The 72,089-nt window shown below is 35.5% G+C and overlaps 1 protein-coding gene across 2 annotated transcripts; it reads right to left on the bottom strand.

Moving 5' to 3' along the window:
* Positions 1-22,479: 22,479 nt before the first annotated feature.
* Positions 22,480-66,103, bottom strand: LOC149807817 (tRNA selenocysteine 1-associated protein 1-like). Of its 2 annotated transcripts, XM_089970912.1 has the most exons (11): positions 65,947-66,103; positions 62,223-62,320; positions 51,698-51,784; positions 46,470-46,569; positions 45,508-45,557; positions 39,460-39,563; positions 37,767-37,914; positions 29,434-29,557; positions 27,018-27,057; positions 26,055-26,113; positions 22,480-22,948 (listed from the first exon to the last, which is right to left on the bottom strand). In XM_089970912.1, exons 1-11 carry the CDS (start codon positions 65,986-65,988, stop codon positions 22,868-22,870), a joined length of 933 nt encoding a protein of 310 aa, XP_089827038.1. In that variant the 5' UTR covers positions 65,989-66,103; the 3' UTR covers positions 22,480-22,867. The 2 variants fall into 2 exon arrangements, with proteins under 2 accessions (XP_089827038.1, XP_089827046.1); XM_089970920.1 differs by lacking the exon at positions 51,698-51,784.
* Between the last annotated feature and the right edge of the window lie 5,986 nt (positions 66,104-72,089).

Raw genomic sequence — 72,089 nt, 5'->3', positions numbered from 1 at the left:
ACATCGTATCAGACAAAGTCTGATACCGAAACCTGAAGAGAGAGAAAATGTTAGAATGTTTAAAGTCACTGAAGACCTGATAGAAGAGCTCTTCAGAGAAGAGAAAAACAGGGAGAAAGAAGAATGGACGGAGAAGTACAGCCTTCAGAAACAACAGAGAGAACAGAGAGAGAGAGAGAGAGAGAGAGAGAGAGAGAGAGAGAGAGAGAGAGCAGCAGCAGCAGCAACAGGAACCTAACAGAGGTTTTGTCGACTGCCGTGTCGACACCAAAGAGTTCTCCTTCTCTTTCCGAAGAAGCAGACCTTATCCTGTGAGAAAGTCTGTCACCAGACGAGGCCACAATCTTAGATCCTAAAAGATTGCCATCGCTGCTCGTTCACACAAAAAAACGGGATCCAATCAAGAAACCTTACTAGCATTATATAAATCATTAATTAGATCTAAACTAGATTACGGATGCCAAATTTACAACTCGGCACTTCAAAATAACCTCAAGAAATTAGATAGCATACAAAGAAAAGGCTCTAATTATTTGCACTGGAGCACTACCATCCACATCACTAGTGGAGCTTCAAATCCTAACTGGAGAACTGCCGCTCCGCCTTAGAAGACAAGAACTCCCCCTCAGATATGCAGCCAGGCTAACAACACACCCCGACACACACCCCACCAGGCTAGCTATAAACAAATGCAACATACCTTTTAGAACTAAATTAACACAAAACATACCAGCAAGGGAAATTAGTCCATCAATTGGTTGAACAACTTCCTATAGACAACCTTCAAGCAGAAATTACAAATCACTATCGCAAAGAGCCATGGATAAATACCAACCCCTCAGTTAACACCCTCATTACGAAATATGGCAATAAAAACGAACAAGAACTTAAACTAAAAACAATCAGTACAGAAGAGATCAACACAAAATATTGCAACTAAATTAAGATTTACTCTGATGGATCCAAAATAACAGAACCACCCAGAACAGCAGCAGCTTACGTAATTCCTGACTTAACATTAAAGTAGGACGAAGATTACCTAACCTTTGCTCTATATGCACAGCTGAATTCTGGGCCATTTTTGAAGCTCTCAAATGGATCGAAGAGAACAAAATACCCCAAGCGGTAATAATAAGTGACTCGCTAAGCGTCATAAATTCAATACTTAATAACAACACCAAAATCAAGAGAAAACTATATTAGGCAAACCAATCTATTGTTAAAAAAACTAAACAATAATAACTTATAAGTAGAATTTATGTGGATACCATCCCACATTAACATACCAGGTAACAATATGGCAGATATGACAGCTAAACAAAAACTGAACGAAACCACTCACACCAACCTAGATTATAGCATATGTGAACTCTATAGCATATATAAAACCTCACTGACAATAAATGGCAGGAATTATGGAATACAAACATCCAAGGCAGGAAACTAAAAACCATCATAAAAGAAGTCTGTAGAAATAGGAAACCACCCAAAACAAAATGCAATGACCAAAAAATCATAAATAGAATACTCACAGGCAAAACCAAGCTGTGAGGTGAAGCCTATGGTGAGGGAACCTCCACAGGCAATGGCTGCACCACGGCAGTAGCTGCACCAAAGCCACAACGTGAACAACAACAAGAACCAGTACAGGACCCACAGGAGGCAAGGAGGCCAGTTGTTCAAACTCGAGTGCGGCATAGAAGACAAAGAAGACAGAGGGAACAAGAAGTGTTCACTATTCCACAAACGGAGGAGTGGGATAGTGAAGCCACTCAACCCCCGTCTGCTCTTCCAACCACTCGAGTGAATTGGAACAATGATTGGAGTAGACGTTGTGTCTGTGGTGCCAGACCCGGAAGGTGCCGCCATTCGACAGGTGCATCTGGAGTTCCAGAAAAACAGCCCTTTTCAGGGCTAACCAAAAATCTAGAAAAGAAACACTATTCAATTTGCCAATGTGTGGATTTGGAGTAGTGTGATTATAAATACTTATTTCTTTCCTGATGTGATTGTGTGTGTTTGCGCGCGCGCTTGTGTGTGTCTGTTTGTAAGTTAGTGTAGATAGTAGAGATTATGGTTTTTTAAACCTTCCCGTGTGTGGATAGTATATTATGGTTATGTTTCTGCTTCTCCGTGCCTTCTTCTCGTGTGTGGATAGTAGATTATGGTTATGTTTTTAGCGTCTCAGCGTGTGTGGATGTTAGATTTTGGGGTTTGATTTATCATCTCCGCGTGTGTGGATAGTAAATGATGGGTTTGTTTCTGCTTCTTGGCGTGTGTGGATGGTAGATTTTGGGTTTGATTTGGCTTCTTCGCGTGTGTGGATGATAAATTATGGTTATATTGTTAGCTTCTCCCGTGTGTTGATGGTATAGTTTGGGTTTGATTTGGCTTCTTCTCGTGTGTTAATAGTAGATTGTGGTGTGTTTTTTTTTAAAAGCTTCTCCCGTGTGTGGATGGTATAGTTTGGGCTTTATTTGGCATCTTCTCGTGTGTGGACAGTAGATTATGGTTATGTTTTTAGCTTCTCAGCGTGTGTGGATAGTAAATTTTGGGTTTGATTTGGCATCTCCGCGTGTGTGGATAGAAAATGATGGGGTTGTTACTGCTTCTTGGCGTGTGTGGATGGTAGATTTTGGGTTTGATTTGGCTTCTTCTCGTGTTTGGTTAGTAAATTGTGGTTATGTTTTTAGCTTCTGAGCGTGTGTGGATGGTAGATTTTGGGGTTTGATTTGGCAACTCCGAGTGTGTGGATAGTAGATTTTGGTTATGTTTTTTGTCTCTTCACCTTTGTGTGGATAGTAAATAATATGAGAAGAGAAAAAATAGGGGATGTTTTCCTTCACGTCCGTGCTTTAGATATAAACTCAAAGCGTTCGTCGTTCGCGCCATTCTACCGAATAAACAGAGACGATGGCTGTGTCAGCTTTGTTCAATGATTTAAGAAATACTTACTTTTGGATGATGGATGGGGAATATGCTGTTGAAAGAATTGAAAGAGAATGGAGGTTAACAAACAGTCTTGCCTATGTCAACCAACTAAAATTAGCCAGGGAGATGATAGAGGGGATAATAGAGGAAGAATTGAAGAGGTTGAGAGGATTAATTAATCCCCCCATGTCAGAGTGGGGGCAATAATAGAGTCTCTGGATAAGGTAATATAAGTCAGATGCTATTTGGAAGAGATAGAGCAATGGTCAGAGTGGCCATTTGTCAAAATGGGTGGTGAACAACTGAAGAAAGTGGAAGAACAGATGAGAAAGGTGATATATGTAAAAGTGAACAAGATCAAGGACAGGTGGCTAAAGGAGAGAAAAGAAAGAGAAAATATAAAGAAAAAGGAAGAGCTTTAGAGGCTGAACCATATCTGGATCAAAATCCAGAACAAGTTTAGAGCCATGGGCCACCCTGACTGGATGCCAGAGTCCCAAAAGAAGAAAAAGACAGGAATAGTGGGAAAGGTCAGGAAATGGCTGAAGAAGTGTAGGAATTAGAAGACGAATAAGCCAAATGCCCTTTTCAGGGCCCCTCATAGGCCTCGAAAAGAAATTGCTTTCTTGCCTCAAATTTTTTTCCCATGTTGTATCAGTGTTTGTTTCTTGTCTGTGTTATCTCCACCTCCCATGTTCAATTTCCCTTGACGCCAGAGTGCCGGGACCGTGTTTGTAATGGTAAGTCCCGTTGTCCCCAAAGTGACGGTCCTGTATTTCCCAAGTTCCTTTCCCATTGACGCTATACAGTCCCACGATATATTCCCATGTTAAATTCCCCCTTGAGGCTAGAGTTGCCCAGGGTGTACTTCAAAGTCTTCAGGCTATACATGCTAAGAGGGGTCTGTAATGCTAATTCCCATTGAGGCTATAATTGCTACAGGGGGTCTGTAATGTTAATTCCCATTGAGGCTATAAATTTTGAGGTTATAATTGCTAAAGGGGGTCTGTAATGTTAATTCCCATTGAGGTTACGGTGGCCCACTACACTACTGAGGACAGATACTTACACAAGGCCATGTCCAATTCTTAACTTTAGGATATTATGTGACCTTTCATAATTGTTTAATAAAGATAAGGACTTGTCGGTGAATTCGGTACTTAGGGTTTGCATTGTTAAAATTGATGCGAAGCATGTAAATGTCCCATATATATTTCGCAAGTATACAGTGAAATACCAATCAAAGCTAGAAAGAAGAGCTATACCATAGCAGTAAACCATTCGCAACTTCGCGTTCAATAATACGAATATGGAATCGGTTCACATTTAGTACTTCCAGTTCAGTACCCGAATGTAGTTCTAGTCTATGTTTAGAACCTTTTTTCCTCTCTCATTTTGGTGGTGATAGAAGAGTTTTATTTATGCATTTTTGATAGGGATTTAAAGGTAATTGTTTATTCTTGATAATATGAGCTCAGGGTGTTGTTGTCTGTGTGTATTTCGGCGACAGTGCACAGTGAGTAATAAGGCCTTGGTGATGATCCGGAAGTGAAATCTGTGTTCCGTTTACATTCTCCTCTCTTGACAGTCCAGCATCTCAAAAAAGAGCAGGTCAACCTTTGACAAGAACTTAACTGTGAAGTCATCTTTGAAGGTATTTTAGATTAACATATGATTTGCATTGATTGTCACAGTGGAAAGGTCAGTACTGAGAAACAAATGTAGAGAACATATAGTAAAATTAATTGTGTTTTATGTCCATATGTCGATAGCTTCCATTCAGAATACCTCGGCATTTACGAAAGAATGATTGGCTGGGATGTTACGGGTATGACTAAAGTGCGAAAAAGTGCGAAAGGTTACGAAAAGTTAATTTTAAACTAACTTCACACTGTCGAAAATAACTTTTCGCAATATTTGTGTAACTTTTCGTAACTTTTCGCACTTTAGTTATACCAAGATTATATGAATAAACGAACTATTTTTTTCCGTAACATCTCGAGTAATCTTATAGTCAATCCAATCATAGAAATAGCCAAGAAAATTACAATTCATTGGGTTCCATTTTTTTTGGAAGAAATTTCGGACAAACAAAATGTACGATTTTCCTCTAAATTACTGCGCTGCCATGCATCTGAGGTATAATTGTGTCTCGCAGAAATATCAGATATAGCTCCGAATGAACTGTAAATATGTGTTCATTGCAAGTAGAAATCTCAACAACAAACAAAAAAAACAAAAAACAAAAAAAACCAAAAAAAAAACAAAAAGAAAACAAAACGGACTGGACTGCGCAGTTGTTTTGAATTGCATCAAGATCTTTAGTACACAGTGTTTTTTTTAGAGTTATCACTTTGTGAAAGATCTTGCGATTGCACTGTGAGCATCACTTAGTTGGTTGTTATAGGTTTAAGGCAGTTTTCAGCACATTATAGGCGGTCAGGATACTTGGTGGAGGAAGAATGCCGGTAAACTACGGGAATAACCTTGTTCCCACGGGAAGCTACTGGGAATCTTTCTATGTATGTAACCCACGTTATCCGAGCCTGCAACTGACGGACAGAGGAGAGATGTTTGTGGTCTGTAAAGGTGAACACCTTAGAGCTCTCTGTCACCTGGGGCCTAAAACATCGCTTTGTGTCAAAATGACCTCCAGACGTGAAAAATACAGGTGTACAATTGAATTTAGCGTGCATAAACGTAGTCCGAGTTTCATCTGATCCTTGTCACCCCATTTTTGATATTTGGACATTTATGTTGGGGCGTAGGGTCAGAGTCCATTCCCTGTTGAAAAGTTGGAATTCGCCGACACCGTTTGGTGTCGGCATGGAGTAGCCGCTTACAGCAAACTTTAATAACCTTTCATTGAGATATACCTGCATGAAATCTATGAGAATATGATTTATTTTCTCACAAATCTTGAGCATAACATTTGTCATCTCTTTAATCCGCTGACAGACGAGAAGAAAGTGCTTCGTTGCTGAAATTTGACCTGGATCTGTCCATTTGCATCCCGGGTCACGTGACTACACCAGCACTATAATATGATCTCATTGTCATACCTATTGTATTATTTTCCTCCAGTATATTTTCCGAATACATTTTGTCTTTGAAATGAAATAAAACTATATATAAGGTAACACTTTCACGAAGATCTTTAAGATTCATTTTTTAGAACTTCAATCCTTAAGGACAGTTCACAATATCTGCAAGTGAATGCTAGCTTGGTCAAGTTTGTTTCCTTGATTTTGCAGCTTCTAAGTTTGCAGAATCATCTATTTGAAATATTAGTTGCTAATGTACATATTTAAGTAACTGTACAAATTTATCTGATTTATCACCAGAATCTTTGACAAATGCATTTTCGTCCTTTAAAAAGCCATTTTATGTTGTAGGTCTTATTGTTCGTAAATGCTGGACAGGTAATAACAACATAATAAAAGAAAGTGTTCATGTTTCGTTTCAGTAAATCTATAACAAATTTGCCTTTTCACAGTTTGTAACATCATATTTAATGACGTGATAACGCTCTTTGAAATGCATAGTTTAAATTAAATGTTAGATACGGTATAACATTATATGTTGTTAATGCCTAAAGTTTTAACAGTGTTACCCAATTTAGTCTTGACTGCTATAACAATTTTGGGATCGGGTGTGTTAATGTCTAAAGGTTTTAACAGTTTTAACAAATTTAGCCTTGACTGCTATAAGAATGTGGGGATCGGGTGTGTTAATATCAAAAGGTCATAACAGTGTTAACAAATTTACCCTTGACTGCTATAACAATGTTGGGATCGGGTGTGTTAATACCAAAAGGTCATAACAGTGTTAAGAAATTTAGCCTTGAATGCTGTAACAATGATGGGATCGGGTGTGTTAATACCAAATGGACATGTCATTGTCAACAAATGTAGCCTTGACGGCTATAACAATGTAGGGATCGGGTGTGTTAATACCAAATGGACATGTCATTGTCAACAAATTTAGCCTTGACGACTATAACAATGAATGGATCGGGTGTGTTAATACCAAATGGACATGTCATTGTCAACAAATTTAGCCTTGACGACTATAACAATGAATGGATCGGGTGTGTTAATACCAAATGGACATGTCATTGTCAACAAATGTAGCCTTGACGGCTATGACAATGTAGGGATCGGGTGTGTTAATACCAAATGGACATGTCATTGTCAACAAATGTAGCCTTGACGACTATAACAATGAATGGATCGGGTGTGTTAATACCAAATGGACATGCCATTGTCAACAAATGTAGCCTTGACGACTATAACAATGTAGGGATCGGGTGTGTTAATACCAAATGGACATGTCATTGTCAACAAATGTAGCCTTGACGACTATAACAATGAATGGATCGGGTGTGTTAATACCAAATGGACATGTCATTGTCAACAAATGTAGCCTTGACGACTATAACAATGTAGGGATCGGGTGTGTTAATACCAAATGGACATGTCATTGTCAACAAATTTAGCCTTGACGACTATAACAATGTAGGGATCGGGTGTGTTAATACCAAATGGACATGTCATTGTCAACAAATGTAGCCTTGACGACTATAACAATGAATGGATCGGGTGTGTTAATACCAAATGGACATGTCATTGTCAACAAATTTAGCCTTGACGACTATGACAATGAATGGATCGGGTGTGTTAATACCAAATGGACATGTCATTGTCAACAAATTTAGCCTTGACGACTATAACAATGAATGGATCGGGTGTGTTAATACCAAATGGACATGTCATTGTCAACAAATTTAGCCTTGACGACTATGACAATGTAGGGATCGGGTGTGTTAATACCAAATGGACATGTCATTGTCAACAAATTTAGCCTTGACGACTATGACAATGTAGGGATCGGGTGTGTTAATACCAAATGGACATGTCATTGTCAACAAATTTAGCCTTGACGACTATGACAATGTAGGGATCGGGTGTGTTAATACCACAAGGTCATAACATTGTCAACAAATTTAGCCTTGACGGCTATAACAATGAATGGATCGGGTGTGTTAATACCAAATGGACATGTCATTGTCAACAAATTTAGCCTTGACGACTATAACAATGAATGGATCGGGTGTGTTAATACCAAATGGACATGTCATTGTCAACAAATGTAGCCTTGACGACTATGACAATGTAGGGATCGGGTGTGTTAATACCAAATGGACATGTCATTGTCAACAAATTTAGCCTTGACGACTATGACAATGTAGGGATCGGGTGTGTTAATACCAAATGGACATGTCATTGTCAACAAATGTAGCCTTGACGACTATAACAATGAATGGATCGGGTGTGTTAATACCAAATGGACATGTCATTGTCAACAAATTTAGCCTTGACGACTATGACAATGTAGGGATCGGGTGTGTTAATACCAAATGGACATGTCATTGTCAACAAATGTAGCCTTGACGACTATAACAATGTAGGGATCGGGTGTGTTAATACCAAATGGACATGTCATTGTCAACAAATTTAGCCTTGACGGCTATAACAATGTAGGGATCGGGTGTGTTAATACCAAATGGACATGTCATTGTCAACAAATGTAGCCTTGACGACTATGACAATGTAGGGATCGGGTGTGTTAATACCAAATGGACATGTCATTGTCAACAAATGTAGCCTTGACGACTATGACAATGTAGGGATCGGGTGAATCATGTTACGACTTTTCTTTACAATACACGCTTTAAGTGCTAGCGCTGTTGAAATGCTAGATAAGAGGTTGTGTGAGTATCAAAAACTGTTGCTTTTTCTATTCGTTCTGAATGAGATTTCAGACTTGAAAACGTGCTAGTTTTCCTCGTGAGATTCACTCTATACTGACTAGAATAGTTTTAATTTCTTTGAGTTATGCTGTTTTGATAGATGTACATTCATGCATTGAAAATATCTTGTCTAAATAACTAGTAGCCTATATTTGTTCATGTATTTGATTCGCACAAAATCAGCAAAACTATTAGAACAAATCCATGATCACAGATATATTTTTAATATATTTTTTCTCCTCTAATTAGTTCAGTATTACATAGATCTATCATACACATGTTATAAGTATATTTTACGATGTAAAATAATCTAGTCAAGGTTAATTTACTTTGATATATCTTTTAATTGCATCTGCAGCATAATTAATTATTTCATAACGACATTAGCTGCTTTGTAATCGCCTCGTTATATTTTTAAAATGAATAAATTCGTTGTTGATATTATTATTTCAAAACAACATATAACGGTCATCTTGCTGAAGCGTGTTATTCTTACTACTTCTGGTACCCTTTAGTTTTCTGTCTTGTTGATGAGTACTTGTATTCCTTGTTAACGTGTCGTCATTTGTACTTCTTAAATCCAGATATAAGCCAAAGTGATCTGCATTACAGTTTTTAAACAATAATATTGCTAATTTTAGTGTGATTTTGTAGCTCGTTAAAGAAATGTTTTGTTGCTTCTGTAAACCGTTGAATGATGTTACACACCTTTGAATAAAATATACTTGGATAATCTAATCATAACAGGGTAATCATTGTTTTTTTATTCTTGAATTGAAATACTCTTCTAGATCAGTTTATATATCTCTTTTTGCACAGTATCGCGGCTCTTTTAAAAACTCGTTGTTCATAAGTAAATAATGATATTTGGTAAGGTGTTTTGGCGCTTACATCCGTAATTTTCTCTTTTATGGGTAACCATAAAACTCTCATAAGTAATTGTTTCTAGAACAAAAATACTCTAAATGACAATCCTGGTTAACACCTCTTATTACTTGAGCTGCTTTGGAGTTTAATTGTACATCTAAAACTTAAAGGAAGAAGAAAAGAAATTAAATAGAATACTAATTTACTTTCCATTTACTATACAGTGAACAGCTTCTGTTACAGTGTCACGTGCTTTAACTGATCCAGATCGTAACTTTCTAGGTTGGTTATTACTTATTCCTTACTCTATGTTACTGGTTTCCACAAATACTGAGTCATACAACGTTGTAAATGTTAAATCATTCTGATTCAAAATACTGTCTTCGGTCATTTTCGGATGTAACAGTATTGGTTCATTCATGCCAAAGTCTTCGACATGTTTCTTGAACTGTTTTCAAATCATTTCTTTCAGTTTCAAACTTTGGTTCGGCATCATTGAATTTTTTTCTTTCTCTTTTGACTATTTTATATTTCATCAACACTTTTTTCTATCATACCGATGCTCTTAACTAGCTCTTGCTCTGTACATCTCGTGGTATCTGCTTATGAATAAACGATGCTAGCAGTGAGTGCATATTGAAGAGTCAATAAGTTTTGATCTTAACTTGTTTTATTCTTGTCACCCGATCCTTAATGATCAATCGTTGGCCGTTCTCATAATCTAATCATATTGTCACTCACATTTATTTTGTTTTTGTTTACAACTATATTTTTGACTTCTGTTAAATCATTGTTATTTCGCAGAATTAGCATTTGTAGTCATATTATTTTACAACGTTATGGTACCAGCTGTAAAGTTATTAACGTTTGAATTTCTTAAAATCTTTGTTTCTTCTAGTCGTTTAATTATATCTGTAATTGTCGGAGCTGATATTGTAAAGTAGTATTATATATCAGGGATTTCTTAATATTTTCCACAGGTTAGTCTATAAGGCAGACATCTCATTGTTTACCCTCTGTTGAATTGGTTGTAAGCATTCTTGTATTTTTGCATTTTTTCCAGGTCCATTTCTAACAGTTTTTAAAGTTTGTAAAGCATTTGATATATTATTTGATTTCTTGGTAAATAAATCTTGAGTGTTGGCAATTGCCTTGTTGTTTATTTGTTCCTGCAGTTCATACATTTTTGATTATTTTCTCTTTTTATATATAAATTTTAACTTTATTTTAGAGTTAATAATTTGTCGTTTACCATTTTTGATTTGATTTACTGAATGGCCTTTCTCATTCTTTGACAATGCATTTTAATCCGAAATCAAAATGACGTCTTCAAACTATTTCATCTCTCATTATAAAAAATGATTAACATTAAGTATTTATTCATTATCATAATCTTAAATGCTGATATTGAGTCTATTTGTAGCTATTTGCAGTTGTTTGTATAGTCTATTTACACTATATGAAATGAAATCACAAATGAAAATCACTTGTAGCAAATACGAAAAAATTCCGTTAAAGTAATTTTTCATGTTATTGATCTGGTCTAGAAGAATTTACAAAACTTTAGGTTTCAAAAGCCTACAAACCGTATCCGATATAGCTGTAGTGGTTATGTCTACTGCATAGCTATTACTGGAAGTTACTAAACCTTTTGCAGTGTGTTGAAGCACTCAATATAAATACTTCTTTGTGGTTATTACCGATCATTCCTTCTGTGGTTCTCTTCACTTACATATCAAGATTGTACAATCATTAATGGAGTACAACTATTCTGGAATTAAACCTTTGTGTTCATTTACGTACTGGACAAAATAAAATATCGTGTTTTTTATTTTTTATAGATCATTTGATGAATTGTAATGACACAAAATCTATTCTCTGTAATGAAAAAGATAACTCATAATTTCTGTTATCAGAAGATTAGTAAATGTATTTCTTTCTCGAACTTGGTCTCGGGTTGCTGTTCCATGATAATATAAATTTCCATTAATATAGCAGAAATGAAAACAATTAACATTCGAACAACCCATTGTTACAGATTTTTCGAACACGCCGTAGCCGTTCCTTCTATTGTTACAGTATATTTCCTGTAAGCTTCTCCAAGATCTTTTTTCTTTTCTTTTTTTGTGTGCTTTAATTGATGAATGTTTTGACTTTTTATGTTACTCACTTTTTTGTGGCTACCAAAGACTTATGAAAATGGTACTAGTAGCTGCCTCGCTTAGGGCTCAGCATTAAGATGTTAGTGTTAGGACTGGTCGGCCTGACATCAAGATAATGTGACTGGGTGGGACGTTATGCTACATGTCTGCGGCATGATGCCCCAGCGCTAGACACCACTATAAAGTGCCACACTGCAGATGTCGTAGCGATATGACTGGAAAATTGTTACAGCTACGTAAGAAATCCAAAACACACACACACACACACACACACACACTTCAGCATCCATGTTTAATAGTGAACGTATGGACTTTTTAAGCATATCTTTAACAGCATGCTAGAACTAACAATGAGAGATGAATTTAACTTGGTAAACAGCGTTAATTACGTCGTTTGTTTTGCTGGCCGTTTCTTATTGTGAATTCAAATAATTTATAGAAATGGATTTATATGTTCCTTTGCCATACATATTGGTTGGTCTTTGCTCCCACGTTGCTTAACAATTCAAATTTATAAAAATATATTTCTTTGAATACTTAAGGCCTAAACCTAAGACAACAAATTCACTACAAAAACTCTCAAGTACTATATTATGTTTGAGTTATTTGTATCATGTTGACTTCTTTCAGATGAAAACCTAATTTTATTTTAACCTTCATTAAAATTGTCTGCTTTGGCCATTTCAAAAAATTCTTGTTAATTTTCTCCAAGTTGTTTTCCAATTTCAATTCTTCATGGACCTTTTTCATTTTGTGAAGTTATCATTTTATGTAACCTGAGAAATTTCCATAGTTCAATTTGTGCTATTTTGTATTTAAATTCTAATAAAATCAACAGTTCACATAGGCATAATGTTAAGATTACTTTTATGTTATTCAACACCACCTTTTAAGTAAACTTTGAACTACATTAACTTTATTAAAAAAATAATGCCGAAAATTGAAATTAGCATTATTTCAGCAGCAAAACATTCATAAAATTATAATACAAGAAAATGCTAAAGACAAAAACACAATTGACTTTAATAAAAGTGATAAATACTGCCAAACATATGGAAGTGAGTACAGCAAAACACTGAGAAAGCAAACCAGACAGCACAAAAGGTTATGCCACACCCACAAATGAACAAAATAAAAAGTAAAGCATCAAAATAGATAAGAGTTCATCGAAGTGACAGACAGTCAATTGGCCGAAAAAAATTTGCGTGAATTGGTCTGTATGTTGATATGGCTATTTATTCATGAGAAGCAGTGACAACGTTTTCAAGATTCTTGATGTGGTGGTTATGTATGAACTGTGCTATTTTCATATAGGACCAACTAGATATCATAAGAAGCCTTGTGTGAAAACCCCATGTTGAAATGGCCTTCCATTCGGGACGAGTACCGATACGATTTTCAAGATGGCTACTATGGTGGCCATGCTAGATGTTCGAAAGGCACCATTTTCTTTTAGGACCAACTAGACCATGGGATGAATGGGTGTGTGTAGTTTCATGAAAATCCTCTACATGGTTTTGGAGGAATAGCGATAGCAAACGTGTACCAGCAGATGGATGGACAATGAACAATGTATGATAAACTATCCCCTAATCTCTTCTGGTTGAGGACGAGTAGAGCTAAAAACAATGAAATTAGACGGCAAAAAGAAGAGGTACAAAGAGATATGACAAACAGAAGAGGTACAGAGAGCATGAAAGAACAGACGATGTACAGAGAGATAGGACAATAAGATAGAAAGAATTAGAAGGAGATATGATAAACAGGTAGAACGTATAAAGAGATACCAGCAAAGAAACAAAATGATAAATTGTAAGAAGTACTACAAGCAAAAGGGTCACCAATAGTTTGACAAGTAAAAATTAAAACAAAATTGCATATAAAATATCAGTAAACTATATCTCAAAGAGTGAGAAAAGTTACCGTTAGATGAATGGATAACAAAACTGTTTAGGGAAAAAGGTATAATTTTTACAGCTAAAGGTATGATCGCAAATTGTTTTATAGGAGGATGCAGAGTAACAAATGGTGGTGGTGGTGTTAAATACATTTATTTACAAGGTTAAACAAGGAATAAAAAACATTGTCAACCATTCGACTTAGCTGAAAAAGCAACTGTATAATTGCCCGTTATCACCGACTTTTATAACTTATTTATTGTAACCTTTATGCTACCTATTTTCATCACCGTATCACTGGCAAAACTTAAACCATCACCACCAAAAGTATAATCAAGTCTAACTGCTGAATCTGAAATATACTGTTTAAGTTAACGGTATTGTTATCATCTGAATCATAGGTTTATTCACCTAAAATCAAATTTTCAATTAACGTTTTGGAAGTGTCCTGAACAGTGCAAACATAATGTGCAATATTTGTTCGATGGGTTTCCTTGAAAAACCAAGCTGACCTAATTCCTAACTGACTATGTGCTGAAATACTTGACCGTTGTTGACAGTTTTTTTCAAAAATTGAACCTCATTCAGCTTGTTTTTCATATAAGAATTGATTTAATGAAAATTAGTTATTCCTAGTGTAAACATCAGTCTCAGAGAAGTGAAATACTTGTGTAAATTTATTTTTGTCAATTATTCATTGGAATTACAAAGTGCTCAGACCTTAGGATTTAGTAAAAAATTTTTGGAATTACTGTGAATTCATTTAAAGACAGACTGGATCAAGACTATTGGCACACTATTACAATAGACTGGACTTCATTTGGAAGACTACTGGGACTCACTTGCATAATAAAAGTTTCCCTCCAAAATTTCAGTACTTGTGTATACAGGTGATCATACTAAATTATGTTTCTCCTGTAATACATACCTGATAAATTTTGCACTCAAATGGTCTCACTCTATAAAGTTCACTTTTCATGTCAAATCCAGTGAAAGTAGCTAATACTGCCTAGCTAGGAGGTTGTGCTGTCATAAACGGGAAGAGAGGATTGTGTGGTTACTGTCCGTGCAACTACCACTGGCTCTTTGAGGCTCAGTTCTCTCCCAGACATGGCCAGGTCTCGCAGATAAAGGATGTGGTTTGGGAATGCCATCCAACTGACCCATGTCTTGAATGAAGATGTTGTGTTCAAATGCCAGGCTCGTGGAGATTGCACATATTTCTTCAGCTGAGATATTCCTGAGAAAGGTGAGTGTATGCTGATCTTATTACTCCTTGAATCAAACAGCTAGTGTTTATGGTGTTATATCTTGCTTTTCAGACTCGAGAGGCAAAAAATGTCTGGTTGGCCATTATGGATGTAATCTGAAGCCTTGAGATAATATGTATGAAAAGGTCAAAAGGAGAGTGAATTTCAATAATACCATATGTGTGTAACTAGACTGCAACAAGGACAATGCTTGTCACCCTTCGTATTTTCCATGTTCATTAATGACACTGAAGAAGAATTTACTAACAGCGGTGTTCAGGTGCTGACTTAAGCATGCTACGACTGTTTATGATTTTGTACACAGATGGCCTAGTAACATTTTAAGAGTCGAAATGGGGTCTGAAAAAAAGACAAATTGCTCTGAGTACTTATTGTGTTAAGTGACACCTTAAAGTTAATACAAAGTAAAACAAAACTAATGATTTTCTGCAAGGGAGGAAGATTATCAGAATGATTCTATTTTTTTCTATTAGGGATTACAGTTAGAGATTGTTAACAAATTTGTATTTCTTGGAATTGTTTTTAAAATGGGTTTCCTTCACACTTGCTCAACAGATTTTAAGTGAACAAGCTTCCGAGGCATTATTTGCAATGGATAAATATTTATACAAGTTTGGAAATGTGCCTAAAAGATAAGAGGTAAAACTGTTGACTCTAATTTCACCAATTCTTATTTATGGATCAGAAGTACGGGGATTCATTGAAGGAAACTTTGTCAAACCATTGCACTTAATATTTTGCAACAACCTTCTTGGATTTAAAAAATTCTACCCAAAATGATTTTGTATATAGTGAATTGGGGAGGACACGGATCAATAGATATTACAGCATTTTGAGACTAAGATTATGTCCTCAAATAATAGGAAATATATATATATATATATAACATATAAGCTAATGTTTACAGATATACAAAGCCATCCTGTTAAGAAAAAATCATCGGTAGTCCGTAATTTAATAAATAGTCTGGGTCTGACCAAAATTGGATAGATCAAACTGTAGGGAACATAAAGGTTTTCTATCTAAACAACGGTGATTTGACCAGTTTATCCAAAATTGCAATCAAGAATCAGAGAATTTTTAAGTGCTAGATTATATAGAAAAATTTGTCAAACATCTTTGGCTATAAGGAGTATTTGGATATATAGTAACTGGCCAAAATTTAGAAAATACTTTACAAAAATAAGGATGTCTGCCCAACTAAAGCAAAGTGACACTCACCTTCCAGCATATTGTGATACTTACAAATTCTTTGATCTAGTAGTACGCCATGTGGTCTCTTCCAGTTCCCTGATTCAGCATGTACCTTTACATGCTGAATCAGGGAGATGGAAGAGACCACGCAGCACCCCACTAGATCAAGCAATTTGTAATTATTGAAATGTTCTGGAAGATGAGTATTACTTTGTTTTAGAATGCCAATGTTATTTGCCGCTAAGAAAGAAGTATATAAATTCTTAATTTTGGAGAGGTCCGAGTATACTGAAATTTATCCAATTACTAATTTCATCAAAACTACTGAGATTAGAAATCTGGGAAATTTTATTCATAGGGCACTAAATTAATGTAATATGATAAATACTACTTAAATGTACAATCTCCTTTTCATTGTTTAATACATGTATTACTGTCATATTTCTTGCATAACGTACTTCTGATGCTATTTAGTAAAACATGTTGAATAATGCGTTTATATTGATGGCACTTTTTATTTCTTTCCTGAATGAGCTTATATTGAAGCTCATACATGTACTTCAGTATTTTACTGGTCATAAATTAATGTGTTGTATCCTTACTTCGCATCATACACCACATATGCATTAATGCTGGTATTGATTTTTATGTTTGCATGCCTATCGCACCACATCTATGTAAGCATGTGTATGGGTATATGCATATACATGTGTGCGTGTATATAATGCATATATGAGTGTGCTTGGGAATGTGGGTATGTAAACCAAAGTATATATCTTTAGTATTTATTGAATGTTTGTAAATTCGATAGGTTTGTTTTTCATTATGTATTAAATGTGTTACCATCCATGTTTGCAAAATATGTATCCAATTATACTTGCTCATGCCCAATCGGCTAAATGCAAATGAAGTTCTTTATTATTATTTTAACAATGATACATTCTGAGAGTGCATTTGTTCTGAGAGTGCATACGTGATCTTGGAGCTTTGCCTCTCTCGACGTATTGATCAAAGAGAGTGGGCGAATAGTTAGTGTTTTGTGATGACATCTGTTTTTGGCAAAGAAATTAGGTTTGTGTCAATATAATTGCTTATCTGTTGGGATGGAACTGCATGTAGTTTGGATCCATGGAGAGGGCATATAGCTAACTTACTCTTCATGCTGAGGCAAGCATCATCAGAAAGTAAGTCCTATATGATAGCTGACTCATGGATGTGGATGACAGGGGCTCAAACTTGGATGAGTTAAGAAATGTCAATACCCACAGAAGATTCCATTTTGGGAATAACACGAGTGAGCGTGGTTTGGACAGCTCAAAATTGGACATCAAGTCATAAAGATCCTTATTGTGTCCAATACTGTCTCATCCATGATGTCAGACACTTTCCAACATCATGGACTGTTATCCCTTTATAGTGATGGGAAATAACTTTTTGGCTTGAAAAAATAAATTTGGACAGCTTAAGACTGGAGACAGAGCAGTTTGATGTCATTGATGTGACATTAGTCGTTAAAAAATACATTTTCCTTCATATGCCTTTAGAGTAGAAGGCTTCTATCCTTTCCACAACTTATGTTCTGCAGGCATGAAGGAATTTCTTTGGACATGGAACACTGGCAATCTGGGATGCTTGATCATCGCCATGACTTGCCTAGGTACATCTGTTGCCAAGGAGATCAGCTTGTTGATCCAGGATTTGTCCCATTGTTGAAGGTCGGTCAGAACTATCTGGCAATTCGCCCCCTCCCCTAAACTACCTTTGGTATCAGGACTGATGGAGGGACGACATTGGCCCATATTCACTCCCAGCTGACTGACAGAGCATCAACGGCCCATGCTTCCAGAAAAATGGGAGACGAAGGTGGGCAATTTGTTGTTCCACCTTGTCATGAAAAGATCTATCATCAGGTGGCTCCATATGGTGCAAACTCCGATAAACATGGAAAGATGGAGTCCACTGATTTTTTTTTTAAAAAGCAGTTGTCCTCTCCTTGAAAATGAGTTGGCTGAAAGGTTCAGCGGTCCTAGTATGTGGTGGACCTATATATTTATCTGGTATTGGGCACATCATTGAAGGCAATGCCACACCATAGCATAAAGGTTTGGTGATTTTGTCCCTCCCTGTTTGATGGATTATGTGACCACTACTGAACTGTCCGACAGTATTATGACAGTACGCCTGTGCCGAAGTTCTAACCAAAAGTTGTAGACTTTCAATTCTAGGAGGCTGATGTGAAGAGCCATCTCTCAACATGTCCACTTGCCACTGACAGTCTAAAGTCTAGTGTGTTTTCTAACACTAAAGACTGGCCTCTGTACAGACTGTGATTTCTGGTTGTGGGTTTTTGAAGGGTATTACTGTCGAGGCATATCTTGTCTGGAGAAGGAAGTTTTTTATTATCATGATCTGATCTTGATGGCCTGTGGATAGAAGAGCCATTTGTAATGGGTGCATGTAAAGGTGGTGAAGGGTAAAATGAAGTATGACTTCTGAACGTTTATTATCCAACCTAACTTGTTCATATCTGTGACCAAAACCAAGCTTATGGAAATTTTTTGAAGGACATTGTCCACATATGCAGCCATTACCATGGAGGAGGTCATCCTGAACTGAGAGATTACATATTCTAATATATTTATAAAGGCCAGAGGGCTTAGGCTGTGGCCCAAGGGAAGAACATGAACTGATGTACTTTGCCATCTTAGGCGAAGATAAGATACATATGCTATGTTGTATGGATTGGAATGTGAAAATATGAGTTGGATAGGTCTCATCTGATGATGCAGCCATGTTGCATACATGCCAACCCATTACGAGGAAAAAGTGTAATCCAAGTGGACAAAAAGAGGAATCCAAGCAGAAAAAGAGGAATCCACATATAACATGATAAAAATTCAATAAATAATGATTTATTTGCCCCTCTCATCTTTTAACATCCTTTACTGCTTCAAGTTTTCATATGTAGCACTTTTAGCTTTAGAAAGCAACATATTTTCATGTTGCATTTTAAAACACTTTGTACCAGCTGAGACCATGAATGTTTTACACACCAGTAGAGCACAAAGTACTGGGTTACAGAGCCTGGAAACCAATATTCCTTTCATAACCTGACAAAGAAGAGGAAATTTATATCTTCCAGTGATCGTGTCTTTTAACTGGGAAATAAGGTGCCACTGCACATCAACTATATCTGCATCAAGTATATTTTCAGGTAGAATCCCAACTTTATACTACAGGAATTATCCTTCCAGATGATCCAAGGTAGACAAGGATGGTAATAGAAAGGGATATCTCTTGACAAAGAATCTAACACTTTTGAAGCTTTTTGACTGTCTCTCATTTACATCAGCAACTGAAGCATTTAAAAGCACTTCATCTCCATAGGGGAATTTTTGGAGCATGTAATCAAAGGCTGTAGCATAATAATCTCTAACATTATCATAAAACACCTTCACAGCAAGAGTAAAATTGTGTTCTATGAATCCTCTTGCTTCTCCACCAATAGCAAGATCTTTATTATCTTTCTATTAAGAACTTGGTAAATAACACCTCTGCATTTATAACATTCATATCTGCACTTTAGTTCTGCTGCAGATAAGAAGTTACTGTAGTATTGGAGTTCGTAAGACAAGCTAATTCGATGTGTTTCTTTGTTTCAAGTGTTTCTCCACATAAAATTTACCAACATGCCCAATATTAAAATCGTTTCCGCACAGATTGCAAAGAGCATGATGCTGCCCTAGAATACAGGGACTCATATTGTTGCTTAAAACTGACCCGTCATACATGTACTATATAGTACATGTATGACAGGTCAATTTTAAGCAATGATACGAGCCCCTGTGCCTGAGAATGGAACGCTGTATTATGCCATTCATATATTCATCACTGAAGGATTCATTTTTTTTGGGTCTTTTTCTGATCCACCTGTAAAATTCTTTGAAAAAATATGTGCTCTAACACACATCGACTAGAATGCATCTGAAGGTTTTCAGCACAAAATAGTAAAATTATTTCCACATGGCCTGCAATAGATGTCATGTGATGCTGCCCTTGTGTCCTCATCTTTGGAGGATTCTGTTAGTTTTTGTTTCGCTTACTTTTGGCCATTTTCTAATCCATCTCTGAAATTATTTGAAAGGAGATATTTTTGCTCTCATACAAGCATCAACTAAAATAAATTATACTTTTTAGTGCCAAATACCTATAGACTGGTTCTGTACTAAATATAATTTAGAAAAAAGAATCTGCGAGTAAAGATTAAAAATTAGAAAACAAGTCTGTTCTCTCCTCACTAAGTCATACAGCTGCTATAAATAGAATACGAGGTCGAAAGTTTGAAAGTAGAACCAGCATGTTTCTGGATAATAGGATAGTTGCTATAAATAGAACATAATAATGTTAGGAAAGTGCACGGACAAGCGTACTCTTATACTGTAGTTACGAAGAAGCCGTCTTTTCTAAAATACGGTCTGCGGGATTAATGGGATGTTAATAAAAATGAGAAAACAATTTTTTTAGGAAGGTGGATATACTGAAAAAGTGAAATTCATATACATTTATGCGTAAGGCATAATTTAGTGGGAAAAAAGCGTAATGATTAAGCCAAAAGCGTAATGGTTGGCATGTATGATGTCGCACTGAAACATGGACAGACATTACCGTCTCCATCTTCAATTTTGTTGCCACAATGAATTGGTTGAAACTTTGTCACCGGAAAAAGTCTGGACTAAAAGCCCAAGTTTTTGGCATTCACACAATCTCCACTGCCCGCATTATAAATAAAAGATTTATCACCTTCTGTAGTATATCTGCTTTCATGGGATAGCTTGGGGTTTTCATCATGAAAGAGTATGTCAAAAGTGGAAAAGGTGTGATAAAGGAGATTTGAACATTCTTGACACGACTTGGATCACTCAAATGTTTTGTGGAAACTGGTCCATTAAAGTCTGACGAAAAAAGAAGAAGTCTGGCGCCCACAGGTGGGTTGCCAGGTGGTTGGGGAAGCTAGGTTACTGACAGGTGGCGGGAGACCTGGAGCAGAAGAAGTAACTCCTTTCTCACTCTTCTTACTATCTGACGTTGGGGTTTATGACTGCCTATAATTTGCCTGGCCACTGCTATTCTGTTGTCTTTGGGAACTGCTTCTGTTGTATCCCTGCTGCCTAATGTCCCTCCTTTAGAACAATCCCTGAGTTAGATATCCAGATGGGGGGGGGGGGAGGGGCTTGCGCTGATGGATGTAGCAGCATAGAGGTAACTCTTGTGCCACCTGTTTTCTTAACTCAATTTGATCTGCAAGCAGAATGGAAGACCCAAACAAGAGGGTGCAGAAGGCCTCACATGGTTGGACTTTAAAGAAGAAGAGTGCATCTCGTCTGACCAAGTCTTTGTTGTAGGATATCATCATGTCGTTAGCTATGGTGTGTGAAAATGCCCTATTCATGACCTTGGTGATATGGCTTACTGAATCCCTGGCATAACTGCTTCTGACCTCCTCAATGAGGTGAAAAATTGGCATGGATGCAAAGAAGTTTGAAAGTTAATATAACATTCCTCACTAGCTTGGAAGTGGCACTTTACTTGCTGATCCACATTATGACAAGCAAGCTGTCCAATGACTTCTGGAAAAGAAGGCTTTTGCATTACCGAGGGCAAGAATTCTTTTTGAGACAATCAGTGATTTCTGCAAGTATTGCTGATTGATGATTATCATCATCATTGTCTGCACCCATAGAAGTTTTGACCTTGTAGAATGGGATAACAGTAGGCAGAGGTGTACATTCAAGTGGAGATGGGATACAAGAGATTTATTCTATAGCTGCCTTAAAGCTGAATTCCTTCTTTTCCATTGTCAGATCTCGATGATTCAGGCATTTCCATTTCATCCCTTCATCTAGCTGGGGACTTTTCACTTCTTGTAAACCTCAGATCCATGGGTATAGGATTCCATGTGGCAATGATGGTGTTGAAAATCAGCATGCACCCTGATTTGTTATTGCTTAATGTGACAGCAGATCAGGTTCTATGTTACTTGCTTAACTGATTACTCCTAACAAACTGCACAGACCCAGATTTGTATGTTTTCTGTTAAACTAATATTGTTCTTTTGAACTTTTTCCACTTTTTTAAGATATATTTTCTGTTTGATTGTAAAATTGCACACAATTTGGATGAAAAAATATATATTAAATGTTCAATATAAAGACGCCAACTGTTTAGGTGTCAAACAATTAAGGTAGCAGACAAATTAAACAAGCACAGTAAATGCAATTATGTAATGGGTTATATATTTCTCAGATTGGATAGTGACCCATTGGAATAAACAACAACTAATGGTAGATTCATCAATTTTGTTTAATCATTTCAGTTGGAACTCAACACCATCAGAACATCCTGGCAGATTTATTCTGTTTAATTTTCTTCCCTGGATACCAGGTATTATTTAAATAGAATAGCACTATGTGTATTTTTAATTATTAAGTCTGAAACTTCATTACTGTAAGTATTAACATACAGAATTCAATACACATTAAGTTGGAAACACAATCAGAACTCTTAAATGCCAATGATCTGTATAGTGGCTCTGTAATTTCTTGTATCATGTTAACATATCACATATCAGCCCCATCTTCTTAATGATAATGCAACATTTTTGGGCATTTCAAACCATCTTGTGAAACCTATGCCAATCATTTAGAAACTCCATGAAGTTGACAACATCAAGTCTCATCTATCTGAGCCTGGAAGCTTGGACTCCACACTGTCTATTGGGTTCCATCTCGAGTCTTCCATGGCACCAAAGATTTCCTACAACAGACGTGAAAAGCAATTAATTGAAATTATAAATTAATTATTAAATTAATATTCAGAAGATAAAATAAATTGTGAACCTAGAAAACATTTGTATGAAATATCTACAGGACTCCAGATTTCCACATAATGTGGCTATTTTTATTTTGATTTAAATAATGTACTTTTGAGCTTTAACTTACTTTCAAGCACCAAATTTGGTGATAGTGCTGCACAAGGGTACAGTCACACTGGTAGTAATGCTGCAAGTTGTGTTGGAAAACCATGCACTTGGGCTTAGGAATTAATAACCCTTCAGTGATAGATCTCTGTTGGGCAAGTCAATTAGTGTTTGATGCAACAATTATAATAGTCATACACCCTCCTGTTTGTTTGTACTGGCAAGTCAATTAGTGTTTGGTGCAACAATTCAAGTATTCACAAACCCCTCCTGTTTGTTTGTTCACCCTACCAATTTTAGAAACAAAAGTCATCATAGATATAAAAAAAATGTACAAAACAGTCATTTCATTCATCAATTTACAATTCTTACCTGTCACTAGGGGTCCCCTATTACTGTCAACGTATTGGCTTTTCAAATCAAATGGAAGTTCTCAATATAAACAAGCAGAAAGACTGCTCAGTCCTCTTCTGGCTTCTAGAATGGTTCATTTCATTAAATGCTGTTGTCTGTGTCCAATATTTACAATATCTAGTTTTAATATGAGTTTTTAAAAAATGAACAGATATAAATAAGGATGAATTTTTGTATATGTGTGTTCAAAGAGATGTGACTTGAAAACTTTTGGAATTATTGAGATTACCAAAGATGGTTAACTACATCACGTTTATTGAAAACAACCTCATCCATGCAAATATGGTGACCATGTTACTAAACAACAACCAGAAATAAATGCTCTTTCTGTATTATTTGTTTGAAAATTTAATTGTTTGTAACTACTGATCACCGCTCCTGTGGCCTAGTGGTTAGAGCGTCTACCTCGGATGCCAGAGGTCGTGGGTTCGATCCCCAGCTGAGTTATACCAAAGACTTACAAAAATGGTACTAACAGCTTCATCGCTTGGCGCTCAGCATCAAGAGGTTTGTGTTAGGACTGGTTGGCCTGGTGTCAGGATAATGTGACTGGGTGGGACATCATGCTACATGTCTGCAGCATGATGCCCCAGTGCTAGATATCACTATAAACTGTCACACTGCAGACATTGTAGCGATATGACTGAAAAATTGTTAAAGTTACATTAAAAATCCAAATCACACACACACATAACTTCTGATTGACAAGTATTACCACTGTCAAACCACAGATGCCTGATACTATTGGATCCATTCACAGGTTTTGAATAACCGTAAAGTGATAGCCTGTAGAACAAAATTAGTTCATACATCAATAATCTCCTTCATTAACCACTGCAGATAAAGCCTCACATAAAGAGCATGCAGTCCACTCATCTATACTCTTATGTACAATACTGAGTTAACCTACTGTGGGCAACCTATTACAATATATTGTTGTTGTTGTTGTGGGGTTTAACGCCATTTTTCAGCACGATAGGCTATACATAGCGGCCAGTATTAATGGTGGAGGAAGAACCCGGAAAACCCCGGAAAGAACCACCGACCCACGAGAAGCTACTGGCAAGCTTTCTCACATGCCCACATTGGCTGAATCTTAGACTCGAACCGCCGCAGACAGAGGTGAGATGGCAGTGATCTGTAACGAAGAGCGCTTTAGACCACTATAATGTACAGTCACTAATATGGAATGTTTACCACTAAATAATCATTTACTCTAATTCAGAAAGCACCTACTATGCAGGACTGGACGTATATACGTTTAGCATGGATGAGCTAATCTTAGAAACCAAACAATACTTAACTCATGTTAGCAAAGCATAAAATGTAGGTCACAGTGGTCTTTGGTTTGTAGTAAAGAGATGCATCAAATTATTAAATTTCTTGACTGGAACTAAAACAGCACCAAATAAACGCATATTTTAACACAAAATGTCAACAAAGTTACTGAAGCATGAAATATATCATGGATACCTTTTTTTTTTTTTTACAAAAAGAATGAAGACTGTCATTCAAGATGCATCCTATCACCAACTTTCAAGATTCTAGGCAGGACAGTATGTGTATAACATGCCAAATTGTTGTCTGTTGAGGAGATAACTGCCATAACCAGTAAAAGAGGAAATAAAGGTCAAGATGACCCTCTTTTTGTGTCACAATTTAACATGCAATCTGCCTAAAAATCCAAATGCAAAGTTTAACTCGAGTCAGTGAAGTGTAAAAAATGGTCAACAACGACCTACTACTGAAATGACAAGAGTAGTGCTCATAAAGATGTATCCTCAAATTATATGATTCCAGGTAGGACAGTATGTATACAGCATGACAAGACCCATTTATTTTTGAGTAAAAGCAAATATGTGATGCCTACATTCATCTGATTTAATGATTAAGCAAGAAAACACCAAACTGAACCAAAGTCAGTGATATGAGAAATATGGGTCTCAAGGACTAAAAAGACATCCATCCTCGGACGCTTTCTGTCAAAATTTGGTCAAATCCTGTACAGTAATTCTTGAGCAATATTTGTTTCTAGTTTTTATATTTTTAGTAACAGCAATCTGATCGCAGATTAGCATCATTTGAGCAAATTTGAAAAAGCTTCATGAAAGTATGCTTCCACTAAAATTCTGATGAGCAGTTCTTTAGAAGATGGTGTTTGAAATGTTTTCTATTTTTAGAAACAGTGGCCATATTTAATAGCATAATCTGAAATACACGTTAACGACTTCATACCAGGATGCATTCAGTCAAATTGGGTAAAATTCTGTCAAGTTGATCCTGAGAAGAAGTCATTTAGACTTTTGTCTTTCAAGTAAGAGTGGCCATGTCTGATTGTGCACATGCATCAACTAAACAAATCTGAACGAGCTTCATGCTTGGTCTGTTAAGCAGTTTTGGAGAAAAAAGATGTCAATAGCCAGTATGAATGGATGAAAGACAATGAATGGTGGATGAGGAACCATAACACAAGGCCACTGTGCCTTACAAATAGTTGAGCTAAATAATAGTTAACCAGATGAAACATACCTCGCTCTGTTCCATATATTCCTTGTTGTATTTATCGACATCAATCCCTAATTCTGGTTCTGAAAGGAAAATATTTAGTTGATATGCCAATTTGTCTAGTATACCAAATTATTCCATAAAATTTTGTAACAAGGGAATAAAGCCATAATTCTTCATGTTTTCTAGTTCTCACAGGCTGTACAATTTTTAAATGGGTTTGATAAAGTATGGTTACTATTAACATATGTCAGAGAAAGAATGCATATGTAATACAATTTAGCTCTATTGCATTTGCAAGAAAAAAACATGTACAGACAGTAAAAATAAAAGTGAAATTGGGAGCATTAATTAACACGTTAAAAAGTTAAAAAGTGAAAATGACTGAAATGAGAAATGATTTGGATCATCTTTAGTATATTGTACTCAAAGCTGAATGGCACACGCACACATACACACACACATATATACAAATCTCAACTTAATTGTGAAAATAACAAATGAAAATGCTATTACAGACATGGATATTTTGATAGAGGCAAGATTCTTTTGTTTTAAATCAGGTATAATCATTTGACCATCCTTATAAATACAGACTGTGACCCATCTGAGATCTGATGCTTGACTGAACAAGATGCTTAAGACTACCAGGAATGAACTATCCTCACTTTTCTCATGAAAGTGGAAACACAATGATGGATAAGCAATGAATAACATCACACAAGTAAATAAAAGTAAAGGAACATAACTAAATTTAAAAGCTCATGGAATATTGATTTTACCTTTGCTTTAGCAATTTCCAAGACTAATCCTTAAACTAAGCATGTGCAAACCATGGCCGATGACCTCGTTATATATATTTACATTTAAATCATATGGATACATTTGAAAATCGCCATCCAGGGCACGCCCTGGAGAAAAGCTGACATTCCTGTCTTCAATCAAAATGTATTCAACTCACAAATCAAAGAAAAAGGATGGTCCTACCTTCTAAAGCATCTTCCTCCCCTACAGGATCATAATGACCCTGAAATAAACAAAATTTCCAAAAGAAAAATGCTGATAAATTATAGCAAGAAAATTTAATGAAGAAAAATTGATGTGACATACAGAATACAGTGCAATCATAACACATACTTAATCCATTGTTAATCTGTGAAATTTCTTTACCACTAGATCTGACAACCATGTTATAATCAATGATTGCAAAGCTTGCATGTATGAAGTTATTAGTAGCCATTATAAGCATTAATTATCAGGCAGAAACTCAGACTAAAGTCATTTTGACAACAAAATGCTTACCCTTTTTCTAGCTAAACTTTATTTTGTAGCTTAGTTACCTTTAAAGCTTTTGGAATAAAACTTTTAACCAGCACTAATCAGCTTTTAAATCATGTCCTGTTATATCATGTAGGTAGAAACACACACACTGAATGGGCATGAAAGGTATAAATTAATAAAAACAACATTATGTTCTAAGATAAAGTTGATAACAATAAGGTATATTATTTACAATCATTGCTCTTAACACTTGCTTCAAAAGCTATTACCATTGTCCAATCACAGAAGCAAAATTCATTGGATGAAACTCACTGACTTTTGGAAAACTTGTAGTGAAAATCAGTAGGACCATTATTAGATGCCTAGTTACACCGAACAGTATGTACAACAATCAGCCACTGCAGATAAGGCTTTCTGTGAGCTTAACACCACTTTTGATAGGCATATGATAGTCTAGATAGGGTGGCCAGTATATATGGCGCATGAAGGACCCTATGTTGGCTGAGTTGAGACTTGAACTCCGGGAAACAGAGGTGAGATTTGATCTGTATGAATGCCTTAGACCACTTGACCACCTGGGGCCCCCATGGTCTTACACTTACGGTATGCAGTCCACTCATCTAATTCAAATACTAAATTCACGTGTAAACAATTAACTTGCTGTGTATAACTTGACATAATATACAATGTACAGACACTGGGAAAGTTTACTTTTGAAGAAATATAATATATTCCTACCTCCAATTGCTCTAAGATGTATTTAGAATGCAAACATTTCTGTGGCCAAAAACTAAACAAAAATATTGAAAGCACGTTAAAAGAGTACAGTATGAAGTGTACAGTGACCTTCTTTGGTTATAAGTGTGCACTAATGAGATGCATTCAAAAATCAACTACCATAAATCTAACATAAAAAGCACCCAATAAGTGACATTCAAACACAAAATTTCAACAAAGTCACTGAAGCATGAAACACATGTCAGAGCCATGTTTGCAATACAATTATAGCACTTACCAAAATACTTCTTAGTTACAATGAACTAGCATGAATAATTATTCCATGTCTAACAAAACAATGAATCTGAGATATGGCTCCATGAGAAGAAAGAGGCTCAACCACAGACCTGCCAACCCTGACTAGTCTGTTTCAGTAAGGCAGTTGATTTTTTAACCATAAGATTGATCGGTTTTCAGTAAGGTGTAACAAAATATTAATAACTGTTATTGTAAAGCTGGAAAACGCAATTAAAAGTTTGACGCATCGACGATAAACATTATGTACAACTGAAAAGTTTGTAAAGTACATGTAGACATTATTTACCGCAGGTGCAGTTGCACAAACTCTAGTTCCAAACTGTATGCAGCTCAATGACGTGTTGCTATCTCTCAACTTGACATAATTCTTGGCAATTCTTTTCCATTTCACATGATGACAGCAATCATATCTCCCGGCAAGAGATATACTCAAATTGGCACATGATGTCCAAGAAACGTAATTGTGTCCTTTCCAGCTTTTATTCACAAGAATTGAATACTCCTTTTTATACTTCTGTGTTGATTATTAACAGTTTTCTAGAAGCATATTTTTCCTTTCGGGATGCCATTTTGAAAAATTCAACAGTCTGATCATGCTGACGCTTCGCAGGAACAAAGAGGTACAGTTTAAAGTGTCTGGAGTGCTGCTGTAAAGCTAGTCTGGTTCCCCGACTAATATCACTAATTCTAAGATGAAACCCGGATCCAAGGATGAACCAATTATCCAGATTTTTCGGCAATGATCATTTTCCTGTAGCTTTGCTAGCATGCTGTTAAGTCTGTATTTTAAGGGTAATTTTCATAAGACTTACGGCAAGATCGTAAGAGTTGGCAGGTCTGCAACCAATCAGTTGCTAGATCACCTCATTAACATCAAAGTATCTCACACTTTATCAAACTTGTCCATATTTCCCATATTCGAAGCTGAATCAAATTTAAGTCAGAAATATGACCTCCAGTATGAGCTTACTTTGTCTTATGGCCAGATAAGCTGAAGAAAACCCCATAAAATAGCCCCCCCCCCCAATGCACAATAAATTTTTCTTTAAAATGTGAATCTTAAATCAGTGGAAACAAGAACACCTACCTGTTGTTGGTAGTGAGCATAATAGCTGTAATAGTTATGGTAATCTGTTGGGTAGTAACCAGTGTCATAGTAATGCCCATAGCCTCCATAGTAACCGCCATAGCTGGCAGCATCCATGTGACTCCTGCATTACAAAAAAATGTAGCACTCATATAAATAATAGGTAAAATCACAGTAAGTTTATCAAACACATTCAAACATCAATTATCTAAAAATAAAATAAAGATCAATAACTGTTTAGAATTTGGTAAAAAGACTGAAAATAATACAAGGTACAGTTTGGATGTCTTTAAGATTATCAACAGCCTAGATGATTGAGAAGTCTTCTCAACTGATTTCAGGTTGTTATAATTTTGGCTCCATTATTTAGCAGAAAAAAAATTCCATCTCCAACTTATACAGTGTAATACTGATAATCAAGCTACAACATTTAGTCAGTGCAATGATGGTAATGAGAAGTGTGAGGGGTGATGAGTGTTCTGGTACCAAAATTAACTATTAAAACATAGTCATTACTTTTTATTTGAAACAAGTTACACTTGCTGTACATACATACACACATATTCAAATTTTCACCTAGACAGTACGTTCAACACTCATGATTCTTGTACATCATCTGATTTTAATTTGTGTTATGTATGCAGTAAATCTTATTGGATGAATAATAGTTGTTCCACTGATAGTCAAGGGATATTTGTCAAGGATTCTCTTCTCTCTGGGTTTAAATAACGCATGTAGGTCAAGTCATATTCTTTTGCCATGCTCATTACTTTGATACGGATTAGATCTTTAGCAATGAGATTTGTATCTGACAAATAGTCGTTAAACATTTATTAAAAAAAGTAATTCAAGGGACGAATTCGCCTTTAAATTGTCAGGCTATTGTAATATATAGTCTGTATACAAGTATTCCAAAGTAATTATAGGGATGAAAAAATCCTGCAATATTGTCAGGCTGGTGTAATATATAGTTTGTATACAAGTATTCCAAAGTAATTATAGGGATGAAAAAATCCTGCAAAATTGTGAGGCTGGTGTAATCTGTAGTCTGTATAAAATTATTCCAAAAGTCGGGCTGAATTAGCTTTTAAATTGTCAGGCTGGTGTAATACATAGTCTGTATGAAGTTATTCCAAAAGTAATTATAGGGATGAAAAAACATGTAAATTGCCAGGCTGGTGTAATACATAGTCTGTGTACAATTATTTCAAAAGTAATTATAGGGATGAAAAAACATGTAAATTGCCAGGCTGGTGTAATACATAGTCTGTGTACAATTATTTCAAAAGTAATTATAGGGATGAAAAAACATGTAAATTGCCAGGCTGGTGTAATACATAGTCTGTGTACAATTATTTCAAAAGTAATTATAGGGATGAAAAAACATGTAAATTGCCAGGCTGGTGCAATACATAGTCTGTGTACAATTATTTCAAAAGTAATTATAGGGATGAAAAAACATGTAAATTGCCAGGCTGGTGTAATACATAGTCTGTGTACAATTATTTCAAAAGTAATTATAGGGATGAAAAAACATGTAAATTGCCAGGCTGGTGTAATACATAGTCTGTGTACAATTATTTCAAAAGTAATTATAGGGATGAAAAAACATGAAAATTGCCAGGCTGGTGTAATACATAGTCTGTATACAATTATTTCAAAAGTTGTCTGAATTAGCCTTTAAATTGGCAGGCTGGTGTAATCTATAGTCTGTATACAAGTATTTCAAAAGTAATTTTATAGGGATGAAAAAACATGTAAATTGCCAGGCTGGTGTAATACATAGTCTGTGTACAATTATTTCAAAAGTAATTATAGGGATGAAAAAACATGTAAATTGCCAGGCTGGTGTAATACATAGTCTGTGTACAATTATTTCAAAAGTAATTATAGGGATGAAAAAACGTAAATTGCCAGGCTGGTGTAATACATAGTCTGTGTACAATTATTTCAAAAGTAATTATAGGGATGAAAAAAACATGTAAATTGCCAGGCTGGTGTAATACATAGTCTGTGTACAATTATTTCAAAAGTAATTATAGGGATGAAAAAGCATGTAAATTGCCAGGCTGGTGTAATACATAGTCTGTGTACAATTATTTCAAAAGTAATTATAGGGATGAAAAAACATGTAAATTGCCAGGCTGGTGTAATACATAGTCTGTGTACAATTATTTCAAAAGTAATTATAGGGATGAAAAAACATGTAAACTGCCAGGCTGGTGTAAAACATAGTCTGTATACAATTATTTCAAAAGTAATTATAGGGATGAAAAAACATGTAAATTGTCAGGCTGGTGAAATACAAAGTCTGTGTACAATTATTTCAAAAGTAATTATAGGGATGAAAAAACATGAAATTGCCAGGCTGGTGTAATACATAGTCTGTATACAATTATTTCAAAAGTTGTCTGAATTAGCCTTTAAATTGGCAGGCTGGTGTAATCTATAGTCTGTATACAAGTATTTCAAAAGTAATTTTATAGGGATGAAAAAACATGTAAATTGCCAGGCTGGTGTAATACATAGTCTGTGTACAATTATTTCAAAAGTAATTATAGGGATGAAAAAACATGTAAATTGCCAGGCTGGTGTAATACATAGTCTGTGTACAATTATTTCAAAAGTAATTATAGGGATGAGAAAACATGTAAATTGCCAGGCTGGTGTAATACATAGTCTGTGTACAATTATTTCAAAAGTAATTATAGGGATGAAAAAACATGTAAATTGCCAGGCTGGTGTAATACATAGTCTGTATACAATTATTTCAAAAGTAATTATAGGGATGAAAAAACATGTAAATTGTCAGGCTGGTGAAATACATAGTCTGTGTACAATTATTTCAAAAGTAATTATAGGGATGAAAAAACATGAAAATTGCCAGGCTGGTGTAATACATAGTCTGTATACAATTATTTCAAAAGTTGTCTGAATTAGCCTTTAAATTGCCAGGCTGGTGTAATCTATAGTCTGTATACAAGTATTTCAAAAGTAATTTGATAGGGATGAAAAAACATGTAAATTGCCAGGCTGGTGTAATACATAGTCTGTGTACAATTATTTCAAAAGTAATTATAGGGATGAAAAAACATGTAAATTGCCAGGCTGGTGTAATACATAGTCTGTGTACAATTATTTCAAAAGTAAGTATAGGGATGAAAAAACATGTAAATTGCCAGGCTGGTGTAATACATAGTCTGTATACAATTATTTCAAAAGTAATTATAGGGATGAAAAAACATGTAAATTGTCAGGCTGGTGAAATACATAGTCTGTGTACAATTATTTCAAAAGTAATTATAGGGATGAAAAAACATGAAAATTGCCAGGCTGGTGTAATACATAGTCTGTATACAATTATTTCAAAAGTTGTCTGAATTAGCCTTTAGATTGGCAGGCTGGTGTAATCTATAGTCTGTATACAAGTATTTCAAAAGTAATTTGATAGGGATGAAAAAACATGTAAATTGCCAGGCTGGTGTAATACATAGTCTGTGTACAATTATTTCAAAAGTAATTATAGGGATGAAAAAACATGTAAATTGCCAGGCTGGTGTAATACATAGTCTGTGTACAATTATTTCAAAAGTAATTATAGGGATGAAAAAACATGTAAATTGCCAGGCTGGTGTAATACATAGTCTGTATACAATTTTTCAAAAGTAATTATAGGGATGAAAAAACATGTAAATTGTCAGGCTGGTGAAATACATAGTCTGTGTACAATTATTTCAAAAGTAATTATAGGGATGAAAAAACATGTAAATTGCCAGGCTGGTGTAATACATAGTCTGTATACAATTTTTCAAAAGTAATTATAGGGATGAAAAAACATGTAAATTGTCAGGCTGGTGAAATACATAGTCTGTGTACAATTATTTCAAAAGTAATTATAGGGATGAAAAAACATGAAAATTGCCAGGCTGGTGTAATACATAGTCTGTATACAATTATTTCAAAAGTTGTCTGAATTAGCCTTTAAATTGCCAGGCTGGTGTAATCTATAGTCTGTATACAAGTATTTCAAAAGTAACCTTTAGTGGTGAAGCTGCAGAATTATCTTTCAAAACTATGTTGCTCAGACAGGATTTGAACAAAATTACCTCCCTACCAATTCACTTAATCCACATTTATTTTGCTATTCGTGCTCTCCAGGCACAATGACTGTTTCAATATATCTCTTTTCTCTGATTCATTCCCGTCATGTGATACTAAAGTCAGCTATCACTGATAAATGTTGCATGTGCATGAATTCTATCACTGCTTGACTGCATACTGAGCTAAGTAGGCAAACTATCAGCCAATAAAAACACTTTAAATAAGACATATGATTAATCAGCATTGGTTTAAATGACCGTGACCTCGTTATATTATGTTTACTCAATCCAGTTACTCATAAGCAAATCAACCTTTTATTTAAATATGAGTCAATGCAATAAAAGTAATGAAAAACACTTCACCAACACAAGTGTGTTTCTTTCATCAAATGAGTAAATGACAACAATGATTTGAATATTTTTTATTGATTATACGGAGTAGAAACTTTAATGTGTGTGTCACAGAATAAGGCAAGAAATAACTTGGTGTCACCTTAGAACGATCTGATCATTTTCGTCGAACATACGTACGTTACTTAGGGTGAATAATTGTTTTTCTAGGTAAGCAACTGAACTAACATGTACCTCGTCGTAGATAAAATTGCAGCGAGATTCACTAAAAGTACGGTAAGCACGGGTATTTTACCCTGACTAATTCTCACTCTCCTGTGGATTTAAGGCAAGTTCCATTTCTAACTGACACACTGGTCTATGGATCTTGCCAAGGAGTGAATGTTCTCCAGCCTTAGGGGTAAGTGTTACATTTGTATCTTATTTGATATGTGAAGCATATTCAGTTTTAATTCTGTATCATGAAATGATAATGATGCATTTATTACTACGCAGATCTGAAACATTGTGAACTTTGAATTAGATGCACATATCTATAGATTTTAATTCTGAACCTATTATTATGACCAGTTTGGTTTTACTGTAGCTGTTATGGGCTGTCTGAAGCTGTTTAGAGCTGTCTATATGTATGTCTGTGCGCATGGTGGATCCATGAAGGGAGGGTGTAGCCAATACAAGTGGGCCAACCCAATCTAGGAGAACTGTTTGCTGTCGGTGCATATGTGTGTGGGTATCTCAGGCTATCTGTCTGGCAGTCTGTGTGTTGATATGGAAGATGATGCAACCATGAAGGCCATACGAAGACGAAACCGCTAGTTTGTAAACTTGTGTGCATGGTGGATCCATGAAGGGTGTGTATGGCCAATACAAGCTGTACAAATGACCGAGTCATGTTTGTTTTAATTGGTTTTTTCAATTGAGTCATTCTGAATACATAAGATTATTTGAATCTTTATTTTGATTACATGAGGTTATGTTGTTGTTGTTGTAGGGTTTAATCCTTTCATCACTATGGATCGGTTTTCCAGTCCAGGAGAAGTAAGTCCGTAAACACTATGGACCGCTTTACCGGTCTGGGGCAGTCTTCTTCTCTAACGTTATAGTATCCGACGATATAAATTTTGGGATACCTCTAATAACTTCCTACTTGTAATGTAGATATTATATTTGGATTATCTCGTGAGTTTAGCTTGTATACAACTAGAAATATCGAACAAAGTAGGCACTTTTAACGAGTTTTCTGAATGGTGAAATTTGTATACAAAATGGCGGAGTTCGAAGAAAGTGAGTGAAGTGTCAGATTTTGAATTATCAGAGGATTTTACCAATTTCGACCTAGTAAAGTTGGATGAAAATGAGAGAAGGCGTCTGGAGAGGCAATGGAATGCGCTTGTGGGGGACAGTGATGACGAAGAAGAGGACTTTGAAGGTTTTGAATCGGAGGAAGTGTACGCTCCACGTAATTTTGTTTGGACGATGTTGGAAAACCAAAGAGATCTGTTTCAGTTTTCTGAGAGAGTTGGACCCAACCGAGTGTTAGATGGCTCCAGGAGAGCTTTGGAATATTTTCAAATATTCTATTCAGATGAAATTTTTGGAAACATTGTCCGTCTAATGAATTTGAATGCGGCAATCAAATGTGTAAGAGGCGATACAGGTGTGAGGACTGATCTCACCTTGGATGAAATCAAGGCAGTTTATGGAATTTTAATTTCTACCTGTCATATACCTGAAAGAAAGACTTGTGTTGCTACTGGAATTATTCATGAGTACATCTAGGGTCAATTGAACAAGTTTTGGGAACTTTCTAAGTTTTCTAAGAAGTAAATAGATAATTACTTGTATTTTACCTGTTGTGTTACCTGTTTGCACCTGAATTTTAACAGTTGTAATAGATATGCACATTTTAGTCAATTGGTCATATTTTTAACCTTGATTTTGACACCTAATCCAGCCAGATATCTTTAAAATTGGCCAAGTTATGTTATTTCAAAATCCACAAGTCGTTTTGCTTTACAACTCCAAAGTTACTTAGTGTTGAGGACTCATTGCCCCCAAAGTTACTTAGTGATGAAAGGGTTAATGCCATTTTTCAGCACACGATGGCTATACATGGCAACCAGTATTAATGGTGGAGGAAGAACCCAGGAAAATACTGGAAAGAACCGACCCCCGAGAAGCTAATGGCAAGCTTTCTCACATACCCAGAATTGGCCGAATCTGAAACTCGAACTCACGCAGACAGAGGTGAGATGGCAGTGATCCATAACGAAGAGCGCTTTAGACCACTCGGGATCCCTCCATGCGGTTATGTGAATCTCACTTACATACCAGGAGATTATTTGAATCTCACTTTCATTTGAATCATTTGTTTTGTTTTCCTCCTTGTGAATGTTTGGATAGAGTATTTGAATGAGACGTATGTTTGGAGTGTGAAAGAAAAGAATAACTGTATTTGTCATACACACACACACATATATAAAAATTTTATTAATTCATTTTATTTAAATTAACATCATTCATCACATCGTGTTGTGTTGTCATTTGATCCAGGCATCCATTCAGGTCTATCCTGTTACAGCGTGATGCTGCATTTGAAAGAAGAGCATGTATGAAAGGTTAAGCTGAAGAAATTTACATGTGACTTGTTTTGTGTTTGTATTTGACTAGTTTCTGCAAGATAACTGCAGATACTGTTCCGACCAGTTACATATGTCAAAGGTTCATGTGGAATGAAGTTGATTGATAACTCACAATTAGTGAAGATAAGTTTATAATTACGAAAAATTTAAACACTCTGTAAAATGCACAGAATCCTAGAAATAGCTATTTGGCTATTTCAGGGGCATGAATCCTTTCTTGGTGGGGTGGGGGGTCAAAATGGATAAAATGCTTAATGTTGTGGGCCACAAGAACAAGAGCAAAAGCGATTCCTTATCACCAATTATGCATATTCATTAGAATGAATATTTTCAAAAGGACAGCCTATATGGCCTATATGGCCATCAGCCACAGTGTGAAGGACTGGGCCCATGGGTTGGACATGGCAGGACTATATCATAACCAACTGGATCTATTACCCAGCGTAATTAAGAAAATTATCACACTGTTGTTCACTGCTCTGGTGGCCTAGTGGTTAGAGCATCTGCCTTGGATGCGGGAGGTCATGGGTTCAATCCCCAGCCAAGTCATACCAAAGACTTATAAAATGGTACTAACAATTGCCTTGCTTGGCGCTCAGCATTAAGAGGTTAGTGTTAGGACTGGTTGGCCCAGTGTCAGGATAATGTGACTGGTGGGACATCATGCTACATGTCTGCAGCATGATGCCCCAGTGCTAGACATCACTGTAAACTGCCACACTGCAGACACCAAGCGATATGACTGAAAAATTGTTAAAACTAAAGTCCAAATCACACACGCACACAATATTGTTCACATATGGCAAAAGAACTACCAAGAAATTATGAAAACACTTTTTACTGCTCTGATCCACCTTTCAATAGTTGCAAGTTGGTTCCTGATACATATTAAGGAAAATGTCTGGTAAAATATGGAACATTAATTTAACTTGTGCATTCCCAGTCACACTGTGTCAAAATAACTGTAACAACCACAGCAGATTTATCAGTGAACCAATCATAATGTATATGAAGTACATCCACTACTACAAAAATCTACAATTATTCCTGGTGTTCCTGGCTAAGGTTGTTTACATGGCCCAAAGTTGCAAGAGAAAAGCAAAACCAAACTGGCATTTAAATTAGGAATGTTTCAAACCTGCCAACAGGATAAAACTCTTGTTCAACCAACAAAATATGTCCTTTTTGAAGAACATGGTTTTTAAATAGAATCAGGAAAAAAATGAATCAGAAAATGTACCTCTTTGGTGTGGCCAAACTAACTCTGACTGGGCGCCTGCCTATTCCTGTCATATGCTGCATTTCTATCAAAGCTTTCTGTTGCTCAGTCTCCTCTGAGAACCGGACAAAGCCATATCCTCGACTCCTCCCATCATTGCCAAGAACAACTAAAAAAGAAAATCATACATACCAAATTGCTGCCTTACTCCTCATGTGGTAACTTAATTCTCTAGTCTGGAGTTACAAAGTTGATATTTTTGCATAATTAAACAATTGTCAGGGGGAAGGGGAACAAACAAACAAGCAAAAAAAAAAACACATATAAGAACTGATCTGCTGATGCCTCTAAAAAAATGAGTTCCCCCCCAAGAATTATTTGTAACAGATGACAATATTACAAAAAACATACAGTTCCTTTATTAAACAATATACATTACTGGGAGGTAACACTTTTTGGAGAAAACTATGATTCTTTGATAATATTTACTCAATAATACACTGCTGATGCAATATAGCAACTACTTGTAAAACTCTTGCCATCCCAAAGTTGTTTGAGCTAACAATGCTAAAATGTTATCTGCTTACTAAGGTGTAAGTAAGACATGGGTGGTCTCCACTTGCACAGTGGGACTGGCACCACCATCCTTCCATCAATTACAAAACATGTAAAAAAAATATTCCACAGCAAGAGAATGCTGGTATATCTGTGTCTATTGGTAGGGCATGGTAGTAATTATACCTGAACATGATTGATTTGTCTGGCAAACATATCTGAAGGCTCCTTATATCTATGCATAGACAGACACCTCCAAAAGTCTTTCAACATGTGTTAGGCATGTTCCAAGAATGATCAAAACATGAGCAATGACCTGTGTACAAAGGATGCATGATATGCAGAGATGCTGCCCAAAGTTAATTAATGACTAGAACTCTCCCCCCATCCCACAAAATAAGGTAGGAGTGAGAAAGGGTTGGGTCTATCTTTATGAAAGTTCCCCCTCAAATGCTAAAAGGCAGGAGTGAGAAAGAAAGTGTGGGTTAATTTTCATAGAAGTTTCACCTCGCATGAAAAGGCACGGGTGAGAAAGAAAAGGGTGGAAATTGTGACACATTGGTATTTTCTGAACACTTGAATCCTTGTTTAAATTTTTTACTTTATTCCAGGAACAACAATAGCACCTTCCAAATTATCACCTGTTTCACTACTTTGCATATTCCCACTATCACTGACTTGAAAGTTATCAGTGATTTTATATACTCTAATGATTGAAATTATTGAATGTTATATTATCTACTGCTCTCATATATAGGAAACTGGTCAATCTTTTGACGAAATGGTGGGAACTGTGAGTACCCCTCCTAGAACACATATTTCTGCTATGAATATTTCAATGGATTTCCATCCATTCTTTTGTTATCAACCTGCATTATATTTTATGAAGAGATTATTCTGATAGAGCGAGTATTCCGATTTTGATATTTTAGAGAAATTCTTTCTTCCTAAATTGCACTTAACATTTACAGCAAAATTCTACAGTGTACAGTAATATCTTGATGCATGACCTTGACCTATTTGTGGGAATTCTCATGCATCTGCCATCCAAATGTGCATATTTAGATGGTTTTGCATGATCTGCTCACTCATGAACATGACAGCATCTCTGGATACATGCTACTACATTTTAAACAAATTTTCCAATGCAAGAATTTACCTTTGGCTGATCGACATGTTGGATATCGTTTCGCAAATGCCGAGTAAAGTATGTAGTCATCAACATCATCCGTTAGCTCACCAATGAACAATGAAAACTCTGGGCTGTTCAAAAGGAAACAAAGTCGATCATGTTACGATAACAAAAACAAGACAAATTAACATTTTGCAAACTAATTTGAAAGAGAGATACAACTGTAATTGGGGCCCTGAGTGGCTGAGTGGTCTAAAGCGAACTCCGTTACGGATCACTGCCATCTCACCTCTGTCTGTGTGGGTTCGAGTCTCAGATTCAGCCAATGTGGGTATGTGAGAAAGCTTGCCAGTAGCTTCTCGTGGGTCGGTGGTTCTTTATGTGGTTTTACCGGGTTCTTCCTCCACCATTAATACTGGCCATCATGTATAGCATATCGTGTGCTGAAAAATGGTGTTAAACCATACAACAACAACTGTAATTCATTTCCTTCTGAAATCAACAATAACCACTCTAAATGTAGTGGCATCTTAGTATTATGTTCCTTTTTATAAAGATGGTATGAATCTCAGCAAATAAGTTTTGTTTTCTTCTTCCTGCAGCTCACTTTATTCAATTGATTTTAATTCTTAATTGCTGCCAAATAACCAAATATAGCCAATAATTTTAGTAGTGGAAACATTTAAGCAATTCAGGTCTCTGAATGAGATAAGAAAATAAATCCTGTCAAACTTTATTACCCCCTAAAATAAATGTGGTTGACACTTTTATAGTATTGTTAAACTTGAAAATCAAATGTGACAAAATGGTCCCTTATTTTCTTTAATGAGAACATTTCCTTTGTGTCCTTTCTTGATATACTGAATAATTACTACAGATCTTATCCAAAAGTAAATGATTTTCCCCCTTACTATGGCAACCCAATCTTTTGCACTGAATCAATTCAATGGCTTCGTGATCATTAAGGAGAATTCATTAATCCAAGTCACTAATCCTTTTAATACAGAATTCATGAGACCATAACCTATCCACTACTATAGACAATATTAAGAACAATTTTAAATTATGCCTATGCAATGGACATAACTGGCAATTTTGTGAACACACTGCAGAAAGGACAGGAAGTATTCTTGTTTCTTGATTCAACAAATAACACTGATTAACTTGACATCACTGCACTACTTTGTTTCCAAACTGAAAAAACTTGCATGTCAATTAAAGGACATAATCTTATTGTATGAATAATAGTTTACAATTTTTCCCTTGTTTTATGGTAATAGCCAATTAAGACATGTCATCAGGCAGTATGTATCCTGAAGTTAAGAGTAATTTGGAATATTATCAAAACTCGATTTCTGCAAGGAATAGAAGATAATATTAATTGTTCCTGCTAAAATAAAAACCTCACTATACTGCGATATATTAAAATATACAGCATGTATTGTCATGGATCTCACCGCATTAGGAGGCAGTATAATTAGATGTATTGTGTACCTCATTATAAGGTGGGATACTATATAGCTGCCACGGACAACATTATAACAAGAGAGTACTTTTTCAGACAAAGTCTAAATTGAACATCCATAAAAATTATTACCCAAACAGTATGATATACAGTGGATCCCCTCTTACATGGCCACCCCTTCTGCACTAGGAAAGTGGCCTTATTAGATGGGTGGCCTTTCCAGAGAGGGACTTAATTTTTATGAGAAGTATATGTAATGTACGTAGTAAGAAAGCTACATACTTCAAAGCATTTAATATCGTCATTTAAAAGTAACATTAATTATTAAAAAGTTCTTCTTGTTATAATAATAAACTTATTTCAACTGAATATACATTAATAGGGGGGTTTGGGTGTCCTCTCCCAATGGGGTCTTGAGAGGCAGTGCCCCCAATCTGGGAGTCCAGGTGGTCAAAGGCCCCCAGCTAAAAATGCTTACACTCCTAAAAAGCTGCTCCTAGTGTTTCACTGGATTATAAAATAAACCAAAATAATCATTTGGAAAACAAACTTACCAAAACTGTTCAACTTTACTTCAATAATTTCACAATATTTATTGCCATGTCAATTTTTTTATTGATGCTTAAGTTATTTCATGTGCATGTCAGTGTTCACATCATAATTAAGTCAATAATTTCTCAGTTTTTGCAGCAAATATATTATGCTTCTCTCTTTTCATAACAAATTTGTAAAATCAACACCCAAGTACATCAACTACATACAAATATGCCCATACATTCACTTGTCTTTTTCTTCAATGGACACAACCTGTTGATATGCTAGCTGAGCTCTTTTTGCGGCTTTGGCAAAGATTTCTTTAGCCTTCCTTTATGTCACCACTGACTTTTTTTTGCTCAATGTGCAATTGTTTCTTTTCCTTCTGAATGAGTCTTTTTCATTTCAAGCTGGTGCTTGTATTCGCTACATGCAGTCCACATATTCTGAGAGATCTGTTCTCTCATGCAAGAAATCTTTCTTCTTATAGTAATTAACTGCACTTTTTCCAGATGCCTTCTAAGCTTAAATTTTTCCATATACAGCTTCTTTTGTAGGTGCTGTTCCAAATTCTTCTAACCGCAATTACCATAATCTTTCCTGCAGAGGTCACAAAATGCCAGTCCTCTAGCATTGTGTTTTCTTATAAACTGACCAACTAAATTTTCGTCAACTTTTCACTCCAGCCATTCCCATTTCCATATATTTTTGTAAAACTTTTATCTAAACTCTTTGTGTCATGGTTTCTCTCAACAACTCGGGATGCCATGTTTTGAAAGCATGCTTCTTCTTTACATTGCTATCAGTTTCCACTACACGAAGATTCATTGGATAAATTTAAACATTATACTAATCAGAATACTCTTTATGAGAGTTGTGTGTTAACTAATATATGGAACAAAGAATTTACAAGGGTCGCTGCAGAATGGAACCAGACATACCTTTTTAAAAAACCAGATCGGAGATGATATAAAAAACAAACTATATCAAGAAAAATCTGATTCGAGTCAGGAGAAATGCGGAATTCCACTATAAAGTGGAGAAAAATCATGCCTGTAATATGCTGGCTGCTGGTTGCGTTAGAGGGGTGGCAGTTCTTGAGGGGTACTTTTGAATACAAACTTGTCTTTGCCAAGGGATTCTGGCTGTAAGAAGCAGGTGGCTGCTGGTCACGGGGCCATTAAAGAGGGCGGCTACTGTAGTTTCACATTAAACACTTCATTAATTTTGGGTTTGTATTTTGACACACCCCATGGTGTTTGAGTGGTCTAAAGTACTTGCCTTTATTATATATCACTGACATTTCACCTCTCTCTGTATGAGTTTGAGTCTTAGCTCCTTCAATGTGAGTATGTGAGAAAGCTTGCCAGCAGCTTCCCAATGGTTGGTGTTTCTTCATCCACCGAATATAATAGTTGCTATGTATAGGAAATCATGTGTTGAAAAATGGCATTAAATACAAAACCAACCCTCATTTATTGTAGCGATAACTTGAATACAGAGTAGCTCCCATGAACAGCATTAAAAGGAGAGAGAGTGGGGAGGGGAGGAGAGAGAGAGCACTAAACTGAACCCACTGGAACCTGTTTATAATGGAACAAAGAGAGGATCACCGAATTTTGTTGCCTGTGGACAGTCCTCTTTTCCACGGAAAATAAATCATAACTATCCTCTATGGGTAGGTGTACACTATAGAGAATAGTCTACTTTTGCTTTTTGGTGTATTTCACTTTTTCAGGTTGGTGTTTATTTTACTATATACACCACTCTCTCGATAACTCGTGCCTTGATAACTCACAAACCTGCTTATAACGCGTCGGGTCAGGAGTGGATCCCATTTTTTTTAAACCAGAAAATAAAAAAATTGTAGCTATATCTTAAAACTTGAAGAAAATCGCAATCAAAATGGGTAACTGAAACATTGATATATTGCTCATTTTATAGTTGAAAATGGTAGATATGAAATGGAAATTTTAATTAGCATTTTGAAATTATCAAATTATCAACTTTTAATAAGGAAGTCATATAAGTGGTTAAATTTTCTTTCCAAACGACATCCATAGTACATCGTAATTAAAAATATTCAAGGAAATTTCGATCAATGAAAATATCACTTATGCATAGTATAGGTAGTACATTACTACTTAAATACCAATAAAATAATTTTTGTTAAGTGAAATTTGTGTTTTAATTCCATCTTTTAGTTCCTCTTAAGTGTAATCATCATAAATGCAATGTGTACTTAAACATAAAATGTGTAAATCTACCATAACAGCTATGTCTGCAAGCATTTCTCTGATAACCTAATTAAGTGATGACAGTGTTTTGATCACTGACTTGCGGAAGTATTTGTTGTAGTACTGCACTGAATTAAAATCTGGCCTCCTTTGTATTATCACATTATGTCTTTTGTTTGAATCAAATAAAAAAGGTGGATTACAAGAAAATTTAAAAGGCATGCAAATCCAACAAACTTAAAATCTAGTGGCCCCAGTCATCGTTCAGGTGAACTCACTTCATGGATTAATCGAACATTGTTAAAATTATTATTGTGTATGTAACATCAACTACCTTAAATTAACCAGCTCATTCATAACTGTGATCAAAGACAGCAAGGCAACCAAGCGAGTTTCAGAGGATTCCTGAACTGGTGTGTGCGTGTGATTTGGATTTTTTTAAACGTAGCTTTAAAAAAAAATTCAGTCATATTGCTACGATGTCTGCAGTGTGGCAGTTTATAGTGATGTAAAACACTTAGGCATCATGCCACAGACATGTAGCATGATACCCCATCCAGTCATATGATTCTGATACCAGGCTGACCAGTCCTAACACTAACCTCATAATGCTGAGTGCCAAGCGAGGCAGCTGTTAGTACCGTTTTTAGAAGTCTTTGGTATGACTCATCCAGGGATTGAACCCACAACTTCCCGCATCTGAGGTGGATGTTCTAACCACCAGGCCACCGGAGAAGTCTCCTGAACTGGCACTAAGAGATATCCTCAAGGATGATAAGCTTCACTATTATTTCCAATGAAATCACGACGTCAATAATGTACTAACTGAACAAATCAAAAATTGAGTTTCACCATAGACAATAGCCTCACGAAATAAATGACACCTGTTTTTGAAAAAAAAAAGGAATCTTGTTTGGTGGTGTATCAACAGTTAGTCTAGTTCCCTGCTAACAAACTACCGATATGGCAGGATAGTATTAAATACCAATCCGAGAACCAGACTTATCAACAAACAAAAAGCAGTGCCATAATACACAGGTGTTTTCGCGTACATGTGATGGTTGTTCAAACCAGCTGGAATGATGTTTCACATGTTGGACATTTTGAAAATAAAAGTGATTTATACAGAATAATGAACAACTTCATTAGAAAAAGCATGTTATTAACAATTATTATTGGTGTGATTGTAAAACGAGGATTCAGTCATTAAACAGCCCAGTCCCCTACCCCCCTTGTGGTTTACTTGATGTTTAAGTGGATATTTTGCATTTTTGGAGGTCTCTCTGTAACTTGTGCCCTCACTTATAGTGCGGTCAATGTTTGTGGACCCCGCTGTGTGCGAGTTATTGAGAGAGAGGTGTATAACAGTATGCAAATTAATTTTTATTCCCAAACCAATGCATTATGTTTATCAAAATATAAACCAGAAAAAAAATCACATAATATTGTTGAATACATTATGTGATTAAATGTAGAATTTTATAAATATCCATTACCTATGAGAATACCTCTTTAATTTTGTGTGCCATGAATCATGTTTGCATATTTTCCTTCATAGATGGTTAAAAAATTTATTATTTCTATGATGACTGGGTACCTCAATACAGCATTTCTCATATAAGCCAAGCGGTCCAGCCTGAAATGAATTTTGAAGGCGGGTGGGGCATATTTTTCATCAAAGGTATCTTTGGCAACAAACATTTGACATAACTTTGTAAACACAGAGTAGAAGTGGATATCATCAGGCACTTGCTTAACATTGTATAAAACATTGGTCATTAAACCAGTTTCTTAACCAGAAGAAGAGGTTTCATTTTTGTCAAATATACATTCACTTACCTTGTTGATTCTTTACCATGACTAGAACTGTTGAGCTTGAATCGTTTGGGCTGAAAATAACATAATAACAGGTTCAGTTGCATATACGTTAAGGAAACTTAAAAATGTACTTTATGAAGTGTTCAATATTCAATATTAGTACAAGGACATCACTTAATGTCCTAGATATGAAGTAAAGTGAATATATTATTGGTGATGATGAGACTAATACCATCCTTAATTTGATGAGACCACACTCACTGTTAAGAAACAAGTTAAACTTTATTATTTTTATGGATGAAGATCTTAAAGGCATCTCCATGTCAGTCCACCTTGAACTGTATTAGAAACAAGTTTGGAGGTCAGTCTAGGTCATGTGACTTATTCATTTACACAAACATGGTCTCTTACAACAAATGAAAATGCATTAGATTGGGATGATACATGCATGCACAAGTCTGAAAGTCTTACCATACATGTGCATGCTTCTGGGCCATAAAATAATAAAGCACTATGTTACAAATTAGTAACAGATAATTTGTGATAATGTCAAGGAAAGAGTATTACTCTTCTGAAAGATCTTTAAATTATAATTACACAATTGAAATAGTCTATAATTCTAACATTAATTGACCCCATCACAATAAAAAAATATTTCAAAATCATGAAGAATTCTGACTTTTAGTCATTTACTCCAGAGAATTGTATTTCCAGTGCCCCTAACAACTTCCCTATATTACTGGATGCTGACCCACTTCCAGCAATTTTAGAAAACAAATCCACATCTTTGGAATCCCCCCCCCAATGTTTTAATACCAAGGCTGTCACACAACAGAGCTTGAAAACTGATCTGAAGACAAAACATAAAGACAGAGAAGAACAGATGGATGGACAAAGGTAACATGGTATATCCCTTGCCCACTCATGGTGGGGTAGATATAACAAGTCAATTGCCAATTTAAGAGTACTAGTGCATTTCTTACGGGTTGACTATTGGGAATAATCTTGCCATTGAGCCTCAACATGGCTCTGTGTGCTGTTTCTGCATCAGCAAAATCAACAAAACAATATCCAGCTGGAAGCCTGCAGAAGACACAAAAGAGAAGTACATTAATTGTTGTCAAGGGCAGAGTTAGATGTAAACTATCAAATAATGCATAAATGACCACACAAACCCCTTTCCATGCACTCTTTTGTCAATAATGACCACACAAACCCCTTTTACAAATAACTCTTGCAATGAGCAAGCAATCTCATAGGTCTCGTGTCTTGCTATTGCAAATTACACAAACATTGCTTATGTTTTTTTTAAGATACACATAAATTACTTGAGTAACAATTATGTCAGCCTCTACAGCAGATGATTTTACTTCATGCCTCTTGTAAATCAGCTCATCATAGAGAAACAGCAGTGAAAAGACCTAGCTGCATATTTACAAAAATCCTAACAAACGGTATACATTCATTTATATGTCGAGTCCAACTGCAAACAACATAATATACATAACATTCGCATAATACACTGGCAGATCAGGGTCTATGGTGTTCATTCTACTGATTATTTCTAACATACTGCACAGACCAAGACCAGCCAGTACATTATGCAATGTAAAGTCTGAATCTGTGCAGCTTGCAGTTAGGCACACACATCTTATGAGTATTTATGGTTAGTGTCCACACAAACTCTATTTAATTTTGATATTATATAATTAATAAACTACTTTGAATCATGCTATCATTTGTAGGCAACAATTTTCATGGTTTCTAATGGTGAGCTAGACCATGAATTACAAGTCACAGCAAAACATAAATCAGACTGTTACTAAGTGTCCCCCCACCTCAGTAAAGCATCTGTTTTTGTTGTATGATAAATTTATTATGAAAGATCAGAAACAAAGAAAGCTGACTGATAATGATTTAATTCACGTATAAAATTTCATTAACTTAAGAGCTATGTTTTAATGCAATGACACTGATTCTAAAGAAAAAATATGAAATTAACATTGGTTGGTCTTTCTTAACTTCACCAAAGACACACTGCACCCATTTATAACAATTAATGCTCAGTGTAACTGTACACAATCCAATGAAATTAGGAAAACATCTGAGTAAGGCGACAACACTAAAATTAAAATTATATACTATTAAACACTGTAACATAGGCATGTGAAAACAATTACTGTGTCGGATTGAAATATTAGTTATTTGATGATTTAAAAAAATATTTTTACTGCATTTTTGATTCTGTTTATTACAAGTACTATAACAATGAGCACATTGTTATTATCAAGCCTGTTAAATACATGTAACTTACTGCTGAATAAACATTGCGATGTTTCACAAAGCCTATTTTTTAATGTCTCAGATGACAACAAAGCCAATTTTAATGTGTCTCAGATGACAACAAAGCCATTTTAATGCATTTCACATGACAACAAAGCCCATTTTAATGTCTCATATGATAAAAGTCATTTTAATGTCTCTGATGACAACAAAGCCATTTTAATGCATCTCAGATAACAAAAAGCCCATTTTAATGTGTCCCAGATGACATCAAAGTCCATTTTAATGTGTCTCAGATGACAACAAAGCCTATTTTAATGTCTCATATCACAACAAAGTCCCTTTTAATGTCTCAGATGACAACAAAGCCATTTTAATGCATCTCAGATGACAAAAAACCCATTTTAATGTGTCCCAGATGAGAACAAAGCCCATTTTAATGTGTGTCTCAGATGATACCAAAGCCCATTTTAATCACATGTTGTCATATAATCTATTTTGCATGAATTAGCTTATGGCTTCAGATCTACTGAACCTGTGTGTTAGAGTGCATCTCCACTGACCTCCCTTTAACCAAGCAATAGCTCATGTGTTAGTGTGCATCTTCACTGACCTCCCTTTAACCAAGCAACAGCCTGTGTGTTAGAGTGCATCTCTACTGATCTCCCATTAACCAAGCAATAGCATGTGTGTTAGAGTGCATCTCCACTGACCTCCCATTAACCAAGCAACAGCCTGTGTCAGAGTGCATCTCCACTGACCTCCTATTAACCAAGAAACAGCCTGTGTGTTAGAGTGCATCTCCACTGATCTCCCATTAACCAAGCAATAGCATGTGTGTTAGAGTGTATCTCCACTGACCTCCCATCAACCAAGCAATAGCCTGTGTTAGAGTGTATCTCCACTGACCTCCCATTAACCAAGCAATAACCTGTAAGTTAGAGTGCATCTCCACTGACCTCCCATCAACCAAGCAAAAACCAGTGTTAGAGTGCATTTCTAGACCTACCAACCCTGACAAGTTCATCTCAATAAGGCAGGTTTTTTTCTTCTCCAGTTTTCAGTAAGGTGTAGCAAAATATCAATAACTGCTACTGTAAAGCTGGGAAACATAATTAAAAGTTCAATGCACCAACAATAAACATTGTATTCACCTGAAAAGTTTGTAAAGTACATGTAGACGTTATTTACCACTAGTACAGTTGCACAAACTCTAGTTCCAAACCCTATGCAGCTCAGTGGCTTGTTGCTATCTCTCAACATGACGTAATTCTTGGAAATTCTTCACCATTTCACATGACGACAGTAGTCCTACATGTAATACCTTGATGCTGATATTTATGTTGTGGGCGTTGAGGTCATACAGCCTAACTAATGGCATTGTGTAGCATGTTTTGATGTCCACTAACATCATTACAAAAGTCAAATTTTCAGGTATATTTCACACAACTGACAACTAAAATAACGACGCTATTCTACAAAGTAAAGTCATAATGTTTTAGTCAGATTTTACTTACTCTGATGTCTTTTGTCTAATAAATTCAAATTTTCACAAAAGAAATGGATCTGTTTTCAAGTTTTGTTGGCCTACATTTCAGTTGGCTGGAAAGCGATGAAAGCCGGGAATGCCGAAATCGGATTAAGTTGAAATATTATTCTTTAACGAAACAAGTAAAAATATATTATGCCTATTGGAACTGTAAGCACTGGTTCATTTCGTTCAAGAAATATATCTCCTACATGAACCTACTTAAACTTACCTCGACATACCTCGACTACCGTTGCATTGCAACAAATTCAAATGGATGTCAATGGAACGTGACAATGCATCCATCTGCTAGTATCGTATTTTCATTCCTCCAGGATAAAGCCAGCACAGTAAGTATATTAATTACACATAAATAAGTGGAAGAGTGTTGATAGAGGCTGCCAAGTGTGTGAGATGTTCCTGAAACTTTGATTACTCATTCCGATGTCAATGACATCTGAACACACTATACAAGGCTGTTATTTGGTTAATAAGACATAGCACTAAAACAAAAACAACATGTGCTATGTCTTACATTGTAGGACTAAAGACAACAGCAATCATATCTCCTGCAACATGACATATTCAAATTGGGACGTGATGTCCAAAAGATGTAATTGTGTCCTTTCCAGCTTTTATTCATAAGAAACTTAATTTCAACAGAACTGTTTATATATATAAAATATAAGAGCTTTGTTTTAAAAGAGGCTTAGTTTGCTGTCACTGGCTTTGTTGTACCACCTAGTCTGTAAACGTCAGGAACTTCATGTTTTGACAGTGATCTTTAAGGATGCTTAAACAATCTATTAAAATATAGTCTTACTTACAGCTGTGCAAATGGACGTTGGCATGAATAACTTACCAATTAAACTAATGAATGCAATAGGCATTAAACCTTCTTGCTTGAAAATGCTTGGAAATGCAAGTTGGCATTATCTTCTACATTATCATCACTCAACATTTATGATGTCGATTCATTCCATCAAGAAAAAACTAAATCAAATTAATTATCCATGCATACATACATTTACTAAAACAAACTATGGTGTTTGATATCCCAGATTTGCATGATTTACATACAAAGAAGAAAAAAAAAGTTACAATTACTTTGAAGATTCCTGTTTGGTATGTTATATTTTATGGAAACTAAACTAATAAATGTTTTTCTTTTGCTAAATACTGGTGTTACATCAGATAAAAGTGGAAACTAGTGGTGTGCATGCTAAATGAGGCATTTAAAAAGTTTGGAATATATATTTGCTTCTCTGAACCTGTCAATAAACTTAATGCAGATTGATAGACAAAATAACATACTATACAATGATGCACACAGTACATTAGACACATGCAGACAAGATAACATAGGTAAATAACAATGATGTAATAAAAAAATCTGACTTAGAAAACCTTTGCAGATGCAAATTTCTGCTTATCATACAATTTTGAAGTATTTTCATCATCTTAAAGATGGCCATGAATGAAGATGACCCATGTTCTGGAAGACTGCTGTTTGTGACTGGTGAGCAGAAAGTGTCTGTTGTGAAGAGGGCACCTGCTGCTCAGTACATGGTGCTGTTTTTAATTATAGTAAGGAACTATTTGAAGCTCAAGAAGGTTTGTACAAGATGGGTCCATCATTTGTTTATCACTGATCAAAAACAGACCAGGATTGAAATCATCAAATAAAATAGCTAATTGCCAAATATGAAAAGAGTGACCAGAAATATCTGAATGAGATCAAAACAGGTGATGAAACAAGGATTTATGTTTCTAAACTCAACTCACAATAAAATAATGATGTAAGAATTGGAGAAAACGTGCAGACACCACACACTATTCAATGTAGTCAGACTATAAAGAGAGTTTTTTTTATGCATCAGGTACCTTTGACTGACTGGCCTTGTATCACTGTACAATTTTACTTTGTAAAAGTTTTGCCAAAAGCCATGGAACACTACCTAAAGACCCATCTATATTCCTGTACCTGAGGTACCTATCTACTCGATGACAATGCCTTGGCACATAAAACAAAAATCCACCATCCTGATAGATGGAACATGAAGAAGCACAGCATCCCAACTTTACCATGTTGTCCATACAGCCTGTTATCAAAGATTCATTGATTGGCTGACAAGCTGAAAACTGACAGTCAGTTTAAGTGCAGCTTTCCAGTGTATGAACAACATACCAAATTAGTGAATACAAATTGGCATTTACTAACTGGATAATCCAACTAAAAAAGCCTGTAGAAAAGCATGGGGATTACTATGACGTACTGATAAACAATGATGAACTTCAATGTATAGTGCATCAATATTCAGAACTTTTCAAATTCACCTTGCATTTGAATGTCCGTGACAAACAGTGATGACACTCACTCTCGATGCAAATGCCACCTACCGTAGTTCAGGGTACATATTTCCTACTTGTTCCCCAATTTTTCTTCTATAACCAAATATTTTTTCATACTCATCATCATCAGGGCTCCTAGAAAAAGTTTAAATTTGGTTTAATATCTAGTCATTCCTTTTTTGTGGAGTATCAATTTTCATGGATTTTGTGGTTAAAACTACAAATTTACAGACTCAATTCTGCATTTAATATATTCTAACAAAAATAAAAATGTTAACACATAAAAATGTGAAAATTGAAACCCATGCAAATAAATTCACAGCATTTTTTGCTGAGTTTCGAAATAACTTCTATTATCATTGTCAAGTACCATATTTCATGTATTTTTTCATACCTATAATTTTTATGTACACAGTCCAGTTATCAAAATAATAATTATTTAAATGTAGCATAATTTTTTTTATACATATCACTTTATATTTTTTGAAAAAATCCATCAAATTATTGGACATAAAATTTCTACTAAGAAGATTTACATTTGCGAAAAAGATCAAAAATACTGTATTTCTATTTTGTTTTTTCAAAAATTAATAATTAATTGTTGGTGAGAAAATGCAATGATTGATGCATAAGCATGTAAGCATGGGTGCCTGCAGCATAGGTCAAGGGGGGTCACATGACCCCCCTCCCAAATCATACTGCAAACATATATATATATATATATATATATATATATATATATATATATATATATATATATATATAGATATATATATATATATATATATATATATATATATATATATATATATATTCTGACAAGTTTAAACATGCAAATGAAGCTGAAAATGTCACATGATTCAGTTCAAAACACTAAGTAAATATCAGCTTTAGTTTCAGATTGATAACATTACTAACTCTCCCAGCCGTGACTGACTGACCCCCTCCCCCCACAAAAAATCCTACATGTGCCCAAGCTCTCTTATTGTCGTTACAATATTTACTGGTGTTTATTAACAAACGGACAAAGGACTTCACAGACCATACCTATAAGTATTATTCCTAATTAGTTCTCCTTATGAAGTCTGTCACCCCTTTGATGTTTTCTTATACAGCAAAAATGAAAACTCAGTACATGCTAAAGTGAAGACCACAGATCATTGGTCATCTAGTCTTATTGTTTCATTATAGTCACACAAACAAAAAATATAAAACCTTTGTCATTTTCCATTGTAAATTTGAAAATCATGGACTTCATTAAATTGATTTGTATATTTATATATACATATACAATCTTATAAGTGCTTGTTCTGTTTTCACTTGGATATAATTAACATTTTATTGCAAATCTATTCTATGATATACCCAACTATTATCTTTATTGGTGAGTTTGGATAACAAGTAATGCGTATGACCACTTGTTCTTATTATATCGGCTGTATGGCCAGCAGCTTCAATAACACACTGACAGATTTTCATTTCGCTACTGGAAGCCTCACTGATTTGACCTCTTCTGTCCATTCTTGCTCTCAACTGGATAACCAAACAACTAAGCATGTTTAATCACTGTGTAAATAACACTGCATAGCCATGTGGTTGTCGTGACAATGTACATCATAATTGTTGATTTAACGGTGTTTATTGATAATGGAATATAGTAGTGTTGTAAGACATGAGGATTATCACAATTGTCAGATAACTGAAAATAGTCCTTTTTCTCTTTGCAAAAGCTACAAATAAAAACCACCCTGAATAAATATCGTCTTGTGCACTGAACAAATTTTGTTTTGTCTCTCTTTCTCTCTCTCACACACACGAGTGCACATGCATTAAAACATGATTTTAAGTTCTTTATTTTTATAATTGCAATTTGATAATGAGATTATTGTTGCTGCAAAAAATACAAATTGCACTTAATTTCTTGACAAAGTGGAATCATACCGTTGCATAAAATTTAGCAATAAATAATACCCATAACTACTACATATTCAAACCATCTTAATCATTTTGCCAACATTAAACAACATAACAACTACATATGCTATAAATGCATATGAACTTGCACACTGAGACATAATTCTCTCTCTCTCGTTCACTAATAACAACAATCTTTTTGGGTGCTTTTATTTTTATTGTAATTAAATTCTAGAGTTGACAGCAGAATGAGACAGAAAATATACGCTTACTTTGTACATTTGTACCATTAGGTTGTCGAGTAGCATGTGTTCCGTAGAAGTTGTTGAGGTACGATCCTTTTTTTTTGTACACGGTCAGTACCACCAAATGATACTTATTTATTTTACATATAATTTTTTGTGCACTGAAATTAATAATTATTTTTAAGTGCACGAAAAATTGCATGAAATACAGTACTTGCAAAGCTACAGTGGCAAGCCTTGCAACATAAGTGATTTTTAAGTGGATTACTTTGAAATCTTTGATATTCTTGTGCAACTTAAAATTATCAAATTTGGTAAAAACAATATTTTCTTATCCGAGTTCAATGGGTTTGATAAAAGTCCACTCATACTTGTTTGTGTTATCATGCTCATATGACAGAACAGCTACTTGTACAAACTTTTGACCTTAAAATTAACAACCAAGTGCAGACTGTCAACTTGTTTACTGGAATGCAATAAAAATTCACTTGAATACAGCGTTGACAGGCTCAATGAAGTATGAAAAGTCAATCAATGATGCCTGTCTTGACCACAAGGTCTGATTTTCAAAACCCCTTCGCAAACGTTGCAATATTTTGTGGGTCAAATCCGTATCGTTTTATTCAGAGCCAATTAAATACTGCAAGAAATGTTTTTGTGGAAACATCACGTCAATGTTACCATTCATGCTTTTGTTGTTGTTGTTGTTCTAGGGTTTAACACCATTTTTCATGCAAATAACACCTCTCCGATTGCCCACTGATGGCTGCCTATTCTTGTTACAAAGTCTGGTCCCATCATGAGGATCACACAACCATATAAAGATGTGTTGTGGGTCAAATCTGTATCGTTTTATTCAGAGCCAATTAAATACTGCAAGAAATGTTTTTGTGGAAACATCATGTCACTTTTACCATTCATGCTTTTACTGTTGTTGTTCTAGGGTTTAACACCATTTTCACGCTAGCTGAGCCTTACCATTCATGCAAGAGAGGTAGTTGTAGAATTTTCAAGAATGCTAAAAATTGGAAGTAAAATAAACACCATTTTTAATCACAACCAGTTACCTAATTTTAGTGTTTTTACAAAACCTGTTTCAATATGGCCGTCCCTTCAAAAGAAATAGCCATATATATAAATATTTTCAGGACAGCCATCAAGACAGACATTTTGCAGCTGATCTTTAATTGGGGACATCTATATATTACAAGAAAGAAATTATAAAATATCTCTGCATTCTTTTGCTGGATTCTGAGACATGATAGTATGATACTGCTACATTTATTTATGAAACCTGGCTGAAAAAGAATTTCCAGTCGTCCAAGATTCCTTTAAGACCAGCTCTATACAGTAAGAAGTGTTTGAATCAGAACTCCATGCTGATACAACCATATCATCAAACTATTGTTATGACTCTATGGTCTTAAACTATGTAACAGAAAGAAGCAACAAAAAAAAACCCAAACAAATTAAGTAAAATCAACAATAATCCTATATGATCTATCACAAACCCCAAAGAATAGAATGTTGCAAATGAATTCCAATAATCCTGAATGTCGTCATGTACCACAATCCAGAATGTCTTTGAATCCATCCTCAATACCTCAATAATACCAGAGTTGTATTTTAGTCCAAAAAGTCAATATTCAATTTGTACTGCCAATGAATAATTTGAATAAATATTTCTTCAAGAATTGTATCTTAACACAACTATAAGCTTTGATCACAGATTCTCAAAGACTGATATTAAATCAGGAATGAATTTACCAACTCCTTCATATACATATTTCACTTGAACTAAGACCAGATCTTGAACTCAAATCTAAGTAAACATCTTGTTTATTTCTAAGAATCATGACAAAAATCATACACAACATATGACAATTGTCAGGCAAGCCAAAACTCTACTCACACTCACTAAGGTCATGGCAGCCAATGTAGGTCTGATCGGTACCATTTTCAAACCAACAGGATATAATTTTAATGAAAATCCCCACCTTACTATGGCTACTATGACTAGCCATTTTGGAGAAGTAGAAAAAACACAATTTTCAAGTTGGCCACCATTATGATCACAATACAGGTATAATAAAGTGATATGGACAGCGTTCTTTTGCATACCAGGGCCCACCAACGTGGAATGAATTGCTCACTGAACTTAGACACAAAGACACAGTGATCCCATTCAAGAGTGCTCTCAAAACTCACTTATTTCTACTACCAGAACAAACTTGAAGACCTAATAATGTTTTCTACCTTAAATATTCTCATCATGTTTTTTTATGTTTTCTAATTTCATAGTGTTTGTTTTTGTAATCATATAATTATAGGTTTTTTATCTTATAGGTGTTGTCTAATGTTGTAAAGCGCTTAGAGCTTCTAAAGATTAGGCACTATACAAAGTCCTCATTATTATTATTGATATTATTATAATCATCAAATTTCATGTATGGCAACAACATATCATATGATGTCTTCTAGTGAAAAAAACAATACGGATATGACCACCTGTTCAGGAGGAGTGACAAAAAGTTTTAAGATGGCCATGGTGGTAGCCATATTGGATCTTGTGTACACCATGTTCATTTAAGACTAAGCAGACATAATAAAATGAAAATCCAATTACAATATGATCATGTGTTAAGGAGGTGTAGTGTTAAGATTGCCCACATGGACACCAATGTGTCTGAATCAGCTATTTGTGGGAAAACATTTGCATTTTGAACCAAATAGTCACTGGCATGAATATGGATGATAAGTTTTTTAGATTAGTAGGAGTTGTACTAACAAATGTATTCTGATTGACAGGCAGATGGATGATAGACAACACACAATTGCATGATCTCTTCTGCTGTGTGACCAGTAGGGCTAATAAATTTAGGAATAACTTGCTGAGTGTAAAGCCCACTTCAACCACAAGGATATGATTTAAGGGCTGAGGTCCTTTTTCATGACATTCACTGGGAAAATGAGTTGTTCTCTTGATCCACTATCTTTAACCATGTGCATCACGTAATACTTGTAAGCACGGACAAATCTACCATGGTCTCTTATCTCGACATCTGTCAAAGAGAAAGTGCAAATAACACCTCTCTGATTGCCCATTGATGGCAGCCTATTCTTGTTACAAAGCCTGATTCCATCATGAGGATCACAAAACCATCTAATCTGCACTGGAAATAATTTGTCACTGAAAGGGCATGTAACTTGCCCACCCTGCACACGTAAGATAATGCTGTCAGGTCTATTCCAGTCGAAGTTGGCTATTATGTTTGACAGATCTTTATCGTGGCTGATATCTCTTCTGCCATGATGCCTAAAAGTGTCGCATATCATGGAGTGGTAGAAAGACGTTTTCTATTTTCTTTCCTCTCTCAATGATAATTTTGTAGCCAGAAAGTGTATGATAGTTTATATAGTCAAGAAGTAGAGAAAAAGGTTCTGGTAATTGCTCAACAAGATAATTAAAATCAAAATGAATGATTGTAGTACTTGGAGGAAGATATAATGAGCAAAGTGTAAGAATTCTGTCTATGGACACAAGAACAGCTATAGCCTGTAATGTATTATTAAAATTAAACTGGTTGTGAGGAGTTTGTTGTTTGATTATTTCTTGAAAAGTTGTTGCAGGCTATTAAGCTTTTTTGATTCACTCTCTATCCTTTTATTTAAAAAATGTCTCCTGACGGCAACCAGCTACTCAGTAAGTATAAGACTAAATTCATTAATAATTGCCTTAAACCTCAAAAATTCTATTGTATCATGGTGTCAGATGAATTCTCTTTTTGTTCAATTTTGAGCATGCATGATCTTTGAGGACTGGTCTGCTGCTCCATTTGTGGTCTGGATCAAACTAGTTTCTTGCCAGTCATGTTGTTGTTGTAGGGTTTAACGCCATTTTCAGCACACGATAGGCTATACATGGCGGCCAGTATCAGTGGTGGAGGAAGAACCTGGGAAATCCCCGGAAAGAACCACTGACCCTCGTGAAGCTACTTGCAAGCTTTCTCACATACCCACATTGGCCGAATCCAAGACTTGAACCTATGCAGACAGAGGTGAGATGGCAGTGATCCATAACGGAGAGCGCTTTAGACCACTCGGGGCCCCTACTTGCCAGTCATGTAGGGTTTCTAATTTGTCATACTGCCACTGATTACATGAGCTTTCAACATCACTCTCTATTTGGGTTACTGCATGTATAGGTTTGGGATGCATCAAGAATGTAAACTTGGTCTTGTCCTGTGGCCAGGTAATATGTTTGATTACAGATTAAATTCATGATGGGTTTCTTTTCTTTGTATAACATTTCTTTTCAAGGAGTTTTACATAATTCAAAAAAATTTCACTTGCAAAAATTATTTTTTAAAATAATAGTGAGACCCTTAAGAACCATAAACCACTGAATGTTTTTGGTTTACTAAGGTTTATGCAGATGTGAATAATAGTCTCTTTCTAAGCACTTATTTGACAAGAGAGAGAGAGAGAGAGAGAGAGAGAGAGAGAGCAATTTTGAAAGAATCAGTCTGTGTAAGAGTGCACAAAATGAATAATGCCATTATTTTTTAAATTTTATTTTAAATACATTTATTTTAATTAAGAATAAGCGGAGCAATATAAATTCCTACTGAAAATCGTATCCTTCGATAGGAAAAAAATACAGTTGCTCTACACATAAATAGTTGTCATCATAAGAAACATCAGAGGAATGTGATACACTTTTAATAACTTTAAAGCAAGTCCCTTGGAATTATGAATGACACTCCACAATGTTTAAATAGTCTGTAGAATTCATTATGTTCACAGCTCAAATGGTTGGCTTGAAGAAAGCAAAGAGCATTGTCGGTTGTTTCTTACATCGTTCTTTAATAATACGACTCGAGTTAATGATTCCATTTCTTGTGCTGTAGCTAAATAAAGGTCATCCTTAGCAATCGTGAAGTTTAAAAACAAAATCTCACTGTAAGATCTAACACTTCAGGTGATGTCATATCACTACAGGTTGGCTCACATTATACATTCTCATCATCATACAGCACTTTCATCACTGGCGTGATTGCTTTCAGGAAACAACAAGTTTACTCTCACATTAATCAGAATATTGTCGAAAATAAATAGTAAAAAGGTGCTCAGGGTCAAGGTCCAGTCATAATTCAAAAGTCAATGGAATACTGTCCTCATCATCATCCTCACTTGTGCATCATTGTCTGCATTAACAAGGGAAGCAGACAAGTTCCATGACTTTTAGAATTCTACTGTGTCTGCCCCCATTGATAAGGCAACAATGGGAGGCTACTTTGTCTGCCCCAGTGATAAAGTTATCAAAAGGGAGTCTACTTTGTCTACTCCCAATGATAAAGCATCAAAGGGAGGCTACTTTGTCTGCCCCACTGACAAAGCACCAAAGGGAGGCTACTTTGCCATTGATAAAGCATCAAAAGGAGGCTACTTTGTCTGCCCCATTGATAAAGCATCAAAGAGAGGCTACTTTGTCTGTCCCCATCAAAGTGAGGCCACATGTCTAGTTAATAAAGCCCTAATATTCAATTTAAATAGAAACAATGTTCGACTGAACATGTATACAAATGAATAACATCAATCACAATTTTAAATGGGCTTACTGACAAGCATTTAGTTATTAATAAATGTGATTAGACTTAAAACCTTTGTATAATGATAAGACTTAAAATTGGCCTCTTCTCAGTTCTAATCTCTGTTGGTACACCTGGTTGTTTAACCTCACATGACCTTGAAACATGTTCTCGGTCTTCATCTCACAGATCAGACCACTACAGTACCTGTTAACTGTAATTAATCTGTTCCAGAATGTGTCAGGAATTAAGCATCTAAAATATATGTTCAAGTTTGAACTGAGTTTTGGTTTTATGGGTATTTTCAAAGCATAAAATTGAATTTTGGATCAAATTTGTTTCAGTATTCAGAGTTGAGTGGTTTAACTTTACTGGGGAAAGATATTAAAGGTGGAAAAATTAAGGGCTAAACAAATCAACTTTTGTCATGAGGGGATTCAGGTATACTGAGATTTCAGTTTGCCGGAGTTTCACTGCAATAAGCATAAACTGTGTCAACAAATGCTTAGCCTCTTCAAAAGCAAGTATTTAATCGCAATATTTCTTTTGTAACTGGCAGATAATAAGCACTGAAAGCTTGAGATAGGTTTGTACTTAACTTTAATATATTTTATGAAATAGGGGAGAAGGAAGCAGAATAATAATTAAAGAAAGCCATCTGATCTCCTTGTTGAACTACACCTGTTACAGCATTTTGACTTATGCAGACATCAAAGATCACAATCTGACACTGGAGCATTTGATTACAAAATCAATGGGTCATCTTTCTCAGCCAAATGCCTGTCCTGTGATCGATGAATACATGCCAAGCCCTGGTGAGGAAAAAGTATAATCCAAGTGGACAAAAAGAGTAATCTGAGCAGAAAAAGAGTAATCCACATATAACATGATAAAAATTCAATGAGCATGTCGTGTACATAATGATTTACTTACTCGTCTGGACTTTTAACATCAATTACTGCTTCAAGTTTTCATATATAACACTTTGAGCTTTAAAAAGCAACAGACTCATTTTGGATTTCAAAACATTTTGTACACCAGTAGAGTACTAAGTGCTGGGTTATTAGAGCCTGGATCTAAATTCAGTTTTACTTTTGTTAACAATGCTGCATAATCTCTCACAGTCAGTATTAGAATGATAGAGAACCAATATTCCTTTTATAACCTGACAAAGAAGATGAAATTTATATCTTCCAGTTATTGTATCTTTTAGCTGGCAAATAAGAGGAAAAAATCAACTCTGTCCCCATGAAGTACATTGTCAGGTAGAGTGCCAATTTGATACTTCAGGAGTTCTCCTTCTAATTTATGAGCAGCCTTTCCTGCAGCAGTGTGCATCATATGACAACCTGATATGAACAATGATGGAGACATTTTTAAAAATTTAGAATGCAACTCATTTATGAATTCCAGTCATCACTGGTGCAGCATCAGCTGAAAACCCCATAGAGTTTTGCCAACATATATTTATTCAAAGCATTATCAAGCAAATAAAATATTGTTTTCTCCAGTGGCATCTACTGTTAATTCTGGTAATGAAAGAAGAGCACTCTGACTTTGCCCATTTCGTTGTCAAAGTCTCTTACACAGACTGGGTACAACTTTTTGTCATAATCACTACTCCTGTATGTTACAATACTAAACGGTCCAATTTCCATGGCTTCTGCATATTTAAGCGAAGTATCTTCTGCTAAACACCTAACACTATTAGATGATTTTTTTCTTGCACATGCATATTTTCTGCAACTCTGAAATCGGGAAACATATGTTTGAACAAAGGACCAATGTAGTCTTCTACCGCTAGGGTTAGTCCGTGTTCTTTTAAGAACATCGGTACAAAACGCCTCTGCATTTATAAAATTTGTGTCCACAATTTACTTTTGCTGTACAACCCCCCCCCAAAAAAAACCAACACAAAAACATAGTACTGAAGTTAGGAAAACGAGCCAATTCAAGGTTTCTTTCTTTTACCACGAGCAATGATTACAAGTTAGAAAACCAGTCTGTTAGAAAAGTGCATGTATGTCTACGGACAAGTGTACTCTTATATCGTAGTTACATAGAAGCCGTCTTTTCTAGAATACAGTCTGTGGGATTAATGGGATGTTAATAAAAATGAGAAAACAAATCATTAAAAAAAATTTGGAGGGGGGATATACTGAAAATGTGTAATCCGAATACATGTATGCATAAGGCGTAATTTAGTGGGAAAAAGCGTAATGATTATGCCAAAAGTGTAATGGTTGGCATGTATGTCGATGAGGTCAGAGCAACATGAAAAAGATCAACCCAAACTTGAGTTAAACCAGATGATCTATGGATGGGCAGACACTGCAACCGTCACACCCCTCCAAAGCTTTCAGTTGGGGGGATTCAAATAACTGAAGATACAAATAAATATATTGTCAAGAGACTAATGACTTCAACACCATTAAACATTTTTCAAAATTTAGAATGCAACTCCTTTATGAATTCCAGTCATCACTGATGCAGCATCAGCTGAAAACCCCATACAGTTTTGCCAACATATATTTATTCAAAGCATTATCAAGCAAATAAAATATTTGCAGTACTAAACGGCCCAATTTGCATGGCTTCTGCAAATTTAAGTGAAGTATCTTCTGCTAAACACCTAACAATATTTGTTCTTGCACATGCATATTTTCTGTAACTCTGAAATCGGGAGCAATGACTACAAGTTAGAAAACCAGCCTGTTCTCTCCTAACTAAGCCATATAACTGCTATAAATAGAAACTGAGGTCAAAACTGTTAGGAAAGTGCATGTATGTCTACGGACAAGTGTACTGTTATATCATAGTTACCCTGTTAGTTTGTTCTTGATAAGTTTGACTTGATTTGCTGGTTCTCCCATCTGATCAAAGGCCTGCATGATGAAAAACTCATCCATGTATGGCTCAAGCTGAAATTACAATTATAATAGGTATTAGAGTTCAAAAGCACACAGTTTCATAGCAATTTTATGTTAGTTGCTTACACACTGGTAACTTTATCATAAGTGCAATTAGCAATACAAAGTTCATATAAATAAAATGTAAATTTAATAAGCACATGTACTGTTGTTTGATGCGAATGCAAATATTATATTTGTCGTGAATGTGCCATTCTCTGGCAAAAGTCACTGAAAGTTGATGAATATAGTCCATCTGTACATGGTTGAGCGTGTATACCCTTTTATATAAATATAATTCTGTACTAAATTCAATGTTTTACTGAAACCTGTAGAACGGACATTATTTAAAATAATTACAGTGAGATTCCTTTACAGACATAAATCAGTGATTCTATGACCAAGCATTTTTTAGGGCAATGAAATGCTTCAACAATTCAAGGTTATTCTGGATAAAAAAAATTACATGTTGAAATTCAGCAGAATTTAAAATCTTGTTTAAAAGCTTTTTTAATTGTTGAAAAAAGCATTAAAGCAAGCAATACTTAATACATGTTGGATGTTACTACAAGCACTTTCACAAATAGTTAAACAATAAGGTTGTTGTAATGAAGCTAGAAAGTGAGTGGTTTATTTACGGTATTAAGAAAATCCCTCTTTCTATATATATCGTAATGTCAGCCTATTCTGCGTGTCAGGTGATTCTACGCAATGAGACATCATTTCTTTAAACATTTGATCACATGCTATTTTGGGTCAAAAATCCATTTTGTAGCCAGAAAGAACAATTGTACATTAATTAAGAAAAGTGACATTCATAAAATGTGCAAAAATATCCCACATTCTGACTCGAAATGCACATAAAAATGTGATTTCTAAATGGCAACGTGAAGACCCACTCCATGACCTTCTTGAACCTGTTACCAAGAAAATTTGATTTACTATGCATCTTTTAGAACCATACAAATAAATGCATTATATAAAAGATGGAAATATGTACCTTAAAACAAAACTGTATCTTAATCCAAGTTTCCAATTTTGCAAGAAGTTGTCCCACATTTACAAAATCATCTGCTACCCAACGTGTCTACTTCCTGCTAGAAAATAAATTATCAACAAATTCCCCGGCGTATAGTCTGTTTCTATATTCTGTAGTAATGTTTCCCCATCAACAAGATGCTGTAATCATATTACATCCTATTCATTGTTGTTTCTCTTCGACATAATAGCTTATTTTTCATAAAATGTTGAACTTTACTAACTTTTTTACAAGATTGGTTTAGTTTGCCTAATATCTCTTGCCATTTATTGGCATTTTTATGTTGACTTTTGTAAAACTAGCTATAAACCTGACCTAATTACTTGACTGAACTGCTGACAGAAACAGTCCAAAGTAATATATTTCGTTTTTATAGCCCGGTGGGTAAACATTATTTTTCAAAGCTATGCGCAGAATAGGCCGACATAACGCGAATCAGGAAAACAGGGGGGTGGTATCCTCTGTGTCCAAAATTAATATTATTTTGAACAGAATATTCTGGTGACAACTGTATCTTTTCAAATGGTAAGCACTGCCGTATTTTATTTTTGTCAATCGCTCGAATTAGGTATGCGTTTTGCTTCAATATTGGAAACCAAAAACCTTAGATGCACAGAAATACCCTACAGCAGTGTAGATGCACTGGCATGTTATGCATGGTGCCATGCATTCCTGGTTGTGTCTATTCAGCTGGCATTAATGCTTCACTATGCCATCTATGAATAGCTAATGTAATGTTTTATCTGGAACAATGAAATTAGGAGGAACAGTGTTCTATGAAGTCACCTGTGCATTTGCTTCTGTTTGCATGTTACATTGATCGTTTCAAAATAGTTAAGAAATTGTTTCAACTGAAAGTTGATAGTGAACTTTCCAAAAATAAAATAAAATGTAATCTTGCTACTCCTATCGGTTAAAATTAACTACAAATTACAATGTATAGTTTCAGCTGCTCTTTTAAAGTCATATGTCCAAAATACACTGCATATAACTCTCCATTCAAACATACACTTTCACACAGGACTACAATGACCATGAATATAATAATTTTACACATGTACAAAATAAATTTATAATAAACATAAAACACTTGATTTTTCAACTTGAAAAAAAAGTTTTGCTTAAAACCAATGTTAAATACATAATGAGAAATAGAGGACATAATTGAAATAAGCAAATGAAAACATAGAGATAGCACTTTCCGTTTTATTTGGTGTATATTTCTCCCTCCCTCTCTCTCTATATGTACATACATACTGGGTGGCATGTAGTGCAATGGGATACCACTCCGGTGGCCTAGGGGTTAGAGCGTCCGCCTCGGATGCGGGAGGTCGTGGGTTCGATCCCCGGCCGAGTCATACCAAAGACTTACAAAAATGGTACTAACAGCTGCCTCGCTCGGCACTCAGCATTAAGAGGTTAGTGTTAGGAGTGGTCCGCCTGGTGTCAGGATAATGTGACTGGGTGGGACATCATGCTTTATGTCTGCAGCATGATGCCCCAGCGCTAGACATCACTATAAACTGTCATACTGCAGACATTGTAGCGATATGACTGAAAAATTGTTAAAGCTACGTTATAAATCTAAATCACACACACACACACACACAATGGGAACAGAGTTCCTTTATTTTTTTTCATGTTCCCATACTTCTTTGTGCTTGGCATTGTCCCTCAAATCTTTATGTAGCACTACATTACTACATCACTATATATATATATATATATATATATATATATATATATATATATATATATTGCTTTTCTTGTTTTGCTTCCACTTTTCCCTACTATATTCAAAAGAAGTCACATGTCCCTAAAATTCATGATTAACTTGACCCGTCATAGTAATGATGGGCATAATGGACAAAATCACAGTGTTTAAAGTCAGGAAAGGCAGCTGTATCAAGATAAACAGGTAAAATTATGGTTTCAATCTTTAATTACATTTTAAACAAGTATGTTAAAACCAGTTTTTTTGTGGTGTTACTGTGAATATTTGACTGAAAAGAAATGCTGCAATGAACCAAGAATTATGAGACTAAGACTGTATTAACCATTTAAATTAAATCATTAATTAACTTCTGCATTAGCAGTGACAGTTACAACAATAATTTGCTAGCACTATGTAAACTCTAATTTTGCTAACAATGCAATAAAATATCTTGAAAAAATCGTACGGTTAATAGTTTGTGTATTATGTTGATATCTCAATGAAGGTGCATTTGTGTCGTTCATATATGAAACCTGCAACATTACAAAATTCAAATTGTGACTTTATGAACTGTAACTTTTGTTTCTAAATGAAACACATAATAGAGAAAAAAGAAATTGTGACTTTTTGTCCTATGACCTTCTGTCATACAACCTTTACACAGGCACTTGATTCTAGCGGAAACTAACGTGTACACTCACAATTAACATTAATGTTAATTGGTGAGTGTAGAGTTTAGTTTTCCCCTCAATCAAGTTCATGTGAACCTTTATTCATGATATCGCTGTTATTTTTTTTTCTGTCTATTTTTCAACCTGATGATTACGTTTCTTAAGTAAAATGAGGAAATGAGGCACAGCTGACAAAGAAGCCTAGAGATTTTACATCTCCCATCCACAGCGTTGGCGTTGGTGAAGAGGACATCATGGCGAGTTTTCTTTAAAAGCTCTGTGACAGTGAATGTTAGGCCCGTATCTTCACAGCAACATTAATGCAGCATGTATCCGTGGCTAGTACCGGAAGTCAAAAGCGAGAACCTTTGTTGTCTGGTTTCCTGATTAGTATATTAGTGTCAGCCCTAAGAGTGAAATTCGGAATATGCTGTCTCTTTCCGCAAGTAAAATAGCTTCGTCTATCTCGAAGTTAATCATAGTGATACTTAACGAATTGGTTGCGGACGAACATTTCGCTAAATGCGCGAAAAGTCTTACAATATTATTGACATTGAAAATAACAGTTGACGACACTTCAGCAATAAATGAATTACATGCATAGTTAAGCAGCAGCAGAGAGGGTGAACAGACCATAGAATTCCGACAAAACAAATAAAACAAACAAATAAATCATCTCGTAGAAAGGTCAAGATTTTACAAATGAACTTTTCCTTGAGATGTTTTATTTCTGTAATGGACGATTGTACTAATAAAACCTCAGTTTGAAATAGTAGCTGAAAAAATAAAGTACTCTACGTGTTTATTTATTTCTTGTTTATTTGTTTGACGACCAACGTTGGTAGGTACCCTCTCTGCTGCTCCCCGTTACCCAAATATTTTATCAATACCCACACGATATCTTGTTCTTGGATCATGTAAATTTATTGTTATAAATCCATGCGGAGTAGCTTGCGCTCGTGAGAAGAAATTTTTGAATTTAATTATATCCATGTCACCACCACACCAAGTTTGATGAATATTTCGCAACGTGTGTGTGTCTACGCCATTAAACACAACTAAAATGTTGCAGTTGTCTCTGATCACCTTCGGAATTTGTGTATATCGTTGAGTAACATAGATCACGTCTGTATTTTTGTGTCTCCCTCGGGAAAATATTCTGGCTGGATTTGATTGTTTATCTAGCATCACATCGTCGTATACAACTAAATTATTAATAAATCCGTCTATGGAATCTACAGATGGTGCTTCATCAATATCGGTTATAAACTCTATAACATCATTATCTTCATCCAGTAATCGCGCGTTTTCATTGAAATCTTTAAGTACATCATAACATCGCTGATCATCAACGGATGGTGCTACTAAATATAATTTATCCCATTTCAACCATCTCATTATCAGATTAAGTAATAATTGCGTCTTACCCGATCCAGATGGTCCTATGATAATCATTCTGATGGAGTTCGGTAGCGCAGGATGATGCTTAACTGGCTCTCGTTGCCGAGTTGCTGAGAAATCAATTATATCCATATATATTATAACATGAATTTATATTGTTTACGCTGTAAAGTTAAAACTCCAACTGTTGATTTAGCCACGGTTACAACAAAAAACAAAAAAATAGCGTACGGTGGAAAATGTTCTATATGCGGTAGAAAGAAATTTTCATTTTTACCTAATAGGCGCGGTGGTGATATTGCTAATTTGATGTCAAAGTTTCCAGGCGCTCCATGGGCTAAATACAGTGGGGAAAAACATCTACCAGGATATAATTATTGCGGTCCTGGTACTCAACTCGATATCAGGCTCGATAATCAAGATCAACCAAAACTAGGCGAGGAACCAATAAACGCTATTGATCGAGCTTGTCATGCTCATGATGTAGCTTATAAAAGTCAAAATCTACAAGATAGGCATATTGCAGATGTAAAATTAATTCATTCATTAAATTCTATAAAAAATAAAAATATTAGAGAATCATTAGCTAATTGGTTAGTAAGATCCTCGATGAAAGGTAAATTAGCGATTGGGGCTGGTAATTAATAATGGAATCAATTTATTATTCACCAGTTGGATACTGGAGAGGCAAAGCAGCAATTGGTAAACTCGCTGATGCAGCGGCGGTTAAACATTCTACTGCTAGCGCGTGGTTGTCCAGGCAGGCAATATGGCAAATTTATCTACCACGTCCTAAACAAATTCAGTACTCGTATTTCGATGTCAGTGTTCCTAATGAAGTTCATCAAGCTGATATTCTGTTTTTACCGCATGATACTGTGCGTGGAAAAACGTACAAGTACGCGTTAACCGTAGTTGATGTTGCAAGTAGATATAAAGAAGCAGAGCCGCTATCAGCGAAAACATCATCTGAAGTAGCCGATGCGTTTGAACGAATTTATCAACGAGGACTCGGACCACGAGGTGGTCTGCGATGGCCACAGCTACTACAGGTTGATCCTGGTAAGGAATTTCTTGGTCCAGTATCATCGCTGATGAAACAACATAATACCAAAATACGACGAGGTCATACTGCAATTCATCGTGATCAAGCAATTGATGAGCGATTTAATCGAACACTTGCTGAACGGTTATTTGGATATCAATACGCGAGGGAATTTATTCAGGATAAAAGATCTCGCGAATGGGTGGCAAGATTACCAGGCGTGATAGCTGCATTAAATAATGAGATCACACGAACAACCAACATGAAACTCATTAGCGCGGTCACAAAAAAAAATATACCAACACAACGGAAAGATGCTGGAAAACAAAAAATATTAGGTGATGTCACAGTCAGATATTTATATGAGCCTGGTGAACTTGAAGGTGGTAAAGCGAGAGCGACTGATCCTATTTGGAGTGTTACCACACACAAAATATCTACCGTGACAAGATCCACTGGAAGAAATGTAGGCGTTTCCAGACCCGCAATCTACAGATTAGATTCGGCCGCTCCTCAACGTGGATTTACACGTGAACAACTACAAATAATTCCCGCGGATACACAACTACCACCGCGATCACTCCGGTGATTTCGATCACTTAACTAGCACCCAAGGCGCTAGCGCCAGGGTGCCTGCACCCCGACGTCGATTACACTCAAGACAGGTTAACATGGTATTTTCTCGTGTATGACCGCGACTATTATCTTTTCTATCTACGGTGAATTGTCTTGAATCATTACTCGAATACCGCCATAACATTATACAATTACAACATGCGCAATGATTGTTCTGCTGCTGTTTTAACTCAATAATAAATTCAACATCAAGATCAAAGTCACGTTTATTTTTTTTTGTCAGATTGTTTGTATCCGATAAATTTTTTTCTTATTATATCATCATCGATGATGTTAAATTTATCAACGATTTCAGGAATTATAATTCTACGTAATTGAGATATATTTCTGACCCTCGATACCGCCAAATAAACTAAATTTGACCACTCGATGCGATCGTCTACAATCCAGACTCGTGTATCAGAAATAGTTAATCCCTGTGACGAGTGGATCGTCATGGCGTATCCCAACACCCATGGAGATTTGTCAGCGCGTAATGCATCTTCGACCACACTGATATCAACGGCGACAATATCATTTAATACGAGATTCTGTTTCCTTGACTCTGTCAAGGGTCCTGGAATATCAATATTAATATTCTGTTTTCGTGTATCTGATGGTCTATAACACAACGGAACGGGTAATTCTGAATGTTTTTCTTTATGTAGTTGAAATAACTGTTGTTGTAAAGCGTCTCTGATTATTTTTTTACTTGCTACGATCAAATCGGTGGGTCTCCATGAGTTCAAAAAATCACTCATTGATGTCTCTGAGATCACTCCACGTATTATTTCACACTGAATTTTGTTTGATTGTAATCTGATTAATTTTTTAAACTCCTTCAAATTTGCATCAAGAGCTCTATGATCATCATCTATTTCTTTGTAATAATCAACGAAATTTTTTAACCAATCATGTGGAGATGGTCCAACAAAAGGCGGAGGTTGACCATGATCGCCACACATTATTATGGCGGTATTTTTTGTCAACAACCAGTCAAGAAACATTTTTAATGTATCCAATGAGACCGTGCATATCTCATCCCAAATAATTATTTTAGGTATATATTTTTCTCCCATCCGTTCAGGAGTCCATGTATCCCCGCGCCATCGGAAGAAACTATGATACGTACACGATTGTACTTGCCGCTGTTTCATCTCACGTGCAAGTCTATGTGTGGGTGTCAGCACGATTATATCTGAATTTCTAAAAACATTAATCGTTCGAGTTGTTTTGCCGCATCCACCAGGTCCATTGAGATATACTGTCTTATATCTGGTTATTGGATCACTCAACGATGGTGCCTTCGACATTTCTGATATTTTATTACCCTCACGATAAAAATCTCTCACTGGAACATCTGCTGATTCTACATAATTGTGTAATAGTTCCTTTTTTATTCTCCACGAACCCCATCGTTCATCATTACTTGTAAATTTCATAACAGATTCTAAATATTTACTTGAAATATAAAACGAATCTGTTGCGACTCTGACTGCGGTCTCAGGAAATCTATTAATCATCGATAATAAATTTATAGAAACATAAGCCAACATGGAAGATCTTAGATGAGTATATTGCGGGGATACGTCATTTATGTAACTAACGATCGTACCCAATTTTGTTCCGTCGGATAAATAAACACTCTCTCGATTTACAAACGTATTTTTCGCCGTTGTATCAGCGATTATAAAATCGTACTCGGCATCATCTAGAATTAATCGTGCGTGATGTCTTTTATAATCATATGCACCACCTTGAGTACATTTTCCTATAATTTTTCTACCGAGATCTTTTGCGGTTTTGAGTTTATTAGGAATATCATCTTCGGAAATATCCTTAAACTCGCTGATAACTTCAGAATCTGACATGGGCAACCAAACTTTGGTCTGTGCATGATATGATATAATTGCCTCACTGACCACCAACGATGTCAGTATCATACAATCTAGCATATATCGCAACAAAACTATAGGTGCCCAACGTTTTTCACAAAAATGTCTGCCAAACCAAACATAACAAATCTTGTGAAGATTTTCGTTAAACTCGAACGACTCAATACAGGCGAATCCAGTCAGATCAAAATCAGGTAATGGTCCATTAATTGCCACTCGCGTCATCTCGTTTGTAGGGTGACCAAATCTTTCAAAGTACGTAGAACAATCTCCGTATCCCAGAAAACTTCCTGGATAACATGCAACCATATCAACCGAAATAACATCATTGTAATTATATTTGGTATTCCATAATCCGCCATGTCCATATTCGACGCAACTTACGCGTACGTCCTCGAGTAAATCAAATCGTGTTGGTTTCCATGAATTTCGTTCTCTGGCGAAATGAGCCGCAACAGATGGAACGGTAAAACAATTAGTTAGTAATTTGTCAGTATTTTCCGCGTGCTTGCACTGTAAAAACGTCGCAAGATTTTTCATCTCGTCATGGAGGGATTCTGTGCGATATATTTCACCGTTCGGTTTGACAAACTGATCAAATTCACCCTCCTCATCACTTTTAAATAACCATACCGATACAGGATCGGTTTTACTTATTTCGTTGATAAAATCAAACATACTATCTGTGTGATAAAATCTAACAGTTCGATCACGTGGAAATATTGTTACCGCGTTAGTCCATGCGTGCGCGTTATGATCGATAATATTTATTGGAGCTCCTTTCGATTTATATTTCGACTGGTACAGTACTTCTCCCGTTATTGTCGCCACAGTTATTGGAAATTTTAATATTTTTCCTAACTCAGCAACATCTTTTATTGTAGCACCGGTATCCTTAACTGAATCAGCCCACGAGTTTATTTTTTTACGCCTTAAATCGGTTAATCCATTTCCACGCATCGCGTTTGTAAAGTGTTCTATTACTCGTTCGGCCACACAATTTAACCTTGAAAATTTCATCGGCGCTAGTTTATCAACGTTAGGTTTTTTATTTCTCTCATAGATTCCATAAATAACCGCCGTTACAGGATATGCTCGCTCATAATACGGTTTGTCAATACCAGTCAATAGACCCGGTCTGGAATTTTTACTTAATATGATAGTTTTATTATTACCAAGGACAGGATCATATTTGTCACGGATAATCCAACTATCTGTTTCTGTTAATACAATAAATTTTACTCTGAAGAAATATTTTTGATTGCCCTCGTATTCAGCGATGTAGTTAATGATAGTTGCCGCTCGCTTGTCGTTCATTGTAGCGTCCTTGACAGCTTCCGTGACAAAGTCAGTGTTGCGTATAATCTTGAACGTTGACCATGTATGAGATGCACCATCCGT

Source organism: Sinohyriopsis cumingii, chromosome 1 (assembly GCF_028554795.1).
Source record: "Sinohyriopsis cumingii isolate HCF-2022 chromosome 1, ASM2855479v2, whole genome shotgun sequence".
Taxonomy (NCBI): Eukaryota; Metazoa; Mollusca; class Bivalvia; order Unionida; family Unionidae; genus Sinohyriopsis; species Sinohyriopsis cumingii.
Note: the sequence above shows the minus strand (reverse complement) of the source record. Positions and strands in the feature narration are given on the sequence as shown.

Excerpts from the sequence above, each read along its gene's own strand:
- LOC149807817 (XM_089970912.1), bottom strand. The coding sequence starts at position 65,988 with ATGATGTCCTCTTCACCAACGCCAACGCTGTGGATGGGAGAT. Across the intron at positions 51,785-62,222 it reads ATCAAGAACAAACTAACAGG|GAGCCCTGATGATGATGAGT; the intron begins GTAACTATGATA and ends AACTTTTTCTAG. Across the intron at positions 46,570-51,697 it reads AATATGTACCCTGAACTACG|GCTTCCAGCTGGATATTGTT; the intron begins GTAGGTGGCATT and ends TGTCTTCTGCAG.